The sequence below is a fragment of the Eleutherodactylus coqui genome, chromosome 3 (genome assembly GCF_035609145.1).
Source record: "Eleutherodactylus coqui strain aEleCoq1 chromosome 3, aEleCoq1.hap1, whole genome shotgun sequence".
Lineage (NCBI taxonomy): Eukaryota > Metazoa > Chordata > Amphibia > Anura > Eleutherodactylidae > Eleutherodactylus > Eleutherodactylus coqui.
In genome coordinates, this window is record NC_089839.1 from 36,602,997 (window position 1) to 36,675,085 (window position 72,089).

The following is a 72,089-nucleotide window of genomic DNA, read 5'->3' on the forward strand; positions in this document are numbered from 1 at the left end:
TGTGAATGCAACCTCAAACTTTATGCCTCAAGAACATGGTTGATGCGGAAGTTTTCCTCATATCACGTTTGTGCAGGGGACAAAGTAGTTGATCCAATTTGATCAACTTTCATTGCCAAACCCGCACCAGATGTGACTCCACCCGAAGGCAAAAATGTTGGGGAACTGATACCTTTTTGGCTCCACTTACAATATTTCTGATGTCTGAGCTGTAGGATTCTGGTCTGTCTTATTGTGTATTCAATGTTTGACTCATAATATTGCAAAGTAGAAGAGAACACAGTTTAATATATTATTTGATTGATGTACCGATTTCCTGATTCTAATTGTCGCTGACTAATCACAATAAAGATGTCAACATTTAATTCACTTATAACCAGTGTGGCTGGTCTCTTATTATCTTCTGATGAGTATTAAACTGTTACTAGGGAGGTTCACTTTCTGTTATCATCATGCAAGATAAAAACTTATGTAGTTAGCATACAGGACAATGGGAAAGGGTGTAGATGCAGCATATAGTGTTTAGTGAATATTGTCACTCTTGAAATGTACAATATAAATAAGATAGGATACACCCATGAGTCAGTAGACACAATATATCATGCTCGAGTTTCATACTTCTCACAACATTGCACAACAAAACAATGTTACATAATATATATATAATATATATAATGTTACATACACACACACATATATATATATATATATTTGGTCCCCAAAGTGGAACTGTGTAGTGATTACATATTATTAGTGCTGAGTGAGTGTCTTATCCATAGATGGTATCATATCTACAAGATTACTTGGTTCAAATTCTTCAAGAGGATTCCTGTGTGAATGGGAAGTATGAGAAATCTATAGCAGGGATAACACTGCTGGCCTGGTGACCCCGTAACACTAATTCAGAGACCATAAAACCTTCACATCTTTACCAGTGGACTATTTAAAGGGGTTGTCCCGCGCCGAAATGGGTTTTTTTTTTTTCAACCCCCCCCCCCCCCGTTCGGCGAGAGACAACCCCGATGCAGGGACTTAAAAAAAAAACAGCACAGCGCTTACCTGAATCCCCGCGCTCCGGTGACTTCTATACTTACCGGTGAAGATGGCCGCCGGGATCTTCTTCCTCCGTGGACCGCAGCTCTTCTGTGCGGTCCATTGCCGATTCCAGCCTCCTGATTGGCTGGAATCGGCACGTGACGGGGCGGAGCTACACGGAGTCGGCATCCTGCACGAGAGGCTCCATTGAAGAAAGCAGAAGACCCGGACTGCGCAAGCGCGGCTAATTTGGCCATCGGAGGCCGAAAATTAGTCGGCACCATGGAGACGAGGACGCTAGCAACGGAGCAGGTAAGTATAAAACTTTTGATAACTTCTGTATGGCTCATAATTAATGCACAATGTACATTACAAAGTGCATTAATATGGCCATACAGAAGTGTATAGACCCACTTGCTGCCGCGGGACAACCCCTTTAAGTATTTATTTCTCTACTCATCCTGTTGTGGTATTCTTTTAAGTGCAAATTAATCACATCCATGTCTGTGCCTTGTCATAAGTATGTGTGTATATATATATATATATGTATGCCTCTTTGGATCTTTTTTATTGTGCCTGAGGAAGGACCCTGAGAGGTTCAAAAGCTCGCTATAACATCATGTATTTTGCTAGCCATTAAAAGGTATCATATCTACAAGATTACGTGGTTACTCTTGCTGGGAACAATCACATTTGCTCTACTGGGTCACACGGGACCAAACTTTTTTCATTATGTCTTATCCATGAAATATTCAACACCAATAGTATGAAATCTGATGTTCTCCCAAATTCCTATTCCAAAACACCTCGTCCGCATTGGACGTTATTTATTGTCCTGAGAGGATGGATATACACACAATATACTAACGTGGAGAACACAATATTAATAATGAATTACTTTTGACTCCATTTTGATGCAGAAATGCTGCAGATTTCGCTGTGGGATTTTCCACTGCGGAAAATCCACAGCATTTCTGCTACATATGAACATGCCCTTTATGAGTAAGTAATGGTTATATTTTATTTTATATAATTCCATATTCTTAGCCAAGTTTTTGAAAATCACAGACAAGACATTTAAAAGGACTGTTCAGCTCTAAATGTATCCTCAAGATAGTTTATCAATATCTGATCAGCGAAGGTCTGCCACCTGGACCCTGAATAAAAGCTGTTTTCTGGGCCGCTGTGTCTGTGTACACAGCTGGAAGCACACAACTCCATATACACTGCAGCGGCACGGATGGTATTGCAGGCACAACGCCCATTGAAGTGAATAGGAACTGCTTCTTGCAATACCATGCTGGGCCAGCGCAATCTGTATGGAGCTGTGTGCATTGCACAACAGCTCTGTGAATGAGCGCATTGGGCTTGGTAAACATGAGATCAGCAGGGGTTCCCGGATGAAGACCCCCACTGATCAGCTATTGATGACCTAGCCTGAGGATGTGTCATCAGTCATCCAGAGCTGGCAAACCTCTTCACCTTCATTTCAATCGACATTTCTGCACTGTAATGATTGCAGTAAGACTTTATACTCCCATCTGCTGGCTATATTCAGCATTGTCTGCCACAGTTGGTACATGTTTTACCTGGCAGCAGACCTCTTTAAATTAGGTCTTCTATTGACACAATCTAGTAGGAACTACTGCACCCCAAGCAAGAAGAGGAGCAGAGGGAGTTGAGTAATGAATGTATGACTGCAGGACTGAACTACACATAGGGTTTGCATGTAGTCAGTCTCCATCGAGATGTATACATCTGCACAGGAGCTGTAAACACACTATGGTAGGCATTTTTTAATCAGGACTATATGCAAAATTGCTATCCTTCGGGTGCTTTTACACGGATATATGTGTGTGTGTATATATATATATATATTTATGGGGAATGATTCAGTCTAACTTTGTGTTTTATTGATTTACATCTCTGCGCTAAACAGTCCAATGGGCGGTCTGATCAGTGATTGGCAGCTATCTGTGTATGACTGTACATATATGGAAGCAGAGGTGATCCCTCCACCCTGTTCCAGTCAGTACCCTAATCCCTCCACCCTGTGCCAGTCACTACCTTAATCCTTCCACCCTGTGCCAGTTACTGCCCATTCACCAGAAGCTGCAGCAAAGCCTGCAGCAGGGCCCCCAACTATAATGCTTTATTCATAGTACTGGGCTCCCTATATGGAGAAGAGAGGCCGTATGGGCCCCCTAAGGCTCCTGGGCCTGGGTACAACCACATCCCCTATAGTTGTGCCCTGCATGGAAGGCTGTCAGTCACTGATAGTGCAGTTTAGACAGCATCTTCGAGCTGACAGATTCCCTTTAAATGTCCCTCTTTTTGACCTTGGAAATAGATTTGCATTAATGAACTTACCATATTGCTCCCTAAACCATCTGTTTGCTTCCTAACTGTATCTGAGGTCACAGTTTGCATATTATTCCATCACATGGATAGTAAATATGTCCAGATTCCAGTGATGTTTTTGTGCTATTATTTAAAGTAAAAGCATTGAAGTGTATAGATATGGATGGGAAAAGGTACCCCTCACACAATGAGCCATAGGTGTCTGCTTCTGACTGTCAAAAAGTTGGGAGGTATGAAGATCTAACCATAGCTACAGTGTTGTACACAAGCAGTGAAGTAATTGCTAGATGGATGAGGCCAATTCCTTATGAAACAAACTAATTTCTTTCCCACACCGTCTCCCAAACCACAGACATTTTCCAATATGAGTGGAAATTCTTTGGGTCAAGCCAACAGACGGGTGTTGCTTAGAAACACTTTACAAATTTCTGCTAAATATACACAGAAACCCAAACCGCCCTAATTTACTACAATTATTGAGGGGCATAAAGAAACAGTCACACATAGTGGATTTACTACAGTTGAAAAATCCACAGCACAATCCACACCACATGTTAAAAGACCCTAAATATATTAGACCCCTATAGCAATTTTTTGAAGGGGCTCTCAACAGGAAGCGTAACTATAGTGGATGCAGAGGATCACTGGCGTAACTATAGGGAATGCAAGGGATGCAGTTGCACCTGGGCCCAGGAGCCTTAGGGGGTTCATAAGGCCTCTGTTCTCCATATGGTAAGCCTAGTACTATGAATAAAGCATTATAGTTGGGGGCCCTGTTGCAGGTTTTGCATTGAGGCCCAGGAGCTTCAAGTTAAACCACTGCATTAAGAGAAGTTGGGGGGCCCCAAGATAAACTTTTGCACCCAGGCCCAGGAGCCTTTGGCTTCACCCCTGCAGAGGATGCAGTTATATCCAGGCCCAGAAGCCTTAGGGGGCCCATACTGCCTCTCTTTGCCATATAGGGAGCCCAGTACCATGAATAAAGTATTATCATTGGGGGCCCTGTTACAGATTTTGCATTGGGACCTAGAAGCCTCAACTTATGCCTTTGGGTCTCAACAAGGTTCTTTACCAGATCCATGTATAAGTTATGGTGGGGATAAAAACACAAAAATATATACGATACAAGAAGTGTATAAAATGACAACTCCCAGAATAACCTGACAAATCATCAAAGCATGTTGGGACAGTCATACCACATGTGAGAGGGCCTGGTATCTGGCTCGGGGTTTCCCTTTTCCTCCAGGGGCGTCGGTGATTTGGTCCACGGTGTAGTGAACCATTCCAGCTCCATGGCCAGGAGTGTCAGGCCAAGTTCTTTTAGAGTCACCATTGTGCCGTTATCCACATATTTAGGCATGAGCATTAGCAAGGAATCATGTCCCAGATTTGGCCAGACCGGTTTGGAAGAGGAATACTGCTTGTGCATTTCACAGATACAATGGAGTACGCGTTTCAGTTCTTGCTAAAACCTTGCTCACCTCTAGCAAGAACTGAAACGCGTACTCCATTGTATCTGTGAAATGCACATTTTTTATTAAAGGGGTTGTCCCGCGCCGAAACGGGTTTTTTTTTTATTCAATAGGCCCCCCATTCGGCGCGAGACAAACCCAATGCATGTGTTAAAAAAAAAACGTTTAGTACTTACCCGAATCCCCGCGCTGCGGCGACTTCTTCCTTACCTTAGCAAGATGGCCGCCGGGATCTTCACCCACGATGCACCGCGGGTCTTCTCCCATGGTGCACCGTGGGCTCTGTGCGGTCCATTGCCAATTCCAGCCTCCTGATTGGCTGGAATCGGCACACGTGACGGGGCGGAGCTACGAGGACCAGCTCTCCGGCACGAGCGGCCCCATTCACCAGGGAGAAGACCGGACTGCGCAAGCGCGTCTAATTGGGCGATTAGACGCTGAAATTAGACGGCACCATGGAGATGGGGACGCCAGCAACGGAACAGGTAAGTGAATAACTTCTGTATGGCTCATAATTAATGCACAATGTACATTACAAAGTGCATTAATATGGCCATACAGAAGTGTATAGACCCACTTGCTTCGCGGGACAACCCCTTTAAGTAAAGCAGGTGGAGTGACCCACAAGCAGTATTCCCGACCATGAATTTTACTTGTATGAGGAAGCCAGAGTAACCAGATGGCTGATGAACATACCTGCTGACAGGAACTGGGAGCGGTGAATCGACTAAGGTGGGACAAAAAACGTTATTACTTGAGCACGGTTTGGGAGAGCGCTGGGTGGGAAAAAAAGCTCGGTTGGTAGCGGTGGCACGTAGGCTTCGGGGATAGCTCACATAGAGTCCGGGAGCCGACATGTTTACTTTCAGCAATAAACATTAATATAGCATAGAAAAAAATAAACTGTTTTAGTCCTGTTCCCGGGTCACTCGTCACGTTATTTTTCGATTGGCTATATCGGAGAATCCGAGTAAGCTGTGTTGTTTTAGAAGTCCAGTAACCATATAATAGGCTTCACAAAGTTCTTACTTGGCCATCAGGGCTGCCAGTCCTTATTCTCTCAAACTAAGAGTCATGGCCAAGAGGAAGGGAGGAAACAAGGAAATGGTGGACTCCAAGCCTTCCCAAACCTTTTATGCTTTCTCCTCATCATACTTTCAAGGACTCCAAGCCCCTAGGGCAAACACTACTGCAACCTCGCAGTGTAACAGGTGGGAATCTCAAACCAGTCCTCTCTAGCAGAATCACTACTCTCTCTGCTTCCAGTCCATTTTCCCGCTCAGAGCACCGCTCTTTGTTCTCGCCCCCCTTTTTCAGCCATAGCAAACTACAGTTTATTTACACAGTGGAACATCATGTAAATAATAAAAACAATTCTATGCAACCACACCCCTCTTACATGCCATCAGCAACGTACGTAGAAAATGCACGACAGGGACCCCATATTAGACTCTCGTGTACCTGCAAAAATAAAAAAGAATTGAACCCCAGAACCCCAAATAAACTTAGATCCCAGGTTTGATGTAAGAAAAAACAAACTCAAGTCAGACCAACAAACAAATAAATAAATTCAAGCCCTAAACCAAACCCCTCTACACACCTACTTGGCATGTCCAACCCAAGAGTTGGCGTCAGGACCTTCATGTTTCACCTCCTGAAAGGGGTTATCCCAGTAGAGTCATTCATCACCTATCCATAGGATAGATGATAACTGATTACTCTCTGGGGGTCTGGCCGCTGGGACCTCCAGGGATCAGGAGAATGGAGCAACCCACACCGGGAGAATGTAGTGAGGGTGTGCATACATGACCACCATTCCATTCATATGGAGCTAGCCCAGCAATGTGCTCAGCTATCTCCCTCAGTCCCATTCAAATGAATGGAGAGGGTTGTGTTTCTGGTATATTTAGCGCACAGATGATCGTCTAGACTGAATTAGCCGGAGCAAACCCTCATCTGTGAGACATATTAGTTCTTTACGAAAGTTGTACAATGAATTTTCTTTGTTTATATAAAAAGTTTTTACTGGAGTTTCCTTTAAAGTTGGTTCTTGAAGAAGCAAAAACTATTTTTAGGATCATTTCCTGTTCCACTACTTTGAACTCATACGTCTCCGATTCTGGCTGTCGCTGTTACATACATTCAGCATTCAGCTGTATAAGAAAAACAGGATTATTAAAGCAGGACATGAAAATTAAATTTCCTGAGTCCCAAATACTTTTCTTTTTGCTGACTTTTTGTGTCGGTCAGTGGTGGGGCACAACTAGAATTCATAGGGTCTCATAGCAACTTCAGATGGAACTCTACCACATTAACAGGCAACTGAATCCACAGTATAAGGCTATTTCACATGAGCGTTTTAGAGCAGCGATATTGGCGCGACAAAACGCTGGCCGGAAATCACGACCATCTGAAGCATTGGATTACAACGCATTTTTTAGATGGGTGATTTTCCGGTGCGTAAAATCGGCAGGCCAGAAAAGATTAGAGGTACATTTATGCCAGCAGGAAAAGATAGGTCTTGTCCTACCGTATCTTTTGCCGAAATACGCCGGTCGTTCCCATAGATCCCTATGGGAGCCTATGACAACCATTAAAAAAGGGAAGGGGGGGGGGAGTTTAGCAGTGACTTGCGTTGCTAAAGTCCCTCCCCCTCCCCTTGCAGACAGCTCCCATAGGCTGGGGAGGGACGGGAGGGAGTTTGGCACGACTACCTCTTCTATGCTCCCGCCCCTCCACTTGCCAGCAGCCGGCAAGAGGCAGAGGGAGTTTAGCTGATGCATCTATGGATGTAACAAACATTAACTTGATATTTAACGCATTACGACAACTAAACTAACACTGCTGTCTAGTTATCACCAGGCATCGGTCATGTTGGCGATTGCTATGAAGACTATGTAGGGGGAAATTATGAAACATTTTATGTTGAGCAAGAATTTTACCACTTTTTAACTGCTGTGCCACTGTTCATCACATTCTCAAAAAGGGCCCGTAACTTGCCGCGAGGGGGCATGGTTACCCCGGACCAACTCTTTTGTCTATAATTTACGCCAAAGATTGGAGTTAATTATACCAGAAACATATGCAAAATTGGAATGGATATACAAGTCTATGTAGCCGCATAAAGAGCAGAGGTGCTCCTAATATATAAAGATGTATAGCCTAGACGCATCGTGAGCTAGCTGAAATAATATTCACACCAGTGTATAAAATGCCGGTCTTAATATACTACCAGCATAAAGTGTAGCTCAACTATGACACACAGCAGCAGGAACTTCTGCTGGAACTGATCTACAACTGTTCTGTTCGACCAGGAGGCAGGTAAGTAAAGCCTTGTAGCGCTGCCCATCTCTGTATAATAGCCGAGTCATAATGTACCATTATAAAAGTATTATTTACAGATACCTAAATTTGCAGGTATCAAATCCACATTCTCAACGTAAAAAGGAAAGAAATCCATTTCACTCTCTGACAGAAGGTTACCCTCTGGTGGCCAACTTTAAAATTCAACTAGAACAAAACTTATAACACAACTATATTACCCATACGGTATTAATCTGCTGTAGGTATCGATTCTAATACGCAGTGTGCTGAAATATATTAATGACATTATCCTACATGTAAGGGGCTGAAGAAACCTAAAAGAGTACCTTAAGAGAAAGAAAGGGAAAGGAGAGAGAAGGCATGGAGATGGAAGAAAAGGAGAGCAGGCATGGAGAAGAAAGAAAGAAAGGGAAGGAGAAGGCACGGAGAAAAGAGAAAAAAGAGGAAAGGAGAGAGAAGGCACGGGGGAAAAGAGAAAGAAGAGGAAAGGAGAGAGAAGGCACGGGGGAAAAGAGAAAGAAGAGGAAAGGAGAGAGAAGGCACGGGGGAAAAGAGAAAGAAGAGGAAAGGAGAGAGAAGGCACGGGGGAAAAGAGAAAGAAGAGGAAAGGAGAGAGAAGGCACGGGGGAAAAGAGAAAGAAGAGGAAAGGAGAGAGAAGGCACGGGGGAAAAGAGAAAGAAGAGGAAAGGAGAGAGAAGGCACGGGGGAAAAGAGAAAGAAGAGGAAAGGAGAGAGAAGGCACGGGGGAAAAGAGAAAGAAGAGGAAAGGAGAGAGAAGGCACGGGGGAAAAGAGAAAGAAGAGGAAAGGAGAGAGAAGGCACGGGGGAAAAGAGAAAGAAGAGGAAAGGAGAGAGAAGGCACGGGGGAAAAGAGAAAGAAGAGGAAAGGAGAGAGAAGGCACGGGGGAAAAGAGAAAGAAGAGGAAAGGAGAGAGAAGGCACGGGGAAAAGAGAAAGAAGAGGAAAGGAGAGAGAATGCACGGGGAAAAGAGAAAGAAGAGGAAAGGAGAGAGAAGGCACGGGGAAAAGAGAAAGAAGAGGAAAGGAGAGAGAAGGCACGGGGAAAAGAGAAAGAAGAGGAAAGGAGAGAGAAGGCACGGGGAAAAGAGAAAGAAGAGGAAAGGAGAGAGAAGGCACGGGGAAAAGAGAAAGAAGAGGAAAGGAGAGAGAAGGCACGGGGAAAAGAGAAAGAAGAGGAAAGGAGAGAGAATGCACGGGGAAAAGAGAAAGAAGAGGAAAGGAGAGAGAAGGCACGGGGAAAAGAGAAAGAAGAGGAAAGGAGAGAGAAGGCACGGGGAAAAGAGAAAGAAGAGGAAAGGAGAGAGAAGGCACGGGGAAAAGAGAAAGAAGAGGAAAGGAGAGAGAAGGCACGGGGAAAAGAGAAAGAAGAGGAAAGGAGAGAGAAGGCACGGGGAAAAGAGAAAGAAGAGGAAAGGAGAGAGAAGGCACGGGGAAAAGAGAAAGAAGAGGAAAGGAGAGAGAAGGCACGGGGAAAAGAGAAAGAAGAGGAAAGGAGAGAGAAGGCACGGGGAAAAGAGAAAGAAGAGGAAAGGAGAGAGAAGGCACGGGGAAAAGAGAAAGAAGAGGAAAGGAGAGAGAAGGCACGGGGAAAAGAGAAAGAAGAGGAAAGGAGAGAGAAGGCATGGGGGAAAAGAGAAAGAAGAGGAAAGGAGAGAGAAGGCATGGGGGAAAGGAGAAAGAAGAGGAAAGGAGAGAGAAGGCATGGGGAAAAGAGAAAGAAGAGGAAAGGAGAGAGAAGGCACGGGGAAAAGAGAAAGAAGAGGAAAGGAGAGAGAAGGCACGGGAAAAAGAGAAAGAAGAGGAAAGGAGAGAGAAGGCATGGGGAAAAGAGTAAGAAGAGGAAAGGAGAGAGAAGGCATGGGGGAAAAGAGAAAGAAGAGGAAAGGAGAGAGAAGGCATGGGGGAAAAGAGAAAGAAGAGGAAAGGAGAGAGAAGGCATGGGGGAAAAGAGAAAGAAGAGGAAAGGAGAGAGAAGGCATGGGGGAAAAGAGAAAGAAGAGGAAAGGAGAGAGAAGGCATGGGGGAAAGGAGAAAGAAGAGGAAAGGAGAGAGAAGGCATGGGAGAAGAGAGAAAGAAAAGGAAATGAGAGAAAAGGCATGGGGGAAAAGAGAAAGAAGAGGAAAGGAGAGAGAAGGCACGGGGAAAAGAGAAAGAAGAGGAAAGGAGAGAGAAGGCACGGGGAAAAGAGAAAGAAGAGGAAAGGAGAGAGAAGGCACGGGGAAAAGAGAAAGAAGAGGAAAGGAGAGAAAAGGCATGGGGAAAAGAGAAAGTAAATGAAAGGAGAGGGAAGGCATGGGGGAGAGAGAAAGAAAAGAAAGGAAGAGAGAAGGCATAGAGATGGAAGAAAAGGAGAGCAGGCATGGAGAAGAAAGAAAGAAAAGGAAAAGGAAGGAGACGGCATGGAGAAGAGAGAAAGGAAAGGAAAGAGAAGGCATGGAAAAGAAAGAAAAAGAAGAGGAGAGAGAAGGCATGGAGATGTAAGAAACGGAGAGCAAGCATAGAGAAGAAAGAAAGAAAAGGAAAGGAGGGAGAAGGCATGGAGAAGAGAGAAAGAAAAGGAAAGGAAGGAGAAGGCATGGAGACGAGAGAAAGAAAAGGAAAGGAGAGAGAAGGCATGAAGATCGAAGAAAAGGAGAGCAGGCATGGAGAAGATAAAAAGGGAAAAGAGAAAGCAGGTATGGAGAAGAAAGAATAAGGAAAGGAGAGAGAAGGCATGGAGAACAGATAAAGGAGAGGAAAGGAGAAAGAAGGCATGGAGATGGAAGAAAAGGAAAGGAGAGAGAAGGAGCAGGGAAGAACGAAAAGGGAAGAGAAGAGAGAAGTAGAGGGAAGAAAAGAGAAAGGGAGGGAAGAGAAAAGAGAGGGACGGAAGAGAAGGGAGGGAAAGTGAGAGTGGAAGGAAAGGAAGGTAAAGGAGACACAAAGGGAATGAAGGAAGCTTAACACAACGCAACTTTTTTTGTAACAAACTTTTTGCAACTGGAAGTGTAAGATTTTTAAATTCCTATCTGGATTCTAGAAATCTTTTGCAAGCAACAGTGGGCAAAGATCACCAAGTCGGGATGTGCCCGGCGGATAGACACCGACCCAAAAAGATGGAATGCTGGAATAAAGTCAAAGGGTGCATCAACAAAGTCATAGTTTTAGGTGTGTATTTTTATGCAACCACATTATTTTATTTTTCCACTCTGAAGGTTTCAGTTTGTTCTCCAATGGGATTGTACACAGAATGGGTCACATTGTAGGCGGAAATACCTCTGAAACGATTCAGCTTTGACCAATTTTGTTTAACATGACAAAAAAAACCGGCATTTTAACAGGAATGTGTAGACTTTTTATATCCACTGTATATTAATATCATTGACCCATAAAAAAGGAGCTGGTGAAGCCACCACAAGCTAATAACATAAAATATAGCTGTGGGTTAGGGACGGGTTGGATTGATAATCTGGAAACACAAATTATAATTTGAATTTACAATTAAAATCAAACAGTAGTTACAGGAAGCAACTCACAAATATTTCTGTAGAAGCTTCAGAAATGTTCTAAATTTAAATGCTAATCTTCCAAAGGTCCAAAAAGGTTAATCCCCTTTGAGGTTAATCTGTTTCTTGAGGCTGATAGATTAAGATCTTGGCCCCATCATGAGGATAAAAAGGTAAGCCACATTGCAGCATAAGTACCATTACCCTTTATCTACTCTGATATTCAGGCAATTTGATATGCGATGTTAATGTCATCCAATAAACATAAATTGGGGTACTGGCAAGACCTGGTACTATGTGCTGAGATACATGCCAGGTTGGAGACAGACATTCACGACTACATTGTGTCTTTTGCACCATCAACATACAGTTCGTTGTATTCATAAAAAGAGCAGAGGAAAAATGGAGCCACCATCCCAAACTGGATATGGTAAAGTACAGGAATGGACTATGTATCTGTTTAATGGCCTCTACACTAAAACAGAAATAGCAAAAATCAGCCGACCCCTTAGAGCCGATGCAATCTGTGAGGGGAGATAAAACTACTCAATTAAGGCCTCTGCGATATCCCCTGAAATATTTCGTCCTGCAAGGACCTTTCCGCGGTTACTGCGCATGCGCCAGACAGAAGAAAATGGCCTGCGCATGCGCAGAAGTTGGGGATTGCCCGGCCAAATTAAAATCTCTTTGCTCTCGGCTACAAAAGGTAGCAAAGAGCCTGGAAATGTCACCGGGGGCTGTGGTGAGCAGTCCCTGATCATGTGATCACCATTATCCAATGGATAACAGCGATCGTGTAAAAGTTTTTAAAAAGTTTAAAAAGTTAGTTTCATCTCCCCTCATGGATCCAATGAAACTACTTACCTAAAGCCTCCAATGATGTCTCCCAACGTGATCATCCTCCACAGACCTTTCCCCCTGCACATGTGCCTGTCGACAAAATGGCGGACGTAAGTGCAGAAGCCGTGCAGAGCCCAGGAAATGTAAAATCTCCTAGCTCTCGGCTAACAAAATCATAATTATTTCCTTCTGCTTTGCTTCGATTCATTCAAAAACTGGAGTCAAAATACACAGTGCACCCCTAGATTCGTTAAGGGGTCTAGTTTTTAAAAAGTGCTCGTTTGTGGGGGTTCTCCATCGTTTTCACAGCTCAAGAGCCATGCAAGTGTGCAATGGGGCCTAAAACACCTTCAAGCAAAATTTCTGTTCTGAAAGCCATCGGCTGCTCCATTTTGTTTTGGGCCCGGTTGTGCATACGGATATAAGATTAGGGCCTCAATGGGTGTGTTTCAGAACACAGGACAAACAGGGGGATCTATTTTAGGGTGAAAATCCTCATATTCGTGTGCACTATAGAAAAAAAAAGGTCTTTAAAATGACATATTTGCAAAAATATGAACTTTTATTCTTTCTCCTCTAAATTGCATTAACTCCTGAAAAAAAAATGTGGGGTCAAAATACTCCTGACCCCCCTCAGTGAATACATTAAGAGGTGTATTTTTGTGGGGGTATCTATCATTCTGACCTATGAGACTTTGCAATCTTGGCTTGGTGTAGGAAAACAATGTTCCTGAAAATTGTAATAATGTTAAATTTGTACATTTCCTTAATGGTTAAAAAAAGATAACGTTTTTCAAATGTGCTTCCAGAATAAAGTCAATAAATGGAAATCTATATCGCATCAAAGATTTGTGTAGCATGTTTGTACATATTTGACATATTGCAGTTGAAAATGAAAAAAAAAACACTTTTTAAATTTTTTTTTCCCAATTTTGGCACTTTTAATAAGTATACACAAATACCATTGATCTATTTTTACCACCTAAATGTAGTACAATATGCGGCAAAAAGCAATGTCAGAATTACTTGAATATGCAAAACCCTTACAGAGTTATTCTGTGTTTAAGTGACACATGTCAGATTTCCAAAAATTGGCCTGGTCATTAAGGTGCAAACAGGCTTGGTCACTAAGATCATTGGTGGTGGTGATTTAGCTCCGGAGAACGCTGGTGGTGTTTTTCCAGCTCAGAACATGATTGTTGTTAACGGATAGCCTTCTGCAGTATCATCCTTAATGTCTCTCTTTCTTCTTGTCTTTAGCCTTTCTTTGCCATCCCATGTTATGTTGGAAGTCGGAAGCACTAGGAAGCAAGGTCACAGTTCACACACATAGTATGGTCGTAGTTGCCAGTTTAGAGCCTGTAAAGGCAGTGATTGTGAGTTGCTCTGCACCTGTATTTATAACCCTGTAATCAAAACATAGACAGTGTTAGTATAAAACCATGCCTGTTCCGGTGTCATTTAGCCCACCTACAGACGGCCGGGTCGGATCTGGCTGCGAGAATTCTCGCAGCCGGACCCGACCCAAGCGCCTGCAGAGAGCAGCGCGGAACTCACCCGCTACCGCAGCTCCGGCTCTTTCATGTGCCAGCTGCCGGGCAGCCGGCACATGCGAGAGTGGAGCCAGCAGCCGGTGAGTGACGTTTCTGTGCGGGACTCTGCCCGTCTGCATGTGGCCTTAGCCATTTAGCACCCAACATAGAGAGTACTGTAACTTGCACATGATGGAAGAGACCAACATGTCTTTGGAGAATAGGAAGTTTCCCAGCAAATTGCTGATTACTGGCATCCAGCTCAGGAGGACACTGGTTGTGCTCCTCCAGCTCAGAAGATCACTGGTTGTGCTCCTCCAGCTCAGGGGGTCACCAGTAGTGGCTCTTCAGCTCAGAGGGTCACCGGTAGTGGCTCCCCAGCTCAGGGGGTCATCAACATATTTCGCCCACTCTAAGAAAAATTAGGGTGGGTCATTGCACATGGTCAGCCCTCCACAGGCAATGTGTATTTGGGGGTGCCAGCTCCCAGTGCTCACTGTGACACTGAGCCCACTCAAGAGGAGAAGGCAAGTGGACACAGACTTCTTCCACAATTTGATGCTCTGTGCCAACTTACAGTGCCAGAAGCCCAGCTGCCATTTCTTTGCTGAAAAAGTTGCCTCTGCCCTGCAACGCCATGTGAGTGATAACATGTCCCTGGCATTGAAAAATCGTGTCAGTGGTAGGGTGCACCTGACCACAGTCACCTGCCCCCACAAGCATGGCCAGGGGCATTACATATCCCCATCAGCACATTGGGTTAATATCCTGCTGGAGGAGCATGAAGCAGAAAGTGGTGGTCTATGTTTCATGGTTCCTCCAAGAGCTGTGGGATATTCATCCTTGTCTGTCCCGACTCACCCCTCTCGTCCTCTTCCTCCACCTCTTCATACCACCCTCTAATACCGTTCACATCAGTACAAATATCCCTATGTGACAAAATCCGACCTCCATACAGCAATCAATGTGGTAAATGTCAAAATGTTGTCCTAAAGCTCATATGTCTAATGGAGCGCAGACACACGAATGAAGAACTGTTGACGGCTCTGCTGGCCCAGGTGGACATAAGGCTGAAGACAGTCATGGTCATGTGTGACAATGGGGAAAACCTGCTGTGTTCACGCGATTTTTAGCCGCAAGCGGTAGAGTGTAAAAACGCATAAGAACATGTGAAAGTGGCCGTTTTTACACTTGGCAGATCGCTAATAAAAAGTGCACGAATGAAGAATAGCTGCAATGTAGTCCCGTTCTTAGTCAGTGCTTTCTTGTCTATTCACGAGGGGGAGGGGGGCAGCTGCAGGGTATCCGCAAAAAAAATACGCTACAGCAAGGAAATCCCTCGGTCGGCAGAAATCCTCGGAATGACTTCTAATGCTTAAACAGAGTCCGCTGTCTTCTTTTCCCAGTGCTGGACACAGCTAAACTTCCATCCTTTCTTTCAGCTCCAATAGGAGTCTATGGGAGCCGCCAGCGTATCTCGGCTAAAGATAGGGAAAGACCTATCTTTTCATGCGCCGTATAAAATTGGTCGCTGTTTTCGGTCCCCAATGTGCTATTATTCCCGGGGCGATGTTTTTAATGCGCCCAAAAATTGCTCACCTGAATGAATACATTGGAATCCAATGCTTCAGATGGTCGCAATGTTTGGACACAGCTACAATAGCTGCAAATATACAGCTGTGTGAATAAGGCCTACGGCATATAGCAAGCAAAGAAATCTAATGTACCTCAAAACCATCAAATCAGCCTGGTTTACAGTTCAGATACATGAAGTTCACTCAATGTATGTAATTTGCTTTCTTTTTAAAATGTTTGATACATTTTCTGTAGTACTACTTTTCTTACACTAGAGGGAGCTGGTACACTTGCTGACATCTCTATGTACTTTCACTATGCAAGACTGTATGTACATGGGCAAGTGAGAGAATCGGACTGACATTGGACTCGTAAACCAGCAATTTTACACAAGATTGCAATGTATTTTGCTACATACCACCTTGCATCGCTCTACTTGCCATTTTCCTGTGCATGAAAATCACGTTGTTCCAATAGTACAAATGCTGCCATCCAATAGGTGGCGCTGCAGAGGTAGTAGTACCATCTTCCTTATTTACAACTAGAAAATCGCATTTACATGCGAGTGCGATGCAGTTTTTGGGGGTCTTCCATAGGAAATAATATGTAATTCTTGAATAAAATCGCTCAAAAATAGGACAGGCTACGATTTTTCATTCTCATACTATCGGTGCAAGTGAAAACAAAAAAAATTGCTCCTGCAAATTAACCCTTTGAAGTCAATGGGTTCTTTTTACATGTGAATTCTGTGCCCCTCGCAACACACAGAAATCGCACATGAAACTCACCCATGTCAATGCACCCCAGGGGCGGCGTCACACGGCTGTGCTTGCCCAAGCAAAATCTGCGCACGCTAAGCACAGAATATAACCCATTGATTTCAATGGGTTCGTTTTCACAAGTGCTTTTTTAATACACATTTTGTGCGCGCGCAATAAAAAAAAAAAAAGAACTGCTATTTTCCTGCGTTTTGGCAGGTGCACAAAAACGCAAGGGGAAGGGTGAACACTGCGCAAAATGCACTAAGAGAACACAGCTGGCCTTTATTAGGCTTAAATAGCTATTAAATTCCATGGAAAGGGGATGTCATGCGTTCTGTAAACCGGCCCTGCGCACGCAAAAAATGACAGTAATACGCGCAGACATGCTCAAAATGCTGCTTATGTTGCTCTTCAAACCTCGTTCATGCGCCAATATACCGCACAGCTGTGGTGAGCGGATTTGCGCTAGCATTTGCATGACGGAGAAATTACAATTTTCTACCTATATTTTCACACTACCACTTCTTGCCATTCCACATACAGGGGCGCAATAGTTGTAAACCTTTCCCCTACCTCCTGCAGAGGCCTCCTTCACACGGGCTACAAAATCATGCAGAAGATAGCTACGCTAGAGCTGCAGACAATTGCGTGTATGGACGATTTCCTGCTATCAAGTCCTGAGCTTAAAGGGGTTGTCCCGCGCCGAAACGGGTTTTTTTTTTTTTTAACCCCCCCCCCCCCCCCCCCCGTTCGGCGCGAGACAACCCCAATGCAGGGGTTAAAAAAACAAACCGCTCAGCGCTTACCTGAATCCCGGCGGTCGGGTGTCTTCATACTTACCTGCTGAAGATGGCCGCCGGGGTCTGCTCCCTCCGTGGACCGCAGCTCTTCTGTGCGGTCCATTGCCGATTCCAGCCTCCTGATTGGCTGGAATCGGCACGTGACGGGGCGGAGCTACATGGAGCCGGCATTCTGCACGAGCGGCTCCATTGAAGAGAGCAGAAGACCCGGACTGCGCAAGCGCGGCTAATTTGGCCATCGGAGGGCGAAAATTAGTCGGCTCCATGGGAACGAGGACGCCAGCAACGGAGCAGGTAAGTAAAAAACTTTTTATAACTTCTGTATGGCTCATAATTAATGCACAATGTACATTACAAAGTGCATTAATATGGCCATACAGAAGTGTATAGACCCACTTGCTGCCGCGGGACAACCCCTTTAAGTAGCGGTGAAATTGCCCATTCACACGATTGGGAGCTGCGTGTTTTAGAAAAACATTGCTGCAGCTGAGAGGAGAGAGAGACAGAGATCATCGGAAGCCCCGGGGGAACCCTCTTCTCCACAGGGCGTCTCTTCATCTCAGCATGAATAGAGGGATATCCCCAGCAGCTGAGGTTGACCTGCAAAGGAGAAGAAGGAATTCCCCAGCAGCGCAGATACCGGGATTCAGCTGTAGAGGAGAAGAAGGAATTCCCCAGCAGCGCAGATGCCAGGGTTCCCCTACAGAGGAGAAGAAGGAATTCCTCCGTAGGGGGAGAGAGGGGTTCTCCTGTAGGGGAAAAGAAGGAATTCCTCAGCAGCGCAGAGACCGGGATTCCCCTGTAGGGGAGAAGAAAGAATTCCCCAGTAGCGCAGGTGCCAGGGTTCCCCTACAGGGGAGAAGAAGGAATTGCCCTGTAAGGGGAGAGGTTCCCCTGCAGGGGAACAGAAGGAATTCCTCAGCAGTGCAAATGCCAGGGTTACCCTGCAGTGAAGGAGAAGAAATTTCCCAGTAGCTGGGAGAGAGGGACTCCCCTGCAGGGGAGAAGAAAGAATTCCCCAGCAGCGGGGAGAGAGAGGGGGGTGCTGCTGGGGAAATAAGCACCTTTTGCCGGCCGCCGGTGAAGACCTATTTTTGCATGCAGCAGGGAATTCCAGTCGCTGAATTCTGCCGCTGATGTCCTATCTTTTTGGTGCCTTTTTTTTTAATGCGGCTACAAATTGTTAATCTGAAAGTCTCCATAGGAAACCGCTGGTTCTATTAGTTGCTATTTTTTGACATATGTAACTGTGCTGCAGAAAATCGTCCGTGTGAAGGAGGCCTCAGGGTGCATTCAAACGGGCGACGGCTATAAGTGCTGCGGATTTTCCATGCAGAACATTGTAACAATTACTTAACGAGTAATCTAAAAATGCTGTCAATTAACGAACACATGAACTTGCTGGTCCTGTGAGGTCATGTACATCCACCCATGTAATGAGACATGTATGTGCGTGGTTCATCTATACATAAATTAGAGGGGTGGTGAGCCTGCATCCCTAGAAGAAGCTAGAAGCATTACATAAGTCACAGTGCTGAACTGGGGCAGTGCTGCATGTTAAATACCCTACAGAGGGCCCAGCAGGCATCGCCCGGCAGACCGGAGCTGCTGACTGACATTATTGCATAAGCTTATACAGCTGTTATTACTTAACGCAACTATTGTGTCAGAGACAATACTTCATAATTATCTTTCATGAGGATCTCCTCCTCCACCTACTGCGCATATTTTATCATAATTGTTGTGGGTGGGGATGCTGTGACACAGGATCCAGGATAATAGGTTTATTTAAAAACAAAGGCGTGAAAAGAGTAGGACGGCAATTAGGCAATTTGACTTTTAGGCTGGATTCACACGAACGTATATCGGCTCAGTTTTCACGCCGAGCCGATATACGTTGTCTCTCTCTGCAGGGGGGTGGGGGGTGGGGGAGGATGGAAGAGCCAGGAGCAGGAACTGAGCTCCCGCCCCCTCTCTGCTTCCTCTCCGCCCCTCTGCACTATTTGCAATGGAGAGAGGCGGAATGGGGGCGGGGCTAATTCTCGGAACTTAACCCCGCCCCACCTCCTTTCATTGCAAATAGTGCAGAGGGGCGGAGAGGGGGTGGAGAAGAGGCAGAGAGGGGGTGGGAGCTCAGTTCCTGCTCCTGGCTCTTCCATCCTCCTCCCCCCTGCAGATGAGGACACCGTATATCGGCTCGGCGTGAAAACCCAGCCGATATACGGTCGTCTGAATCCAGCCTTACCTTGGAATACTTTAACGCTATCTACGACTAACTAAATTCTGGGATGTTCCCCTGTACAGTACGAAGTAACTATCAGCCAATATGGTAAAGGTAACGCCTGAGGTGACGTCACATTGTGAAGTTTTCTTGGCAGACTGTTTTTGCGGGGTGGTTTGCCATTGCCTTCCCCAGTCATCTTTTACCCCCCACCCAGCTGGGTACTCGTTTTACCGACCTTTAGAAGGATGGAAGGCTGAGTCAAGCTACCTGAACCAAGCGGGAATTGAACCCGCATCACCAATATACAGATCACTAAATTGTAACAAACAGTTTCTCCTTATAGTTCCTACTTCATCACTATTAACAATATGGTCTTATCAAAAGCACAGCGTACTTAACCTACTTAAAGTGTCTCTTTTGCTCAAGGCTCTCATCCTGACCCCCTGTATCAATAGCTTGTTCCTTAAACGAGGGTGTGAGCAATGGACGTTTGCTAAATAGTCCAAGCCCTTCGGTGTGCACACCTATTATTTGGATTGAAGCCGGCCTCACTTATGGTTTGTGACATGGGAGTCACAGCTACTACTGTGACTACCAGGTTGGGCCGAGGTCAGGAGCGCTACTCTGCCACAGCTCCACTTGTTTCCCCAAAAGTAGGTCCTACCTTGATAGTAAGACCTACCGGGTTTTGGGGGAAGGCTTGAAATATAAAGCCTCTCCCGAAAATAGGACCTATCTAACATGCCCCCCCACAAAAAATCAATACTCACCTGGTCTGCGGCGTCCCGATGGTCCCCAGCGGCACTGCAGCAAACTTCAGAGTCTTCCCCGTCTGCCATCTCAGCTTTGCCAATGACGGGAATTTGAATACCCTGTCTCCAGCAAAGCGAGCGCTGTGATTGGCTAATGGAGTGCCAACAGCCAATCAGAGGCGTCGCTCGTTGAGCCAATCACAGCCACTCAGTGATCACTGAAAAAGCATCATCACCAGCAAAGCTGAAATGGCAGACGGGGAGGACTTTTGGCAGCGCTGCCGGGGACCATCGGGACGCCGCGGACCAGGTGAGTATAAGCCCCCTCCACTGAAAATAAGACACTGTGCCTCCTTTGGGGCAAAAAATAATATAAGACAATGTTTTATTTTCGGGGAAACGCGGTAGGTGTTGGGGCGGTAGTGTTTGCTGCTCCCTCTTGTGGCAGCATGCAGTCTCTGGTGCACAAAGCAGCCACTGTCCCTCTCCAGGATACTCCTTCCCCCACAAGCTCTGCACTCTGCCTGCCTCTCTCTGTGAGGCACCACTGCACTCCCCAGGCGGCAGCTCCACACACAGGCCTCTTTCACATGGACGATTTCTTGCCGCTAAGATCGCGACTAATAGAACCAGTGGTTTCAGATGAACGATTTGTAGACGCGTGAAGAAAATCGCAACAAAAAAGATAAAACATCAGCGGTGGAATTTAACGACTGCAATTCTTGGCCTATTTTTTGGCAGAAAATTGCACAAGCCTCCATAGACTCCTATGGGAGACTATATGAGCCAACCAGCAAAGGCAGATCAAGGGATTTCCCCGCAGCGGGTAGAGCGAGTGCTGAAGGGAAGCCCTGGGGCTCTCTTCACTGCAGAGAGAGAGTCCTAAGGGGAACCCCTTTCATTGCCGGGGACTCCCTTCATTTCACTGAGGCTGGCGGGATTCCCCCACTGCTCCCTGGAATGGGGGAATTCCCAAGCAGAGAGTTTGTAGGGGAACCCCTCTCTCACCACTATGGGAGAATTCCTCCTTCTACCCTGCAGGGGATTCCCTCCATCCCTGCAGTGGGGAGATCCCTCCTAATTAAGCTTGGGACTTGATAGCTGGAAATCATCTATTTTTGCGAGTTAACCTCAATTTTTAGCACAGCTAACTCCTAACGTGATTTTGTAGCCCATATGAATGAGCCCTCAAACGTAGGCTGCCTGACACGGGCGGGTCGGATTCCGCATGCGTCCCTGGCAGCGTCGTCCACGCGTACCTGCCTTTCTTTTTCTCCATCTGTACTGTGGATGGTCCGCACAGCGAGCCGTCGGACATGCGCAGTACAGATTTTTTTTTTTAACTCCTGCTTTTCCCGCATCATCGCCTAGTGATGACGCGGAATCCGCAACCTTTCTGCACTGTCAAATGTAGAAGGGCCGCGGACTACAATGAAAGCCGTCTGCACAGAATCCACGCAAAAATGGAGCATGCTGCGATTTTTCCTCCATGGATGGAAACCACAATTAGTTTCCACTCGTGTGCAGGAAGAATCACTTTTCCATAGCCCGCCGCAGATTTTGTAATGCAAATCTGCCCATGTGCAGGCGGCCTAAGTCTCTGCACTCTTCTAACTGTGCAGCAAGAAGTTGACCTTTTTATTAGGAACCTTAGCCAATCAGCAATCATCCATGTTAAAAATTTGGCGCACAATTTTGGGGAACATGGTATTTTTGGTGTAATTTCCAGTTTGTTCCCATAGTAAAGTTTTAACCCTTTAGTATGAGTACATTACATGAGAATCTGAATAAAATGGCTGAAACAGACAGAGAATTGCCTGATGTTGGCACTCATCACTAGAGTTGCCACCTTTGTCACCAAAAAATACCGTCCATGATTAAAAGGGGGCGTGACTTGGGGCGTGGCTTATCACAGCATTTTTTTCCTTTATCCCCTCGATCCCGTCCAGCGGCTGTGCGCATGTGTGGGATCCCGTCCAGCGTGTTCTCGCGAGTAGATGACGTTTAGTGTGATTCACACTCCATCTACTAGTGAGAACATGCTGCAGACACTCGCATCGCATACAATCTACACATATAATAATATACATGAGATACCCAGGTTACCCCAGCATGGTCCATATCACTATATGCAGAAGATATACCTACCCTGTATATAGTGATGCTGATGTAACCTGGATATGTCCTGTATGTAATTATACGTACAGCTGGTATAACGTATACCACCTAAACATACGAGATTACATGCAGAACATGGTGCATACCTTGTACCGCGTGTACTGCTCCTCCGCTCTCCTCCTCGGTCCCATCCTGACCTCCATACATCGCACACGCACACACACACACACACCTCCACTACATCCATCCTGATCCCCAGACATCACACACACAGCTCCACTACATCCATTCTGACCCCCACACACATCGCACACACAGCTCTGCTACATCCATCCTGATCCCCAGACACATCACACACACAGCTCAGCTACATCCATTTGGACCCTCACACACATCGCACACACACAACTCCACTACATCTATCCTGATCCTCAGACATCACACACACAGCTGAGCTACATCCATTTTGACCCCCACACACAGCTCCACTCACTCACTCAATCCATCCATCCATCCAGAACCCCACAGCTCCAACACACACAGCTCACCTACATCCATCCTGAAACACACACACAGCTGCAGAGTCCTACTGCCGCAGAGTCCTACATTCACTTTGCCCCCATGGTCATGTGATCCCTGATTGCTTCCACACAGGGTATCACATGACATGACATCATCGGAGGCCCTGGAAGCTGTCAGCTCTGCAGGTCTGTTTCCCCCGATGTCAGGAGGGTTTCCCCTGCTGGAGAAGAGTTAACCGGCGCTAGGGGGCAGTACAGGCTCTGAAAATACCGGCCTGTAATAGGGCCGGTAAAAAAAAATACCGGCACCAGCCTGACAGAAAAAATACCGGCTGGGTGGCAACCCTACTCATCACCCTTGTTGCCCCTTCTCTGCCATGAATGTGATTAGGATAGAGCTTATATTTGAGGATCCCCTGTGCAGGATCTCCTGTTGGTAGTTTCCTCTAACTTGAGGTGTTTTCGGAAAAGTGCACCCCTTACCTTTGTTACACCAGTAAATGGTGCCCATACACCTTCAATAAGTGTTGGCTGAACGCTTACTTCTATCCGAAGAGTGGAGACAGACTCAGCTAGGCTCTTGTGGTTGAATTTTATCTCCAGGAACAAAAGATCCTTCTCTATTGGGGAAAAGTTGGGAAGCCCTCATACACCTATACAACAGATACCACAGAAGCCAGCCAATAGATGGGTGCGTCCCACAATACAGGATTACAACTCACACTGACATAGCCGTGGGTTGCCCCGCATCTCATCAGTGGGCCGCACTGGCTGACATCTTGAGCTCCCCCAGAAGTCTATAGCAAACTGCATAAAGGAAATATTGATACACACTAATAAAATGCAGGTGTTAGTTTAGCATTTTGGCCAAGACGCATAAGCTGATGGGCCGATGGCAAAACCACACCTTGTCTATCAGAACCTACACTATCTCACTGTAACGTAAATTAAAATCACAGAAGTGAGGGGGAACACAAAAAGACTTCTGGGGGAGCCCAAGATGTCAGCCAGTGTGGCCCACTGTTGAGATGCGGGCAACCCACTGCTATGTCAGTGTGAGTTGTAATCCTGTATTGTTCCCGCTTATGTATATCGGCTCGGTTTTCATGCCCAGCCGATATACGTCGTCTCTCTCTGCAGGGGGGAGCCTGGAAGAGCCAGGAGCAGGAACTGAGCTCCCGCCCCCTCTCTGCCTCCTCTCCACCCCTCTGCACTATTTACAATGGGGAGAGGTGGGACAGGGGCGGGGCTAATTAGTGTAACTTAGCCCCGCCCCCGTCCCACCTCCTTCCATTGCAAATAGTGCAGAGGGGCGGAGAGGAGGTGGAGAAGAGGCAGAGAGGGGGCGGGAACTCAGTTCCTGCTCCTGGCTCTTCCATCCTCCCCCCCCCTGTAGACGAGGATACCGTATATCGGCTCGGCGTGAAAACCGAGCCGATATACGTTCGTGGGAATGCAGCCTTAGTTGCATGCAGTCGCTCCTCCCCAATCTGGGCTGGTTTAGTGGGTGACGGCATATAAATCTGGAGTGCACAGTTTACCTCCTCTGGTTTATAGTCTGGCTTGCTGTATATTGTTAGGGTCTACGGCCATTGTGCCGACCCTACGGCCATTGTGCCGATCTTATGGTGATCGTGCCTGCTCTGCATCTTATCAGGTATTGCATTTTGTCTCTTTTCCAGTGAAATGTTTTTCTGTCCCCCCTCACCTCTGTGATTTTAATTTTCCTACGAGTTTAGGTGCAGATATGCTCACGATAGTGCGACTTTTTGCGCTTTGAAGGTTGCGCTACCACTTGTGTATCAGCACTGTTAACTGTACTTTCTGCGCTGCCAGGGACCATTCACATTGGCGAGGACATACCAGCACTGTGATTAAAAAGGCTGCCCAGCCTAATTAGACCCCGGTGTTATCGATTTCCCCGCAAAATTGCGCACTTCTTAGTGCCTTAGGTGCGGGCTGCGTTAGTTCCATTCAAAGATAGTGTAAATGAACCCATTAAAAACAATGGTTCTATTCTCTACACAATGCGCTGCAATCGCACTGGTGTGAATAAGCCCTAGCTCCATGTTCATTAGTCTCAAAATGTAGATGTAAGGGCGGTTTGTACGCGCAACTACATTTCTCTTCCCTCTCTGGGGTTTTTAAAACTCCGCCATGGCTTCTATTCTATTTTTCATGCCCAAATGTGCCCAAGTCCGCTTGTGTGAACTCTATTCTTAGGCCAGATTCGCACCAGTGCCTGTGGCCCTCATAGGGCGGTGTGTTACCTCTGTTTTACTCTCTCTGACCAATACAGTAATAGTATTTGATTCTACTTGTAACACAGTACCCAACTTTTTTCGTTGTTACATCTGTTTTGTAACATGTCCCACGGACAGTTGCATAAGCCTCTCCATTCATCACTTTCTAGCCAATCAGAGGCCAGGACCGTGACTCACTTAGCCATCCTCCCTTTTTCCTGGCCGCTGCAGTCCTTCCTGCTGTTGTATAAGTTTTACATTGTGGATTAGAGGAGTAAAAGGGAAACCTAAACTGTGAGTATGGAGTTTATAATCTGCTTCTGTGTGCATGCTATCTGTGTCAGAGCGGCTCACTTTAACCCTTCGTGACAAAACATGTCTAATATCTAAATGTGCTGAGCACAGAGGATCCTCTGCAGAAGTTGTGTGTGTATGTATATGTGTGTGTGTATATGTATATATATTGTATTTGACTGTTGTATATGGTGACGGGCTACAGTATGTGCGTGCTCACTAGTAAACTCATAATTGCAAAAGACTGCTTTCATTTGGTGCATCGGTAGGTTATACTAGAAAATGCTAAAATATTGTTTTAAAGGGCCCTAAGGCTGCAATTTGTGTTGAAGAATTGACTTGGCAGAGTCTCTTCTATCACCTCAGCAGATCATGTAATGAGGATTTCTTTAGTACGCTATAGGAGGACCCAAGGATTGGTGCTAAGGCTCAGCATGCGTTGCTTTTGTGGCTTCCGTTGGAAGTAGACCCTATCCTAGCAAAAGTATGTGGACCCCCTATCAGTAGAATGGATTGTGTCTTATCAGCGTGTCACGTGTCCTAAACCATGCTATATAGGATGCAGACCTTTGGGGGTGTCAGCCGTAGTTTGTGAGGGGGAACTCCACGCTATTGGATATATGGCTCCCCCGACATTTAGCTCAAGTATTTTGGCCAAAATCCAACTAATACCTCGCATTTATTATGTAGTATTCACATGCAGTGCGGCTTAAAATGCTGGGGGAGCCCAGGGTGGCGGTACCAATGTGGTTTACTTTTTAAGGTGCAGGTCAGCCCGCTGAACTATTATGGCGTCATTAATAGGTTGCTGATCTGCATGGTGCACTACATGTAGCAGGATGGTCTGACACGTTGTATCTACTTTGTGCAGGAGTATTCACCAAGCAGCCACCCCCCTCTATATTAGGAGGTTGTGTGAGTGGCTGTTTCCTGTGTGTCCTCCACAGGTGTAACTGGCTCCCTCATTTAGCGGTATGCTGCCTGCATGTTGAGGTACCCACTGAGGTACTACAGAAAAGGAAGACAGTGATTCGCCGTTGCAGAGTGGAGTGTGTTTGACATGGGTGCCGACCGGTAGAGAGTTGTTGAGACGTTGTGCCGGGCCTGGAGCCATACAGATAACTGAGACTGTAGACTACTTGGTGTACCCGTGATTTTCCTCCCTGTCGCACCACTTTGTGAAGTTGCACTGAATATCCTGCTGGCATGGATTTGTTTCTTGTTTAGACTGTAAATAAGTTTATTCAGGTAAAGTGGCACAGCCGACCATTCCAGGATTTGCTAATTTAAACTACCCCATGAGTGTAGACTAGTTCTTTCATCGCCAGGATTCACAGCAGAGGAAGGAATGGTGGCGTCACCCGTGACAACCTAAAGCCCAGGTAAATTCACTGTGGGTTCCCTGTTTGTAGGCCATCCTCAGCCACTTGGACGGGTCCCATGCTACCCTCAGGGTAGATGGCAGAGCCCCGTGACAAAGCCAACACTCTACCCTGCTGTCTCCTAGGCAGTGGGCCCGCTCCACGGATGCTGCACCTCTTGCCCCGCCCTCTCCGAGAAGACTTCTAACCCCGCCCCCCTCTCTCTCCCCAGTACAAGGAAATCCCTTGGGGAACCCGCTGCTGGGGAGTTAGGTGGCGGGAGTCCCCTACTGCCCTCCGCTGCTGGGGAATTGCCCGCTGCTTATAGCGGGACATTTAAAACTTGCTGCCTAGAAGTACATTTTAAATGTCCCAATGTAAACTGCAGTTAGTCTCCGTGGGTATTAAAGGGGTTGTCCCGCGCCGAAACGTTTTTTGTTTTTTTTCAATAGCCCCCCCCCCCCCCCCCTTCGGCGCGAGACAGACCCGATGCAGGCATAAAAAAACTAACCGTCCAGTACTTACCCGAATCCCCGCGCTCCGGAGACTTCTGACTTACCTTGTGAAGATGGCCGCCGGGATCTTCACCCTCGGTGGACCGCAGGTCTTCTGTGCGGTCCATTGCCGATTCCAGCCTCCTGATTGACTGGAATCGGCACACGTGACGGGGCGGAGCTACAAGGAGCCGCTCTCCGGCACGAGCGGCCCCATTCAGAAAAGAAGAAGACTGGACTGCGCAAGCGCGTCTAATCCGGCGATTAGACGCTGAAAATTAGACGGCTCCATGGAGACGAGGACGCTAGCAACGGAACAGGTAAGTGAATAACTTCTGTATGGTTCATAATTAATGCACAATGTACATTACAAAGTGCATTATTATGGCCATACAGAAGTGTATAACCCCACTTTGTTTCGCGGGACAACCCCTTTAAGGGAACTCCCGGGGGTTCCCCTCATCCCTGCAGGGCCTAACAAGAGTTTACAGCAGGACAAAATAAAATGCGCTTCTGAGTTTAGCACTACTGTTTTTGAATTCCTTCAGTCAGCAGAAATCCTCCTAATGGCTTCTAATCTTCTTGGAATGTCAGACACAGCTACACTCCTGCTCCCGTAGAAGTCTACGGAGATTCCTGCGCAGCACGCACCAAAGCTAGGTCAGGTCCTATCTTTTCAGGCAACAGGTCCTATCTTTTTAAGGTGCAAGTTTTTTGCGCGTCCTAAATTTCTGTATGGTTGCATAGGAAATCATTGGTCCTAATGTACACTATTTTTCACGCGCCTATTCTGCGTGAAAATGACACTTGTGTGAAAGAGTCCTAAAGCTATGAAATCTGCTTGCCAACGAACGCTTTTCCCACAGATGCAGAAGTAGGATCGGCCCAAAGATAGCACATGCCGAGATTAAGTTTTTCACATCGCTGGGGAAAAAAAAAAGCAAAAAAAAAAAAAAATCGTTGCTCATGTATATGACCCCAATCAAAAACATGGGGTTCATATTCGTGCGAGATTCATGTGCCTCACAACACACAAATCTTACGAGATTTTCTCATGTGAAAGCGCTCTAATGCCTTAAGGCTGGTGGGGACAGATGGCCAGAGGGGGTTTCTACACCAGCCCACTCTCGTATCCCTACCTACTTGCCCCAGGGCGACAATTGGGCGGCAGTCCCTGCTCTGACCCCAAGGGAGAGGGACAGGAGATGGATGGTCAAAACCTACCAAGAGCAAAACGACAGAGGGTAGCACAGAGAGTACTCAGGGAAAACCGAGTCAAACCAGGGAGGCACGTGCCCAGTACAACGGGACTAAGATAGGAGCGGGGTCAAAGAAGAAAGCAGTACAGGCCAATATATGTGGGTGCTAGCCGAGCTAAGTCTAACCAACTGGCAATCTCTGCTAGCACTCAGCAGCCTCATATGTGAAAGTCCCTGCCCAAACAGGGCGGGGAAAGGTGACACGCCGATAGGGGAGATGTTAAGACCGTCTCTCCCCGTGGCCATGTACTATACAGAGAGCCGCGTGGCCGGACAGAGTGTGTGGGGAGCAGACAACCACTGAACCCCGACCGGAGCTGCCCGCACTGACTCCCGCGGCGCCAGAAGGAGCAGAGCGCGGCCCCCAGCGGTAACCCTATACCTAACACCTTGAGCGTTTTTATGTGGCTAATTTTATACGCAGGCAGAAAAGATAGGTTTTGCCCTATCTTTTGCCGAGATATGCTGGAACCTCCCATAGACTTCCATGGGAGCTTAAAAAAAGGGAGGGGAGGGAGTTCAGCTGCGTCCAATGCTGGGAAAAGCTTACAGCTCCTCTATTTACCTATTTAAGTCATTCCAAGGATTTACGCCGACTGGCGGATTTCCGCGTTGCAGCGTATATTTTCGCTAATACTCTACAGCTGCCCGTGTGAATGAATGCAGCTGAAGCTCGGGACCTGATCGCATCTGCTCTTCATTCACGCGATCTTTAGCGGCGATGTGGTCAGCGTGAAAACGCATCACACGTGTGAAATACACGGTGCGGGGAAGATCAGGCGGCACCTATCTTCTTGCGGTTATTTTCAAACTCTTGTGCAAAGTTTGAAAAGCCAGCGAAGGGGAAGATCTTCCTGTCGCTCAGGCGCAACTACACTCCCTACCGCCGAGCGTACAGCCATCTGAATAAGCCCTGAATATGGGCAAAACACAGACCCATTTAGTTAAATCGGCGTATTCAGACATGGGTTCCTTATGCGCACATACACTAAACACGTTCAGTGAAAAACCTGCACTTTACACGCAAGATGCTGTATTTCTGTGTGCAAGGCACTATAAGAGTCTACACTGGCGCGCAAATGTGCACCCTGTCCGCACAAAATCGCGAACGTTGCTGTGCGATTTCTCAGTGTTAATTGATAACACCAGAGACTAATTAAGCTGCTCAGCCAGTCAATCACACTGTGGGTGGGACCCGCGCCCATGTAAATGGGCCTGGCATCATGGTATAGTAGAATGCACAGATACGCATGAGATAGCCGGCGAGCGCGCTCCCTTCCTTACGCTCGTCTGCAGGAGCCCTGATGCTGATCTGCTGCAGGCTTCACGGCTTCGATTGCGGATTCCTGCACACAGGTGATTTTGTGCGTGCGAAATCACTTGCGCGAACCGCAGAACCCGTTGATTTCACATTGAGCAATTTTTCCCACGCATTTCTGTTGGGCGAAAAAATACGTGACGTGCTCTATTTTTGTGTGCAGTTGCGCACTCAAGCCACCATAGAAGTCTATGGGGGTCCGCAAATGTGCACCTTGTCTGCACAACATTGTGAATGTAAGGCCTCACCCACACAGGCGTTTCCTTATTGCTTTCACCTGCCATGAAAAACACAGGTAAAAACCATGATTGTATTATATTATGAGTCTTCAGGGATATTCTTCTGCCTGACTCAGCACAGATGCCAAGGCAATTGTACAATGTCCGGTGAGTCTCAGATACAGGTCCTATTAATTGGAATAGGACTTGTGCATGATACTCACTGGGCATCAGATAGGGTAACTGTTCTACCTAGGTTACAGGTGATTCTCTCCACGCCCAATATCGCATAGATAGTAGCAGTCACTGCCTCTGTTGCATGATTGCAGCCACTGGCGTAACTATAGGGGATGCGGTTGCACCCGGGCCCAGGAGCCTTAGGGGGCCCATAAGGCCTCTCTTCTCCATATAGGGAATCCAGTACTATGAATAAAGCATTATAGTTGGGGGCCCTGTTACAGGTTTTGCATTGGGGCCCAGGAGCTTCAAGTTACGCCTCTGCGTTAAGGGGTTAAGAGAAGTTGGGGGGCCACAAGATAAACTTTTGCACCTGGGCCGATGAGCCTTTAGCTACGCCCCTCATTGCAGCACTTATCTAGTGCGGTGGCCCCTTCATCCTGAGGGTATTTGCCGGTCCATGAGGTCAGACCCCAGTGATCAGGAAGCAATTACATATCCTAGCGACATGCCATAACTACTTCTGGTCAGAAAACTATTTTAATTGGACATAGACATGAGATTTTTGTCGGCCAACCATTTTTTGTCCTTTGTTATTAATAGACCATGATTTAACAATTTTTAAAGGGCAACGCTGGCAAAAAGTCTTTCCCTCCCTGCCCCCCCCCACCCCACCACCACCACCACCACCACCTGATTGTCTGTCACACTCCGGAGGTCACCTCTGTGCATTCTAGCCACTTCCATGCCTGTCTGATGCTTGTCGGGCACCATGTTTAGAGTGAGATTTTTTTAATTTTCATATTTTAATCAATCCCATGATGCATCAGCACTGCAGGCTGTACTATTTTTTTTCCTGCTAGAGGGTCAGTTTAATTACCTTCTATATTTACCTAAATAAGCTACAGACCATAAGTATACAGTCTGGAGGATGAGCTGTGATCTCCTCTATTATGGCTGTGTGACAGGAGCTATGCGATCATCATCAGTAACTATGATAGGAGTGTCTGTGTGTCTCTAGACAGTTTCTGTTGTAGGGTCAATGTAACAGAATCACATCAACTGAGAAAATCCCCAGACTGGCCCTTTAAGGGCAAGCTGTCACCATGTGCATGCAGTCCATTCTACAGGCAGCATGTTATAAAGTAGGAGGAGCTGAGCGGATTGGTATAAATTTTATGGGAAAAAAATTCATTATTTTATTTTTTCATCTCTGCTCATTCTGAGCTTAAAGGTCCAGTGGGCGGTCTTATCAGTGATTGACAGCTATTGCTGTATGCACAGTCATATAGAGATAGCTGTCACTGTTTGGACCGCCACTAAGCTTAGAATGAATAGGGATATAAATCAGTAAACTACAATTTATTGTCCTTAAGAGGACCGATATACACACAATTTAATAATGCGAAAAGCATAATGAATCCAAAAATATGGGGAAAGGGAAACCTGAGTCTAATTTACTAAAGTGATGAAACCCTACCTAAAAGTGGAGCACCTGCCCTGATGAAGGCGACCCCACATCAGGAACATGTGGAGACCCTGTGTTGCAGCCATTCTGAAGTCTTCACCTTGCTTTCAGGCCGGACCAGGGTTTAGCAGTGTCTCTGCCTTTCCTAGGACTGAGGGGCGTTGTGTTAGGTGAGTGATGTCAGTTCTCGCCTGTCTGAGTGGCCCTGCCCTATTTAATCTGCTAGTATTGACCTCAGTGCTGGTCAATTTTCAGTGCTTCCTGGATTGCTGCTGAGGACCGCAGCCTGCCACTGGAGCGCCTCTTCCTTGCTGCTACAGCGGAGAACCACTGCTGGTTACCGTGGTCTGTTCCCTTTTGTATTAGGGCTCCCTGGTAGGGAATTATTAGTGGCCTAGGTACGAGTGTGGGTCCGCACCTATCGGAAGCGATTGGCCCGCTGAGCAGGCAGGGCTCCCTCCCAGGGTAGGGGTTTGTAGGGAAAGGATTTCCCTTAGTCCCGTTTTTGTAATGTTGCATGGTCGTGCTGGTTTATGTTACACACAGTTTTGCTCATTTTTTTGTTTATGAATACCGCACTTCGGTAAGGACGCAACGCCCTGACTCTCCCTAGTTGGAGAACAGGGATGATGTTTGCTGCATATGATAACCCAAGATATTGTATAGGTGGAAACAAGTATGCAATAAATAGATGGAATATAATGGCAAGAATAGTCAATATAAAAAATGTCACAACCCCCCAAAATATACAAATCACTAAACAAACTTATCTGATAATGGAGCAGGGCATGACCAGAACTGCTGACAGAGAAGTACAATCGGCGTCGTCTATGAGGAGGTGACAGAATACATCCGTACAGACAGGTGCTGATTGGCCAGCTGGGACACACACCTCCCCGCCAACCATTGCATCCATACACCGGCGGCGAAGTGCTCCCGAACAAGGGCTCCTTTACACTGGCCATACAGAAAGATAGGACATGCCACAATTTTTTTTTCTAGCGAAATCCATGAGTGAAAACATCGCAAATGTGAGGGAAACACTTTAAAATCATTGGTTTCATAATTCAGCGTTTTCACATACTCTCGCATCACTCAAAAAACGTGATTTTTCTCGGAAGTGTGAAGGCACCTTGACAGTGAGCATATCTCCGGCGTAGGGTCACATGGGCTAGGGCTGTCACCGTGATGTCAACTTGGTCGCTTTTCCCAGATACAGCGTACCAATCTATTAATCTGCTTTCTTGGATCCTACCTGCAGAATGGAGTGCATCCATATGGTGACTATTAAGCCTTTCCAATCCACTGTCTGACCTCTGAAGACATTATGATTTAAGGCTGTACAGCTCTGATGCTGGAAGACATCCATCGGGGTTCTCTTACTGTATATTGCCAGCCTCTCTGCTGTTGGAGCCTATCCAACGTGTCACCTCATGCAGTACTGGCTTTAGCCAGCAGATAGCGCCATTGTATAATGGCAGAAAAAGAGTAAGCCCCCTAGGAAAAATAGGATGCAATTAGGATTGGAAAGGGTTAATATAATTTGCAAGGCTAAGGGGCAACAAAGGTGTCTAGCAGCAGCTTATGCACCCCACCATAGAAATACCCTTCCCATTCAGCTGAGCCAATGGGGTATGATGAAGATGAAACTTGGTGATATAGCTGTCAGCTGATATCCAGCAGTAGGTGAATGCGATAAGGACGATGCATTAATTTCCTCTGATCAATAAGCTATTTAAACTTCTCTAATTCGTTACCAGGCTTGAAAATGTACGAACATTGCGTTTATAAGATCATCCTGATACTCCTCACAGTTGCTGTCTACATTGTGATGGTGGCGTTTAATGCTGGAGCTGGCTCTGGATTAATGAAGGGTAAGCCATGTGATAATAGTAGTTAGAATACATAAGTAGATAATACTTTCTAGCGAGGCTGAAAATTTGCTCCGAAAATTGGACAGAAATAGCACCCATTTATTTGTATGTACTCTTCATTTTTTTTTTTCTCGGACTGGGTCCTATTCTTGCCCAATTTCAGACGACAGTAGCACATGTCAATGTGTTGTGTTCAGCACTCGGATGGATGGTTCAGGCGCTGTACAATGCAAGAGATTCTCTGGCTCAACTTTTTTACCGCCCCTGTGCAAGTAGCCTTGGTGAGATTACACTTCTCCAGTTCAGAGGTCTCTAAAAGGGTATTTTGCTGCTCCGAAAAGGATGAACTTCAGATAATAGCCACTCCAGACGACGGGCGTGCCATTTATGAAAAAAATTAATTGGTAAAAATATTGCCAATAGGTGGCATTGTAGCTATGCAAATCCTGCTTCAAAACCATGTTTTCCAACTCTAATCGCAATGAATCAGCTTTAATCGCTACAACATTGCTGTTCTTCAGATCTGACACTGATGCAGGTCTTACACCTAATCCTTTAAGAAACTCCCATAACTAGGAGTCTGCTCCAGCGCCACCTATTGGAAACTTTTTTACTAAAAAGTAACTTAGTAAATTGTCCGAATCTTGTCTCATTTGGAGCAGCAAAATGCCCCCGAGCCCCCTGAGTTGGAGTAGTTTAATTTTACCCTATATTTAGCAGAAATGTTTTGACTGCTTTAAAGAGACAATATTGCAGGATTTTCTGCTACATTTACTGTTAAAAATGACAGGAAAAAATTCAACAGTTCAACAGACCCTCCCATGCTAAGGGTGCATTCAGACCCCCCCTGCACTATTTTTAATGAGGAGAGGCGGGGCTAATTCCCAACAACGTAGCCCCACCCCCGTTCCGCCTCCTCTCATTGCAAATAGTGCAGAGGGACGGAGAGGGGGTGGAGAGGAGGCAGAGAGGGGACCGAAGCTCAGAGCACTGCTTCTGGCTCTTCCAGCCTCCTCCCCCTGCAGAGAGGGACACCGTATATCGGCCGGCATGAATGCCCGGCCAATATACGGTCGTCTGAATGCACCCTAAAAGTGACAGAAATGCTGAAAGACACTACGTCTGAACATGCCCTAACAGTTTGATTACCGTGCATATTGAAATGTGCATTGGGCCTCATGCATACACCTGTACGGTGGGATCACAGAAAAGTCTTATACATTAATATATAACTTTTATTACTAATCATTAAAAAACAAACCTTATTGCACCCTAAACTGTCCCAAACACTAGTCTAAAGATAGAAAAGCAAAGTAACCGCCCTGAAAAGGGTGACCCCGCACTGGAACCTAACTCTTACCTCACTCTTTCTTTCCCTTAATAAATAAGAGGGGGGAAAGAAAAGGGGAGGTATCTAATAATCCAAACAAAAAGTATAAATTTCAGTCATTACAATACTAGCACGTTCAACGGCCAAAATGTCATTCAAGGACAGAAGTTTTCCTTCACAATGAACTTGATACCAATGACGCTAATCACCATAAACACCATTGATTTGCATTGGGGGATTCAGATATGCATTTTCCATGCATGTGGGGAAAAAAATCACAGCATGTCCTATTTTGGTCCATATTACGGACCAGAATTGCCCATTAAAGTCAATGTGATCAGGTAAATGCTTATTTACACATGAATACAGGAGAAGTCTATGGGACCTCCTTTTTGTTGCACGTGTAATAAATGTATCGACTAAGCGAGGGGGGGGGGGAACGGAAAAGGGTCCAAATATGCAGAGTTAGTCTGAAAACGATGTATAGTTCATGGACCAAAACTGTATACGCCCGTGTGAATGAGCTCTAAATGTAACTATTGCCTAACATGGCTATGGAGCTCTGTGCACTATGATGGGGATTCTCCCCTTCCACCTCTTTATCACTGAGCTTCCTACCTTTGGAGGGTGCCTGGGTAGCGCTGTCAAAGCCGTGCTGCCACCTGAGTTGCTAAACAGAGCGGTATGGAGGTGTAGGCTGAAACGCAGAATCCAAGATGGCATCTGCTGCCCGTGCTTCCACCCCCCCCCCCCCCCCCCCTCTGCCAAGCGCTGACTGCATCATCCAGGAAAAGTGGGGAGTTCGTCCCTAATGTCTGGAACCACGTAGTGGCCCACATAAAATGACATGGAGGGCCAGATTTGGCCTATAGGCCATGAGTTTGACACATGTGCTGTAGACTGTTAGCCCATTCTTACAGAATAGGGGCAATCTATGGAAGTACCCTGATGACGCTGTCATTTCTACCCGCAGATGTATTCTTACAGACAGTGGGAAATATCTCCAGTAAATACAGAACTGATTTCACACCATCTGGATGGACCTTTATGATATGGAATGTGATCTATGCTTGGCAGTTTCTATGGCTCGGCTATGTCCTTTCTGGAATTTTCAGAAGGTAAGAATATATAGGCTAATATGAAAGTGAGTGCACAAGGTTTCCTATCAGAGGAAGCTCTGGTTGGCTGCCTTAAAAACTTCTAAACCAGATTGTAAAATTGGGATGAAACATTTCTTATGTAATACCCGACACAGACCATAGACAAGTGAGATGCATGATTGGACCATAAGCCACCAACTAGACCAGAAACGCCTTCAGATTGAGAGTATAACCAGCTCCTCTAAGAGGAGGAGCTGGAATGAACATGTACGAGCTATTGGCCAAATGGGAAACGCACCTCCCAGCCAACCCATCTATCCACATACTAGCAGAGAAGTGTCCTCCTCATCGGCCAGCGCTGAAATGACACTAAGCGTGTGCCGGCATCAGGATCATGGGAACCAGGGCTGGCGACATGACTTCACTCTTGTCCCGATCCTCCGACATGGGCGTCAAACCGTGACCAGTACCATATGACGATGTAATCACCCAAGGAAGATTTATGAATAGATATAAATGAATACAGGGTATACATAAGCCTCCACCTCAGACCCCAACAGGCCTTTTGCCAAGAACATTTATTATAAAGGTGATTTTCGCCAATTAAGGTGTCTCCTTAACACATAATTCATGTTTCCACTTCGAATGTCAATTTTTTTACACATTTAACACCATGTTATTAAGATTAACGCTCTGCACCAATTAATTTATTAATCTGCTTTTCTTTCCTTTTTTTCCACAGGAGTGAGCTTGGTTGGATGTATTTGAAACCAAATGTCTTTCCGACTTCCTTCTACATTGTATGGATTTTGAATAATATCCTGAATATAGGATGGCTCTTGTTGTGGGACCGGGAGTGAGTTACAGTGACTTTAAGACCTGGTTATAATTTCAGCAATGGTCCTATTACACAGGTTTACTTCCTGCTAAAACGTGCGCCAATTGACAATATAGCAAGTTGATGGACACTGATTTAAAGGGAACCTGTCACCACCAATCGGCACCATTAATTAAGTTATGGTGCTGTTCAATGAAGTATACGTGGAGCTGGGTGATGGATTTTTAATACTTGCTTGCTTCCCGTGGTGTCCCCTGGTGAAGACTTCTAAAGAGCCTCGTGTGGCGTGGAGTGTTAAGGTAGCAGAAATTCAGTCCTAAGCTCTTACTCATGACCTGAAGGTTGCAAGTTCAATCTCCGTCTGGTTCAGGTAGCCGGCTCAAGGTTGACTCAGCTTTCCATCCTTCCGAGGTCGGTAAATAAGTACCTGGCTTGGTGGGGGGTAATAAATAAATTACTTGAAAGCTCTGCGGAATAAGTTGGCGCTATACAAATAAGATTTATTTATTTTTATTCTATAGGAGAGGGTATGCACAGTGGTCTGATAAAAGCTTTTTAGACCGCACCCAGACTTCATCAGTCTACATTGCGGGAATGGGGAAGAGGGCAAGTATAGAAAATACATCACCCGGCTCCATACCACCTCACTGAACAGCACCATAACTTTATGGTGTTCTGTGGTGATAGGTTCCCTTTAAAGAGCATTTTACAGGGACTAATTTAAATTTAGATATATGATTTAAAATGACTGTTAACCCTTTCCAATCTACTGTCTGACGTCTGAAGACATTATGATTTAAGGCTGTACAGCTCGGATGTTGGAAGACGTCCGCCGGTGTTCTCTTACTGTATATTGCCAGCCTCTCTGCTCTTGGAGGCTATCCAATGTCACCTCATGCAGTACTGGCTTTGGCCAGCAGATAGCGCCGTTGTATAATGGCAGAAAAAGAGTAAGCCCCCTAGGAAAACCAGGATACATATTGGATTGGAAAGGGTTAACATGATGTTTCGGACCCATACAGCTTGTGTATTGCCAGTTGCACATCCCCTATGCACACAATTTTTATTTTGTTTGGACAGCATAAAACAGGTGATCAGCCAACAAACGAGCATTTGCTACATTGTTCGCCAATTGCTGACTTGTTTACAGAGGGCAGTAATTGGATATGAATATTCTTGCAAATGTTTGCTCAGCTAATTGGTGGACCATGTACAAAGCCCTTAAATAAATACCTCCTGTAGCATAAACATTGATTTTTACTAATGTGATAAACTGAGCTAACCCAAAAAGTTCAGGAGGTTCATTGAAATCTGACCCACATCCTTATGATGTTTTTCTAAACAGAGGAGGAGTATTACAGTTAAGAGCTCTATAAAGCCTCGCTCAGACGAGCATTTTTTAGTGCTGATAGCAGCGAGAAAATCTTGCTGCTATCAGTGCTAAAAGGTTGCGTGAATAGGCAGCTGCTCATTGGAGCAACTGCTCTTGAAAAAGTGCATCTGCTCCAGGAGAGGAGAGAGAGAAGTCGTTCCACAGGGCGTAGGGACTTTCCTATAGCAGGGAGAGAGAGAGCGTGGCTAAAAGGGATTAACCCATATCCCACTCTGTCTCCCCCTGCTATGGGTTAATCCCCCATAGCCATGCTATGTCTCTGCTATGGGTTAATCCCCCATAGCCATGCTCTGTCTCTGCTATGGGGGATTAACCCATAGCCATGCTCTCTCCCTGCTATGGGTTAATCCCACATAGCTCCGCTCTCTCTATGGGGAATTAACCCATAGCCTGGCTGTCCCTCCCTGCTCTGGGTATCCCAAATGGATATCCCCATAGCACATTGAGATGGGGTGGGGCTATAGGGCTTCTCACAGAGTTCCCCATAGCAAAGATAGAGGGGATGTGCTAGAGGGGCGGGGCTAGAGGGTGGATCCCTCTAGCCACACACCCCTATCACCTCTATAGGGAAATCCTTGGGGAGAGAGGTAGAGTGAGACCTTACTGCCCCCCCCCCCATCCCCCGCTGCTGGTGAATTGCCCAGCAGGGGGGCAGGAGGAATACACTGCTGCTTACAACAGGGTATTTAAAAGGTGCTGCTGAGAAGCACATTTTAAATGTCCTGTTGTAAATTCCTGTTAGTCCCCACAGGCAGAGGCATAACTTGAAGCTTCTAGGCCCCATGCAAAATCTGTAACTGGGCCCCCAACTATAACACTTTTTTTATTTATAGTACTGGGCTCCCTATATGGAGAAGTGAGGCTTTATGGGCCCCCTGGGCCCAGGTGCAACTGCATGCCCTGCATCCCCTATAGTTTTGCCCCTGCCCACAGGGATTAAGGGAACTCTTGGGGAGTCCCCTCATCCCCGTGGGGACTAACAGGAGTTTACAGCGGGACATTTAAAATGTGCTTCTAGGCAGCACCTTTTAAATGCCTTGCTGTAAGTAGCAGGGATGCTATTCCCTGCGCAGGAGTTTCTATAAACTCCACCTCCCATAGGAGACTAGGGAAACTCCTGCACAGCGCACACCAAAGATAGGACAGGTCCTATCTTTTCATGCAGCACAGACCTGCGATGCGGGCATTGTAGCCACACATGTACCATCTATGTTAAATGCGCTAATTTAGCCCAAACATTTCTCTCCATCCTTGAACTGAATGGGGCTTGAATATTGAATGCGGCCCACAAGGTATAAAAGGTTGGGGACCTCTGTGTTACAGTATACTGTAGCTCCTACATTGTAGCAGAATCTTCTGTTATATCTATATAGTCATTTCTCTATACAAGGGGACGTGTCAGCCATAAGTTAATTAGCTTTCCTAGGTGCATGTAGTCAACGCTACTGAAATTTACTGTTTATCTATTTACTGTAGTATTTTCCTTTATAGATTTTTGATCCCTGCCTTGGTGTTTTTGAGTGTCATTGCTTTTACAAACTACATAGTGCTCTTTATTTCCCACCGAGCGCTATACCTTTATGAAGAATGGTTATACAGACAAAGACGAAAAGACTTATGGCTTATCCGCATCTTTGTAAGTTATCCAAGAAATCTAAGTCTAGTTTTTGTAGTTTCATTCAAACTTTATGAAAAACTACATCCGCACATGTTCTCAATACATATAGATACTATACTTCCTTTATAGGCTGTCTAGCTAAATATGTACTTTCTTTGAAACTCTATTCAAACAGGCTATGATGGCCAAGCTAGAGTCAAGATGGCCTGACACATAAAATGGCAGTTGATTACATGCTTGTTTGACTGATGTCAAGCTCTATTGACCCTCCCATAATTCTACATGCTCCATCTACCAGACATACATAGGGGCACCTGGTCCTGGATGGCAGGATAGGATCCATACAGAATCAACCCAAAATGTAAGGGGAGCGAGCAACACACCCAACCCCCCCCCCCCCCCCCCTTTACTTCAGCTTTTTGTAACATTTAGGAAATAACATGTACAGTTCATCAGTACTGGCAGAGGTATTGCTTTGGTTTGACAATAACATTGCTTCAAGTTTCAATTTAGTACAATACAATTTAAACTTTAATGCTCTTTGCATTCAAAGGTTACTCAGTAAGAATCCCCACAGTCCTAGTTATCTGAGGGTTGATTTCTTGAAGATTACTATGCAGTTGGTAAAGTTATTTTAGAAGTGGGCCTCTTTCACTTTCCATGGCTTTACTTTTAACAGGGGCTCATGCAACTCCTTGTTATGTAGATGGGTACCAATCTTTCTCCTCCACACAGCGCTTGATTTTGAAGCTTGTAGATGCTTGCTTGCTTTCTACTCCAGACAACATTGATCCTCTGCAACAATGCTGTACACCTCCTCTCACGTGCTCCTCTGACAACCTCCTCACTACGCCCTCTAACTCCTCTTTCACTTCTTGTCTTCTCTCCGCACTTTCTCTCCAAACTCCTCCTAACATCCTGCCTCACCTTGTTCACTTTCCCGCTCTTGGCCTTTATCCTTCCCCCTCTACCAATCAGGGATTGCATGACAAGCAGCCAATCAGTAGCCAGCTGTTGCTGAGCAGTTAGCTTAAATGAAGAAAAGAGGAAAGGCAGGGTCTTTCAGATGTAAGGCACCTTCTGTGTCAGTATGAGGACATAGCCAGGTGCTGCAGGACTTGTGACTGTGTGGCTACCCTGGAGGACCCTCCGGGGCCACTACATTACTATAGAATATCCTGAAAACATGACCTGTGGGGTCCATGACGACTAGAGTTTGGGAAACACTGCTGTAGACAGGAGGGTCCTGAAACAGGCTCCTGCTACACTTCAGGTGCCTAGTCTGGCAACAGGCGTCAATACGTCCCCTTTAATGTGCATGCTACTGGGCTCTGCATAGCAACGTTCCTCACGGGATCCTTCTGTTTAACACCATTGAGGCCATATGCTGACATTATATAGTAAGCAGTATAATCTCTGATCACTAGAGGTCAGGCCTCAATGATCAATACATCAAAAAAGAAGGCCCGATGCTTCACAAGCCTAGTATTCTAGCAACCCCCTTACATTGTGTAAAAACAAGTATCTAAGAGAACGTAATGCTGTGTTTGTTGTTTTTTTTGTTTTTTTTCTATTTTAATCTAGATATGTTAAATGTTGCACTAAACCGTTGTCTTCCAGGCTCAGAATGGAATAGCTGTGTACGCAACTTGGACCACTATAGCATCTCTACTAAACTTTTCAGTGGTTCTGACATACAATGGTAACATTCCCAATGACACCTCCACTACAGTGTGCCTATCCATCCTCGCTTTTGAAGTGGTTTTATGGTATGTTATAGTAATAATTATATATATATATAAGGGTAATTGTGCTAAAGAAATGTAACTTAGATTAATTCTACTTAAAGGGGTTGCATAGGATTAGAAAAACAGGGTGGACTGGCGTGGGGGGTTTTTTTTGGAAGAAAGAAAAGTTTTTATACTCCTGAACAACCCCTTCCACCCCCTTTCCGACATCCACTGAACATATACGGTGGATGTGCATGGGAGATTGTATGCAATGGGCTTAGTAGCTGACCCTGCTCCATACAGAATGGGTGTTGGCTATCTTTGACAGCCGACGCCCCACTATAGTATTCATGATCGAAGATAACAGGTGATTGTTAACTATTTAAATGCCACTGTCAATTCTGACAGTAGCATTAAATATCCCAATAGACATTTAAATGTCCCAAATGGACCCTGAGATCATGGGGTTTTGTTCAGGTGTCAAGACAGCCAGGGACTTGTGATGCCCCCCAAGTTTGCCATGTATCTGTCTATAAAGATGCGCATGTGGCAGGTCTTAATAGAATGCCTGCAGAAATACAATATACTGAAATATTACCGTATATTGTATAAGTATTAAAACAATCGCTAATTGTTGCAAAAAGTTATTCTTAAAAGTTTTAGACCCCGTTTATCTTATTTATAAAAGTAGAAAATCAAAACACATTTGATATTTACACTTCCATTGACCCTTCCATACAAGTTCGATCTATTAAAATTTATTCCACATGGTGAATACTGTCAGCAAACAAAAATTAAAATTACACAAAGCCAGAAGTGCACTTTTAGGGCTTATTCAGACGACCGTATATCGACCGGGTATTCATGCCGGCCGATATACGGCATCCCTCTCTGCAGGGAAAGGAGACTGGAAGAGCCAGAAGCAGTGCACTGAGCCCCGCCCCCTCTCCACCCCTCGGCATTATTTGCAATGAGGAGGTGGGGTGGGGGCAGGGTTAAGTTAACCGATTTAGCCCCACCCCTCCCATTGCAAATAGTGGCAAGGGGCGGAGAGGGGGCGGGAGCTCAGTGCACTGCTCCCAGCTCTTCTAGCCTCCTCCCTCTGCAGACAGCTATCAAAAAGTTGTATGTACTCCAAAATAGTACCAATAGAAACCACAGGTCATCCCACAGAAAGCATGCCTACACACAGCTGCATCGATGGGAAAATAAAAAAGGTTATGGCGGTCAGAAGATGGTGGTAGAAAATATATTTTAAAAAGTATATATATTTTATTAAAAGTAGTACAACAGAGAAAAGCAACATAAATTTAGTATTGCCGTAATCATACTGACCCATAGAATAAGGTTGTCATGCCTTCTTTGCTGTCTGTATACTGTTAAAACAAGAACCACCCCCCAAACAAAAATGGTACATTAAATAGTACCATTGAAAAATACAACTCAGCCTGCAAAATCAAGCCCTGAGACAGCTGCGTCAATGGAAAAATTAGTTATGAAAAAAAATGTCCTAGGGGTTAAATTGTGCCCTGTTTCTATAAAATTCAGTTGTATTCCATACGGTGAAATAAATGTATAGAACATTCAAATATCCATTTTTTTTTTTCCCTTTTAGGTTTTGTTTGGAAAACTTTGTATTTGACAAGTATGTCCGATATACACTGACTGTGTATCCTGTGATCATTGTGGCCTTATCCGGAGCGTTGGACAAACATTTCACTGCAGCTGCCCCTGATAGGAATAATATTTATATAGGTAAATATTGCATCCTATTTTATATTAAACGGGCCGTTTTTAAAGGAGATTCTGGGTAGGAAACCTTAATCTTACTATATTGTTAAATACTAAAAGTTCTGAAACCTTCTCATTGACCTTCTGCTGCAATGTGTTCCCTATGCTGACGGCTTGGGTACCATGCTGTGTAAATGTGAGGTTTTTTGCAGTTACATCTACACACAGAAAGGTACTCCGCTTGGTAGAAAAAAAATTAGTAGCCATGCTATGAGTCAAGATGGCCTCTCACCTAGCCAAACCAGAATCCTACTGAACACTGATGAGAGAGAATAACCCCGAAACAGCTGTATGAATATTCTGGTGCAGCTCACAACCCTAGTCATATTACAAGGCCTGTTAAAAGGCCTACTCATAGAGTGGCTACGATTCCAATCGGTGGCTCTGTGGAGCTTTATTCCATCACTAACTTGCATAGCTTTTTCATAGCATTGCATGGCATATATAAGACGTCTTGCACACTGATGGTGCTCTCTTCTGTGGCCTTTCCTCAAGGAGAAACAATTCCCCTTGTCCTCTGACTCTAGAAAGAATTTGAAACTTTTGGCCTTTTTATGCAGGAACAGCGAAGAGCAATACTTCAGCTCCTATAGAACCCTGCAGAGCGTGCTTCAAGTTCTTACTAAAGGTACCTTTCCTTTGGACGACTGTCAGGTGCATAAGTGCCCGACTGCCGTCCCATGGACTACCACCCAACTATCACTCCTATACTTATACAGGAGCAATAGTCATTTAAGTCAATGGAGACAGAGTGGGCTGGGATTATTCTGACCTTCCTGCCCCCATATTTGAATATTTGAAGGGCTGTCAGTGCAGAGGGATCAGCCCTATTATTTGCACAAGGAAAGACTAGAAGCAATGGGATGAAACTAAAAGACATAATTAGATATTAGAAAAAACTTCCTGACAGTGAGGGTGATCAATGAGTGGAACAGGTTACCACAGGAGGTGGTGAGTTCTCTTTCAGTGGAAGTGTTTAAACAGAGGCTGAACAAATGCCTGACTGGGATGACTTAGTAAATCCTGCACTGAGCAGGGGGTTGGACCCGATGACCCTGGAGGTCCCTTCCAATGCTACCATTCTATGATTTTTATATACAGTAAACAGGAGCCATTTAAATATTGAGCAGCTTCTATCTACACAGACTAACAGTTGCTTAGTTTTGAGGGATTTCTTACTCCGTGGCCTATTGGCGGCCGCATGTACACTGGTTAGTTATTGCCCAAATTCATTGTTTCCAGTGAGAATTCGAGACATAATCAAAGTACTTTTACTTCAGATTTGTCACAATTTGGGCTGCGACCTCCACTAAATACGAGAACAAAGGCGTTGTGGGGCTTGGAAGTGCCCCATTGGCTTCACTTGAGAGACACTGCGGGTCTCCTTTATTTTTAGAAGGCGATCCCCTATCTGCCCATAGGTTGCGTTTGGTAGTTCTGTTAAGCCGCATTCACTTGACTGGGCTGCAATACCAGTCATAGCCCACGGACAGACGTGGCAGTGTCTCTGGAAATAAAGAAGGTTCTTTCTTAATTCTGGACAACTGGCAAAATGGCTCTTCTTGCTTTCTTCTGATTAAAGTCTAGAGTCAACTGAAGGGCTAATATTGCTCTGAGTGTCACAGTCCATTTAGTCTAGCATTTGGTGGGGGTCACATCGCTGGGCAATCACTGATGAGAAGTAGCCTTGTTGATGAAGCTGGAGTAATCTAAAAACAAACCAGGTTCAACTCAGTGGAAAAGTGCTGAAAAATGTAGCTAAATGAACCAAGCATGGCATTACTCTGAAGCATTGACTGAGTGTTCATCGAAGGCATCACCATATTTGTCAATGTATTTAATATACTTTGGTGTAAACGCTTGATAAATCTGTCCAATTGTTTAAAAAAACCTGGCTAGGTCTACCCTTGCCAATAAAAAATGATGGGAATGCTTGTTGGATGAAGGCCTACACCTTATTGTCTATAATGGAGTCTCCTGACTCTTTGGCCCTTTTGTTATACTCATCAGCCTTTTCTCTTTTTCACAGCGGTGTTGCTGTCAGTGGCTTGTGCCCTATTTGTTGTACGTCTTGTTTTGGTCATATGGAGACACTTTAAGCAGCCAATTTATACAAGAGCATCAAACAAGACAACGCTTCCTTTGGAATAAGAAGAACTGGATGCGTAACATTATTTTTGGCATCATGGTTATGATTTATTAGCTACAATATTTGTACCTTGGTCAATGCTCCTCCTTCATGCACTAATGTTATAATGTAAAGGGAATATGGATAAGCAACAAAAAAAGCAAAAAAAAAAAATCGCCTACAGTACCTTGAGGACTAGTTTCTCAGTTGGAAGTCCCTGGGGGGTTGCCTTACTTCTTCAAAAATGTTGGCCTCATTAGAAAAGTGACTCCGCTGCCTTTACAGTAATGTAAGCCTAATCCTACAGGAGGATTTTAACTCCATAGACCATTGCCTTCTGACTATGAACCTTTTCTCTGAAACCTTCCAGGGATCTCCAGGATGTTACAGCAGATATGGACCTACTGTACCTCAGAACTATTTTGACTTGGGGCAGCACCTGGGATTCCTTGGCTTTCACCCCACCAGTTGGAATCTAGTCTTTGCTGCGGGGAACCCTAGATTGTTATCCCAGAAATAGTCTGTTAAGAGGCAGATGACACACTTGGTCAGTTTTCTGTAATGCAGTACCAGAGTGTATAGACAGAGACCCAATTGAGGAATTCTCGCGAATGGCTGCGCTGGAAATCCACTGGAAAACTGCAGCTGTGGGTTTTGGAGCGGCTTCGCTGCCTGCTTTTCTGCTGTGGCCATCTCTTCCCATAGAGAGGAGAGAGGCCACTGCGGAAAAAATTGACATGCTGCGTCTTAAATTTCCGTTTCCACACTGTTTTTCTGCAACAGATTGGCTGCAGCATGTGGATGAGACTTTGCAAATTCTTGTCCACTTTGCTGGCTAATCCCGGGATTAGGACCCATGTGCAAATCCGTCCCGTGTGAACCCAGCCTTAGAGGTAGACTGGGCACATGCTTGCCCTCTATGGGAACCAGGAAACAGACAGGAAAAGCAGAATCTGCCACAGCCAACACAGTGCTGGCCATGCCCAACGGTCGGAGGTGGTGTGGGATGCCGAAAGGTCATGACCAGCAGCCAGAATACATGACCACCTTCGATCCGCTAATTAAATGTAACTGTATTGATGTTTTTGCTGCATTCACTCTGACTATTACATTTTTAAAGGAAGACCACACTTTATCAAAGGCAATTTACAGTGAGCCAACACTGGATAGATTTGTGTCAGAGACAACTACATTCAAATTTCTCAGTTTTCCTTTACCGTGTTTAATTACTAAAATGGAAATGGCTCCAAGAATGGGGGAAGTACATTGGGTTACTACTACTAGGCCAAAATTTAGAAGGTTGACTTTCTTTAAAGACAATTTGGCATTAAACTCGGTACTTTACTAATTCCCACTTGAACTTTGATCAAGTACATGGAGCAACACTTTTTACTTGGAAGTTAAAAAGGTATTGTATATTTATTCTTCTACTCTCTTCCTCTTTGTTTCCCCTGATTTACCAAAAAAAAACAATGATGACCTCTTTGCTTTAAAATGCCTTGAAGGCATAGCACAGTTTCTGCCTTTATGACCCTCACTTTGATCTTTGGGTCCGTCTCGTCTGTATACACCACTGGTGCAGAACAAATCTAAGCTCAACCCGATCCCCACATTATGGTGCCTGGTGTTTAATTTCATCTTCACCTCTTGGACTCAAATCTTATGTTCTTCTTTACTAACAATGTAGTTCCTCTTGAGCGGGGAGTGTTACATTGACTCTGGATGGAACAAACCAGCACTGGGGCTTCTCTCTCCAAGGGCATCTATACTATGGTCTACTTGGATACAGATATGTCATATACTGTACTCTACACCGCAACACTCCAGCATCACTGCAATGTTCTATATGAAGGGTCAAACCTACAGAAATTGTTCTGGATACATCCAAGGGCGATCCAAGATCTGGTTGTTTACTATGGCCACCAGAGTAGAAGCATCTAGAAGTCAACAACTCCTATAACATTCTAGTGACCAAAGAAAATGACGAAGGAATGAAAAGCTTGTAAAACATGAATCTGTATATTAATATTGTACTGTGGATATACGTTACATGTTCCATACAGAATTATTCATTTCTGTACAATTAAAGATGACCTATTTATCATGATTATAATACTTTTTTCTATTTTCACAGTTCTTTGCTTTAAAATAATGCAAAAAATGGTTAATTCAATAATATGTTAACATGTGTAAATAAATTGAACGGCATATCTCAACTTCCAGCCAAAAGTGAGATTTCATCGGCAATGTACTCCTCCACCATCTATGAATGTATTCTGTAACTATCAGTGATCCAGGATATGCCGATTCTGCCATATGCTCGCCTTTATACAGGGTGGGCAATGGAAAAGTAGTCCGGCACCACACTCTTATGCCATTACAAAAAGCTCTCGCCAACAGAAAGAAGGCTACAGATGGTTCAACAGAAAGCCTTTGTGATCCAACATCAACCCACATTGTCAAATCGGAACCTGAAATCGTGGACTACCACCCCAATGCAGATACTTGGCAGAAAGTGAATCTCAGATTCAAAGGCGGCCGAAGATCACCTAAAATCACGCTCAATGCCAAATACCCCAATGGCCACGACATGAAGCAAACCAAATAAAATGACCTTATAAAACTGTAACCATACCTTGCGTTCCTACAACTTATTTTGGCACATCTGAGAATGAAGTAGCCAATCATGCAGAAATGGTTCATGACTAACTGTAATGCTAATTTCTATTATATTGTGCTAAGCAATAAAAAAAATTATTTCAGATATATGCACTACATGAATACTTATTTAAAAAACCTTTTACGGCAAATTTCTCCAAAATACTCCATGTTGGGGTATTATTGCGCCGAGGCCCTCAATTATTTTCAGTATTTTCTATTTTTCCGTTGTGCCACTTTAATTCTTTGGCTTGGGAAGGAGAAAGGACAGGAACTCCCTGCTCTATAAGTGAATGTATGATGTGTTGTCACCTATTGTTATGCTGTATATGGTGTCATCACTTTAACACCCATGTCAGTTGTTGTGACATCATCTGTTTACTCTGTGGTGTTACTTTAGCTCTTTAAAGACCAACAATTTCTTTAATTTTCCATCAATGGGGCTGGGTGGGGGTTTGTTTTTTTGCTTCAGTGCTCCCAAGCTCAGCTGCAAGGCATTAGCAATCTCTTTCCTATTTAGCTGAGCTGAGTATCCTTCCTCCTTGCCTTAGTGTTGGTGTGTGATGTTTACAGTCATCCAATTTGGTCTCTGCTTCTGACGGTCCTGTTCGTTCTTTGCCCAGTGCTTTTCTCTGTGTGCGCTTGTGCACTGCCTTCCTGTCTTTGTATCATTCCCGTCTCTGTGATAAGTCAGTACTGTTCTGTGTTTATTGTGCACTGCGGTGTGTCCTGTGTTCAGTGCACCTCCCCTGTGCCGTCAGGGAGAGTTAGTCCCTAGCTGAAGACGGTGGCTGTTCTTATCGGGACATCTATCCTGCTTCTAGGGAGGGCTCCTCCCATTCCCCTGTTTAGCCTAGGACAAGATTTCCCATCTGACGTTGCCTGGTTAGGGTCATCAGTCCTCGCTTGTACTAGGTGTATCTTAGTATTGTTCCTGCTCGTAGATCAGTCTGTCTCGCAGTGTCCTGCTCTAGTACCTCTGTCTGCTGGGGTCAGCTGCCAACCACGCCAGTTCTGTCCACTGGTTGCCTAGCTGGTAAGTTGGCAGGATGGGCCCACACCTACCATCCGTAACATCATCATTTTTTGCCCTATTTCACTGAATATCCCATCAAACACAATCAATGGCTCCATACTTTCACCACTCCCACAAGTCTGTTATTTCGGTGTTACATTTGAATCTGCCCTCTCCTTTAAATCGCACATATAAGCCCTCACCATCTTCTGCCACCTCCATCTCAAAACCTTCTCTTTGATACAATCTTTCCTCAATTTTGACTCGATAAAATTGCTAGTGCACACCCTTATCTCCTGCCTAGACCAGGGGTCCCCAACTCCAGTCCTCAGGGACCACCAACAGGTCATGTTTTCAGGATATCCTATGGTAAGAACACCTGTGGCAATATCTGAGGCACCGACAAAAATTACATCACCTGTGCAACACTGAGGAAATCCTGAAAACATGACCTGTTGGCGGTCGCTGAGGACTGGAGTTGGGGAACTCTGGCCTAGACTACTGCAGTATCCATCTCTGTGGCCTCCTACCCAGTCTTAGAGACTCTCCCACTATCTTTTTGCAGCCTTCACTGAGCGCACCATAAGGCCTTAGTCACACGGGCGTTTTTTCACGCGATTTGCGCATCGCATGACGGATGCGCATGCGCAAATCGCGTGACCGGCGCCCAAAAATCGGCCCAAAAATCGCCCGAAAATCTGCTCCTAGCCGCGTTTCATTAGAAACGGGCCGGAGCTGTCCAGCGCATTGCATTCAATGGAGCCGGCAATACAGCGGCTCCATTGAATGCAAGCGCTGCGGGCGAGTGTGGGATGAATTGTCGGGGAGGGGTTAAATATATAACCCCTTTCCTGCAATGCATCCTGAAAAGTGAAAAAATGTATGTACTTACCTGCTCCCGGCAGCTGGAGATCCCGGCGGCCGGCCTGCAGTGGGTGTGAAGGGGGTGTGACTCAGGCTTGCCCCTGATTGGCTCAGCGCTGAGCCAATCAGAAGCAAGTCTCAGTCACACCCATTCAGGAATTCATGAATGGGTGTGACTGAGATCAGCCTCTGATTGGCTCAGGCTGAGCCAATCAGGGGCAAGCCTGAGTCACACCCCCTTCACACCCACTGCAGGCCGGCCGCCGGGATCTCCAGCTGCCGGGAGCAGGTAAGTACATACATTTTTTTTATTTTTTCACTTTTCAGGATGCATTGCAGGAAAGGGGTTATATATTTAACCCCTTCCCGACAATTAACCCCGCGCACGCCGGCAGCCCATTGCTTTCAATGGAGCAGCTGTATTGCCGCTCCATTGAATTCAATGGGCAAACATCGTTCTTCTCTGCCACAGCTGTTCCAGCTGTGGCAGAGAAGAATGATTTATCTTCTATATGTTCTCATTGGGGTCGGCGCTGCTGCCGCCGGCCCCATTGAGCGCATATAGAGAAGAGAACAGGAATCGCAGATAGGTGCGATCTGCGATTTCTGTTCTCTAATTTATCGGACGAGCGCATAAAAAGCGCTCATGTGTCCGATACCATTGCAAAGCAATGGTTTTAAAAAATCGCCGGACGCATGCGCAAATCGCGGCAATAAACGCCCGTGTGACTGAGCCCTAAGGTAGTACCTGCCACACTGATTCCAGTGCTACGTCTGCTGTGTGTAACTATGCAGTACTTTTGGAGAAACTTTCATTTAATTAGTAGCACCCAGACACAGAACTAGTTCTGAATGTTCATGAGCTTCAGACGAGCCACACCCACCGTCCAGCCAATGATTGTGGAATATGGAAAAAGGCTGGTGGAGCAACACAGATGAAAGATGTCGGGGTTCGAACCTGGGAATTCCTCTATGCGAGATGGTGTCTCTCGCTAGTGAGCTATTCAGCTTTCTAGACAGCTCCCCTGCTTAACCTTGCTCAGTTCCTTGCTCCTGATTAGCTCCACCCTGCACTAATTGGACTTGCTATATAAACCTGACCCTGTGACTCCCTTTAGTGCATGTTTATTGGGCTCTGAGCCCTCAGCCTTTAAACCTGCTCCCTTTTAAAAGAATATTGTCCTTCGTGTGCCAACCCCTGGCTTGCTTCCTGACTAAGTCTCTGCTGAATCCCCTGTACTGCATTACCCTCTCTGTGTACCAACCCCTGGCTTGCCTGACCATGTTGCTTGCCCTTGCTGGCTACCACCCAAGACTCTAATCCAGTGCTAGAACTTGACAGGAAGACTATATCCTCTACAAAAATAAAAGGTCCATTCCTTTAGGAACCGTTGTCTATATAACAGGAGCAGCCAACCCCAGCTGACTGTCCTAACCCGTAGGGTGGCTGTATATACAGTATGTACCAAAAAGGTGTTAAAAAATTTGTGTGTAAGGCTCAACCTGTGGACATAAATGAGCACACAATAGAATTATTCCTCAGTATTTGCAGGGGGCACAAATCAGGGGCTGTAGAAGGATTTGCCCCCAGCAAATACTGAGGAAGAGACTCTTTTATCCTCAAAAATGCGTACATGTTTTTTTAAATAAATAGAGACGTTAAGCAATAATTGTATTACTGTGCTCATATACATCTACTGGTTGTGTCTTATACCCAGTTTTTAACACCCTTTTGGTACATCCAGCCAATGGCTGGCAGTACTCTCTCTATGCTTATTAACAGACAGACAACAGTCAATCATTTGCTGGGTGGCATGCCTGCAGCTCATACATAAGCCGGTCTACTTTAAGTAGTCCTCTATGCATGTGCTGCTACTGATAAAGTTTAGGTTTCTTCAAAACTACTGTACAGATCCACACAGACATATTTTACTGTAAGCAGTGTGCCTGTCACTACATTATGCTGCTCTCAAAGAGGGGTGCAAAAAGCTTTATCTGCCGATTAATCGCCTCTCCTCCACATTATTCCACTGTCCCTCCTTTCTGCCAATCACTTCACTAGCTACCTATTGTCTAGAAAACCCAGTTCAAGATATTATCAATGACCTACGTTTCTATCCACAGCATGTTCCCTCCATACATCTCTGATCTAATCTTCTGATACCTCCCAACACGTAACCACCAGCTCTTGCAAGACCTCTTCCTCTACTCCCACCTAGTGAGTGCCTCCCACAACTATCTCCAGGATTTCTTCCATGTGTCACCTATATTCTAGAACTCACTACCTCAACCCATCAGAAAGTCCTTCATCTGGGAAACTTCAAAAGGAAGCTGAAAACCCACCTCTTCAGAAAATCCAACTGTAACCCTACTGTCAGCACAACACGAGCACCATTTACCCTCACCTACTTCCTTTCCCCTTCCTCATTGTCTGTAAGCGCTGCCCCCCCCCCCCCAGGCAGGGTTATCTCTCCCTCTGTATCAATTTGTTAGTCATTTAGTAGATGTTTACTGTTTGTTATTTTATATATGTAATGCATTTAAAACCCTGTTCTCATATGTACATCCCCTGGGAATTAACAGCGCTTTAAAATAAAGCTTGGTTGCAAAAGTTTAGTTCCCCCCCCCTACCCCCACAACCACCACCACCCACCTTTTCCCAGCAAATTCTCTTCACACCAGACAATAAAAGTAAAAAAAAAAAGATTAAAAAAGTACTGTGGTTAAAAAAAACAATTTATACGAGGACTAATATAACCCTCATACAGTCATGCAATGACTATATAGCATTAGATACCATCTCTACACAGGCACTTTGAAGAATGTATAAGTGATCACAGTACCGTTATGGCCGGTGCTTACAGATGATGTTCCCTTTGACTGAAAACATTCATTTTCTCTTTTCTTCTATATTCAGTCCAGGCTGCCATGACAACTTCTCCCAGTCATAACTTGGCTATGCAGAAATTGAAATACCGACATCTTTGGCTCGCCATCCTCCCTATGTTGTCCACAACTCTACATAATCTTGCAATCCATTGTGCCTCAGACAGTAATATGGCTCTGTCTGTAATAATGCGCCCCTTATGCCTCCATTTGTAATAATGCGCTTTTTATGTCCCCACTGCGCCCCCTTAGCCCTACTGTAATAATGCACTCCCTTTTGCCCCATCGGTAAACATGCCTCTTTCTGCTGTAAAACAATATACTACTATACTCCCCTCACACTTCCGCAGTTACTCTATTCAGCCTCCGTCCTTCCAATCTCTGGACTTAGACGCTGTAGCGTTCACATAACCTTCATCATGTAACCACTACCCAAAGAGAGAAGGAACACGACCAGAGCAGATTGTGGGGAATAGCCAGAGAGGTGAGTATAATGTTATTAATGTTGTGCCCTTCTATGTATTGGACCCTTCACCCCTCCAACCACTTATATCCTGCCCGTGACTGCAGTACCTTGATAGCACAGGTTGTCAGTGCTTTTTCCTCCTCGGCCCTGTCTCCTCCAATCCAGTGCCTGTAAACACTGGAGGGATCCTCCCATAGCTGAGGGCCCGGGTCACAAGTGAGAACCCTGCGACCCCTATAGCTATGCCCCTGATTGCATATCTGGCATACTAGTGGAGAAGGTGAAGAGGTAACTGTAAGGGACCTTTCATGCGAGATGGACTGATTTTGGTGCAGAATTCACACTGTTGCAGAATATTCCATCCCGTGTGAAAGGTCCCCAAGGGTTATGAGGAAGAGGTTGCTACATTTGTGTTCTCAAACCCTCCCACTTTTCAGCTTTCTCAACGTTCCGGTCTGTTGACTAGTCATGTACGTTGAGTCAAAATATTATTATTCCTTTGTCCCTGTGTTTTACTTGTCAGCGATGTTTTCATCTTGTCATTCTCAGTACAAGATAATATTTGAAGACGTTGCATATGGCTCTTCTCAGACGTTGAGATGTGTAGGGGTGACATAAGGCAGTATGACAGAATAATATGAGGTTAACGTAGGCTGCTTGGGGGTGCGGCAGTGGGGGGATTTCACATGGCTGCCTGATTCATTCTCCAATGTAACAGATTAGTCAGCACAGTTTTCCTCCTACTTACTGGGGTTAATTTTCCTGCCTGTAGTTAAGTGATTATTCAGACACAAATGACTGTAATTAGTAAATACAGCTCTTTTTCCCCCAAGTACTGCTAGATCTAAATGTGAGTGCTGGCAAGATTAGGCAGAAGGGTAAAGGATGCTTTCACATGGGCAGATAATGTGCCCATACTAACGACCACCGACTGACAATGAGCATGTTGGTTAGTGCTTGTTCTACCTAGGTATGCTGGCATATTACTCGTTCTATGAGGACGACCGATTAACACAATCGTCCATGCCCCTACAGCTGTCATTGATTGGCTTTACATCTTCCCGTTGATATCAGCCAACGAACAAGCGTTTGCTCGGTCGTCAGCTGATCATTTGTCTTTAAAGCAACCCATCTTATAAGGCCTCGGTCAGACGGGCGTTTTTTCGCGCGATTTGCGCATGCGATCTGCGCATATATAGAACCATTGCTTCGCAATGGGATCGGTCATATGTCTGCTTTTTATGCGGATATCCGATAAATTATAGGACACAACGATTCGCAGAACGCGCCTATCTGCGTTCTGCGCATCACTGTGTTCTATATATGTGCTCAATGGAGCCGGCGGCAGCAGCGCCGACCCCATTGAGTACATATACTTAAAGATCGTTTTCCTTTGCCACAGCTGTAACAGCTGTGGCAGAGGAGAACGATGTTCGCCCATTGAATTCAATGGAGCCGGCAATACAGCTGGCTCCATTGAAAGCAATGAGCTGCCGGCGAGCGCCGGATGAATTTTCGGGAAGGGCTTAAAAATATAAGCCCTTCCCTGAAAACCATCCAAAAATGTGTAAAAAAAAAAAAAAAAAAAAATATATATATATATATATATATATATATATATATATATATATATATACTCACCTTTCGCTGCAGCTGGAGTTCAGCCGCGGCTGGCCGTTCTCCTGAACTGCTCTGTGTAGTATCCAGCAGGCGGGGATTTAAAATCCACGGCTGCTGAATGGGCTGCCTCTGATTGGTCACAGCCCTCACCAATCAGAGGCAGCTCTCACTCACCCATTCATGAATGGGTGAGTGAGTGCTGCCTCTGATTGGCTGAGCACAAGGACAGATCAGAGGCAGCTCTCAGCTATTGAATGACAGCTGAGAGCTGCCCCTGATTGGTCCCTGCGCTCAGCCAATCAGAGGCAGCACTCACTGGACTTGAGATCATAGAGAGCTGCAAGCTGGAGACCAATTCCAGGGGTACTGAGCCTTATGAGAAACTGTATTGCTAGAAGAGAAAACTGCCCAAGAAGTGAGGAGTCTGCTTGGGAAGCCGTGGAGGACGTGTCCTGGAGAATTTGTGCCTGTTAGACAGGCACAGTGGCAGAAGAAAGAAGGCAGCTGGTGTTTGAGAAGCGCAGCTCCATAACCCAAGGTCGCGGAGAAAACAAAGCTGAGGGACTACAGCTAAAGAGACTACTACAAAGGATTCATATTGTCCTGCACCTCTGTGAATCGGGTACCCCAACAAACGTCACATAAGTGAGGTAGGCCCTCAGGAAAAGGCCCGGCATGTGCACGTGAGTAGTGACCTAAACGCAGGCCTGCCAAAAAAAATAATCTATCTCCAGTTAGTGTTCTCATGCTGTTGTTAATAAAGTCATCTGGAAACAAAAACCAACACAGAAGAGATGGTGGAAAATATATAAGAGCTGCTCCTCCACAGACACTGAGAGACATGATGACACGGCAGGTAGTAATACTATGTCAATTCTAATTCATCATCATTACAGGCCCCTGTGTCTGTCAGAACCATTTCCAAGCGCTTGGCTGAAGGACATTTGGTCTTACAGTGCCCATCATGTGTACTGCCATTGACACCCAGCGTTGCCTCAGTTTGCAGTGGTCTCATGAACGAATAAACTGGATGCTACGGAAGGGAACCGGATTGTCTTCATTAACAATTCCAGGTTTAGTTTGGTCACTGACGGACGTGTTCATGTCTGGAGATCTCGGGGTGAGCGCCTCAATCCTGCCTTTGCTGTGGAGTGGCACACTGCCCCCTGCTGGTTTGATGGTCTGGGGAGCCATCACATACGACAGTCGGTCCCCCCTAGTAGTGGTATGAGGGACAATGACAGCTCAGCAATATGTTCAGGACATCCTGCAGCCACATGTGTTCCTCTCATGGCGGCATCCAGCAGGATAATGCTCGGCCGCACACACAAGAGGGTCACAGGAGCCCCCACAACATTGTCACACTTCTGTGGTCTGTCCAGGCACCTGATTTATCAGCAATAGAACATGTATGGGACCATCTGGGATGCCAACTTTAACAGCCTAGGATCTTCCACGATCTAGAGGCTCAGTTACAGCAAATATGGAACAATATGCTGCAGGATACCATATAGAACCTGTATGCCTCCATGCCCGCCCGTATCACATCTTGCATCCAAGCTAGAGGCGGTACAACAGGGTACTAGAGCCTTCATGCCCATCCATATCACATCTTGTATTCAAGCTAGAGCCGGTACAACAGGGTACTAGAGCCTTCATGCCCACCCATATCACATCTTGTATCCAAGCTAGAGGCGGTACAACAGGGTACTAGAGCCTCCATGCCTGCCCGTATCACATCTTGTATCCAAGCTAGAGGCGGTACAATAGGGTACTAGAGCCTCCATGCCTACCCGTATCACATCTTGTATCCAAGCTAGAGGCGGTACAACAGGGTACTAGAGCCTCCATGCCTGCCTGTATCACATCTTGCATCCAAGCTAGAGTCGGTACAACAGGGTACTAGAGCCTTCATGCCCACCCGTATCACATCTTGTATCCAAGCTAGAGGCGGGCCCACAGGGTACTAGAGCCTCCATGCCCACTCGTATGACATCTTGCATCCAAGCTAAAGGCGGTACAACAGGTTCCTAGAGCCTCCATGCCCACCCGTATCACATCTTGTATACAAGCTAGAGGTGGTACAACAGGGTACTAGAGCCTCCATGCTCGCCAGTATCACATATTGTACCCATTATTGTGATGATGTACATTAGATGTTAAAATGTTAGTCTGTGCCCGAAATACCCCTGTAATACATCTGTTGCTCTTCACTGGATGCTAGGTTTTCTTAGAGTAACGAGTGGAACGCTGGTCTAAGTAAACAAGCCCCATAGTTTTTAAATCTGTCTTAAAACCTCACTTTACTCAAAACTCGCCCCCTTTTCTAGATACTTTTGCAAAGTGGAGTGAGAGGTGTGAGATCTGTTCTTTTTTTGGCCCAAGACAATAATACATTTGTGTAAATTGATTTGAGCCAAAAAAGGTGCAACTGACCTCAGAATTCTGGAGCAGCACCAGTAATACATCTGCACCATTAGCTGCAATGTCAGTCACAATATAAGTCTGGATGTAACCATACACATTAGATGTATCCCGGCTGGACGTGACGATCATGTAATGTGTATGGAGGCCCCCAGCCTCCCTAATGTACATGTAATAAGTAGGAGTGAGAGATATGTGGAACTGACAAGTTCTATTTGCAGCCCTAGTTCTGTCAAGTTAATCACTGAAATGTGGCCAAACAGCTGTTGTGTTTCTGTCATAGACGCAGAATGTGGGAGAAGCTGGACCTGGATCACATTCCCAGGGATCATATCCACATCTGCACATGGACATTCATGAAGCTGGATCAAAATCACGTTACTAAGCAGACTTAAGAAAATACACAAAAACTTATTGAAATTATTATTCAATAAGGAAACTAAACAATAATGGGGGGTAAATAATAATGACCCAATGTGAGCACCTCTGGCCTATCAGGAACCCTGTCATCAAGAGCCGTAACTCACTGGGAATCTCCGGTCCAGGTGGGACACCGCTGCGGCTCACAGAAGATCCCTACTCCTCCCCTCGGCATCGGCATTCCTGCACATATAGACACTGGAGGGAGGAGTTGGGGTCTCCTGAGAGCTGCAGCAGCGTCCCAACCGGACTGGTTCTTCACAGTGAGTTACTGTTCTTGATATTGGGTTGCTGCTAAGCCGGGGGAGGAGGGCACTATTATTACTGGGGCCACTAAAGGGGGCACTATTACTACTGGGGCCAGTAAGGGAGTAACTATTACTACTGGGGGTGCTATTACTATTGGGGCCACTGAGGGGGCACTATTACTACTGGGATCACTGAAAGATAGCTCTATTACTATTGGGGCCACTGAGGGGGTACTGTTGGCCCTATTACCACTGAGAGAGGGCATTAGTACTAAGGCCACTGGAATGACAGAGTAAAAACATGTAATAAAACACATCCCTCACCACACCCCTCACACCATGTCCCCTTTTTACCTTGTTTGATATTTTATGTCAACAAAGCAGGCAACATTAGTTACACCTTTCACTCCAAAATGTCACAAAATTTGTCGCAATCAATGTGCAGTAGCTTGGTGATGAAAAAAAAGGGACTCCACGTCTCTAGATATATTCATGGATGCAACAAATTTATCAATATTGTGCGACATTTGATAAAATTGTTGCATTTTAAACTGAGGAAGGGTACAAATGTATGCCAGAAAAGTGGTCCTTATATATAGGATGTGCAGGTGCAAGGTCCTCATATATAGGATGTGCAGGTGCAAGGTCCTCATATATAAGATGTGCAGGTGCAAGGTCCTCATATATAGGATGTCCAGTTGCAAGGTCCTCATATATAAGATGTGCAGGTGCAAGGTTCTCATATATAGGATGTGCAGGTGCAAGGTCCTCATATATAGGATGTGCAGGTGCAAGGTCCTCATATATAGGATGTGCAGGTGCAAGGTCCTCATATATAGGATGTGCAGGTGCAAGGTCCTCATATATAGGATGTGCAGGTGCAAGGTCCTCATATATAAGATGTGCAGGTGCAAGGTCCTCATATATAGGATGTGCAGGTGAAAGGTCCTCATATATAGGATGTGCAGGTGCAAGGTCCTCATATATAAGATGTGCAGGTGCAAGGTCCTCATATATAGGATGTGCAGGTGCAAGGTCCTCATATATAGGATGTGCAGGTGCAAGGTCCTCATATATAGGATGTGCAGGTGCAAGGTCCTCATATATAGGATGTGCAGGTGCAAGGTCCTCATATATAGGATGTGCAGGTGCAAGGTCCACATATATAGGATGTGCAGGTGCAAGGTCCTCATATATAGGATGTGCAGGTGCAAGGTCCACATATATAGGATGTGCAGGTGCAAGGTCCACATATATAGGATGTGCAGGTGCAAGGTCCACATATATAGGATGTGCAGGTGCAAGGTCCACATATATAGGATGTGCATGTGCAGGGTCCTCATATATAGGATGTGCAGGTGTGTGTGCTAATCCGCATTTCTGACTGCTAGCACTCCGATGCTGTCCATGTACTCTCAAAAACCTGTTGCTAAGAAATGCAGAAAAAAAGGAATTGGGCCTATTTAATTTTTTTTCTGGAAGTGAAAAATGGATGAAACACTGAGGTAAAAAAAAACAAGGCCATGAACTGCATATGGGTGGTATACAGAACGGCACATGCATGCAAAACGTCCAAATGGACAAGTCCTTATTCCCTTGTCGCCTGTGACCTTAGGCCTAGTTCACATGCAGGGTGAACAGCGGTGAGAGTTGTACTTGCTTATATTACGCAGGGTCCTACTGAGATCCATATCCCTCACTGGGCTTTGTATTGATAGGGACCTTACACACCGTCAGAATATTTCCGCTGGGATGCAGCAGAATTTCCCGCTGCGGACCGCTGCCTCAAAATCCACAGGGTGCAGAACGGCAGCTGATTGAAGCCATTTTCACCCCGCATCAAAATCTGTGGATTTGGATTTTAAGACACAAAGTCGATAGTGTGGTCAAGGCTCACCTGGATTTTTGAAGGGTCCTCTAGGGTTGGGGCATCGACACAAAAATATCGATAGTATCGACTATCGCTGAACAAACGATTAGGTATATGAAAAGAAGTTTTTTTATCATTGGCCCCAATAATCGTTATCTAATGAGCCAACGTGACATGACACGGTCACATGACCGGGAGAGCATAAAGATGATCGGAGGTAAACAGACTGAAACAAGGTCCTGCCAGCTGCAAGGAAGCCAAAAGATGGCCGCTGGACCTGACGGGATGTGAGCCTGATCTCTGTGTGTTTGTGGGGCTGCGTGCCCTGCATTTTTTCCAGTTGCCGCTGAGGGACCAACGGTCTCCATGGCAACTTGTAAACAATGCAGGGCCTGGTAACGCAAACGCAGTGCCCCGAACGCAATTGTAATTGCATTAGATGGGTCTCCTATCTTTTCTATGGGCACAGCGTTCGTGTTAGACGCTGATCGCACGACATGTCGCGTCTCCTTTTCTGGACGCACCCTCGTGCGTTCAGCGCAGCCCTCCATCTGCATCGCGTCAGACGCAAGCGTTCAGAGCCTGCATCTAACGCGATGAACAAACGCATGTGGGAAAGGGGCCGAAGACCCCACTTTTTCTGAGAGTCGTTTTGCCCGGAGCAAACCTGATTGGTGATGAAGAGTCGCCTCACACTTTCCAAAAGTTTCTAGAACTTGTTTATGAGTTCATTAGTGCCTCCAGCAAAACTACATCCTGTACAACACAAAGGAAAGGGCGGAATGTAAAGAAAGAACATCTGGTCACCGGACCACAAGACAGGCTTCTTCTTTACAAAAATCGATATTATATCGCCCTACACTATCGATAGCGATATATCGGACAGAACAATATCAATGAAAAGTATCGCCAAAGCATCAGCAATATATCGATATATCGGTTTTCGATGTCCCAACCTTAGGGTCCTCTATTTTGGGGCCACCTACAAAGTACGTTAAATTTTTTTACATATTTTACCCTATATAAGCATGCACTGTTTTTATTACGTTTAACTCCTAGAGCGCTGGGACTTATTTCCTAATTTGGCTATATATTGTATACTTGTGGCATTTAACTATAATCAGTGCCGGTTTTATGTTGGATGGCACCCTGGGTGGAATTACTTTTTGCCCCTTCCCTAAGAAAATAGAGATATATACAGAACTGTGTAAAAGTTTTAGGCATATGTGGAAAAAATGCTGCAAAGCAATAACTCGTACACATCCGTGTAAGGCCGGCTTCAAACAGCTGGGGAAATCTTGCCTGAATATGAACCCCATGCTTTTGAATGGGGTCATACATATGAGCATTTTTTTCCTGCATCGCGGCATGTCGTATCTTTGTGCATGCTAAGTGCACATGATGCAATGCAAGGCCTCCTTTTGAAAACAATGGTGGAAACTCCGCGGCGGAGGATCCTTGCATTCCTGGAGTGAACATATCCCCATATTGCGCTCGCCCATGTGAAGTTAGCCTTAGAAGATTCTATAAGGCCGCCTGCACACGGCAGTGCCAGATTCCGCATGCGGCTTCCCACAGTGGATTCCAGCTCTGACCACGGCCGGCGACCCTGCATACCTGTCATTCTTCTTCTTTTGCGAACTGTGGATGGTCGCAGTGAGTCGCCATTGGACATGCGCAGTACGTTTTTTTTTTTAAATGCCTGCTTTTTCCGTGGAATCCTCAGCCCATCTGCAATTGAGAATGCAGACGTCAATGGAAGATGTACGTGCGGACATCACAGGAGAATGGAACAGGCTGTGATTTTGTTCCTCTGTGAGCAGAAGCTGCAATTAGTTCCCATTCGTGTGCAGGAAGAATCACTTTTCCATAGCATGCTATGGAGGGTTGTCGCTGCGGACGCCCGACCTAGATTCCGCGGCAAAAATCCGCCGGTCTGACATGGATTTTCAAGGTTTGCCTGTCTGGGTGAAACGTAATTATGAAACTTTCCAGTAGATGGCAGCATAACAGAGCAGGTTGAGTGTGTTCAGACCCTACAATATGAATAAGAATAAGTCCAGTATGATCGGCTGGAACAGAATGTGGACGAATGAATTGAAGAAAAAGCCTTTAGTAATGTTAAGATTAAGGCGGTCAGAAGATGAACAGAAGAGGAAAAATAGAGGCGGGTTTTTTATATAGTTAATAATAAACTAATTATTGTAGAAACCAATGGAAGTCTATGTGATCATCAAATATGCTTTTAAGAAGAGGGTACAATTTACTGTTAGTATAAACCTACCTTTTTAAGATTTTATCAGGAAATTGCACGCATAATCCCTGTTATGTTATTTTACATTGCTTGTACAGCTCCAGCATATGCTACTGCGCCCAGCAAACATTGTCTTTTTGTATTTGGTAAATGTTGAATTGCAGTTTTATATGGAAAACTTATAAATAAAGTATTTAAAAAAAACAAAAAACATTGTAACCATACTCATCAGCTCCTAAAACACACTGAGACTCACAAGCTGATTTCCCTCCAGTATCTCATACATGCACACAAGGGCAAATTCCATATTTCTTGCAGCCCTGTCTGGCTCTTGGAACCCGCGATGATCATCTGTTATCACTGCAAAATACTTAATTAAGCCATCATATTCATGTTAATACATTTTCCCCTTTCCATCCCAGGGAACTGGGCTGTGGCAAGTGTATCGACTATGACTTATGAAACTATATAAGAATATATATACAAAAATAAGCCCTAGCCTAATTTTTCAGGATTTGGGGGGAATATGAACCTTACCCCGAAAATAAGCCCTAGTTATATTACATTAAAAAAAATAGAAATACATTATATAGCAGGCTCAGTCCAGGTCTCTCCCGCTGCTCTCCAGAGCTCCAGCGTGGTTTCCGCAGTCATTGGCCGTCCACACAAGATCACTTCCTGGGTACGGGATTCATAAATCCCGCCTACATGAAGCAATGGCTTTGAGTGCTGCATTGATTGGCTGAGCCGTGACACTTGACGAACCAATCACAGCCATCATGTCGTGGAGATGGGATATATGAATTGCCTCAGCCAATGCATAAATCTCACCTCCATGAAGCGATAGCTGTGATTGGTTCTACAAGCGCTGCACTGATTGGCTAAGCAGTGCTCAAAAAACCAATCGCAGCGATAGAGTCGTGGAGGCAGGATTTATTAAATGGCTCAGCCAATTCATAAATCCTGCCTTAATGACATGATAGCTGTCATTGGTTCTTGAAGCGCCCCGGCTCAGCCAATCAATGCACCGCTCAAAGAACCAATTGCAGCCATCACTTCATGGAGGCGGGATTTATGAATCCCGTAACCGGGAAGTGATGCAGTGTGGGCTGCCATGGACAACGGGAAGGGCACCAGAACTCTGGAGAGCAGCAAGAGGGACCCGGAGCAAGCTTGCTAGGTGAGTAAAATAGGACATTCCCTGAAAATAAGACCTAGCGCCACTTTTAAGGCAAACATTAATATAAGACAGTGTCTTATTATCAGGGAAACATGGTATATATGGTATAATTAGTTCAATGCAGAATTTGGTACATATTACAATTCCCAGAGATTGAGGAAAGTTATGAAATGTCCTATAGATATACATGCTCTATTCATCGAACCCTTATTTATTAAAAGCATTGATAACGAGGACGTACAAACAGCAACAGAAAACCCGTTATTGCCATTCCTCGGCATTGGACCAAGTATCCTTATGCTGCTTCTTCAAGACTTTTAGTTGAGGTGACTCCTTGCTGCACTATCTGCACATACTCAGTAATGAGGCTCCTCCTCCTCAGACCAGAGGAAGGCGGGGCTGGGCAGTGGCCATGCCTGCGCTTATCTCAGATCCGCCAGAGAGAACTGGAAGACGGGATTAGGGCAAGTAAAAGCAGACCTAAACTTCCAATAAACTTTGCATGAATCAATAGTCCAGTGTATTGTTCCCTCCAGGGCTGTGGAGTCGGAGTCCAGGAAAATTGAGTAGTTGGAGGTTTGGCTTACCAACCCCATGGCCCTACTAGGTAAAATGTTATATTATTACATGCAGCTTTAACCCCTTCCTGCCACAGCCCCTTTTCATTTGTTATTTTTTCAATACCAACTTTCCCAAAAAGTTTTTAAAAAATTGAAATCCATGGTGTTTTTTTTTTTTTACAAGTATTTAAGATCACTGAAAAAATAGTTTGATAAAGCCCTAACAATGTATCAGTAACTGGGGTCCAATTTATGTGAAAGGGAGATGAGAAGAGTTAATCTACCATAATTGGGTAAATGCTAAACTTACTACATTTATAGAAATGACATAGAATGCTGATGCCTATTTAAGAAAGTGACGGAGATCCAAATGTTTTTGTGGGAAGGTGATATAAACGAATGTCTGTTGGGGAAAATATTCGAATGACTGGTGTTTATTTAGAGAAATGTTATAATAGTAACGATTATTGCTGAGGCATGGGTGTATTGCCAATGTGCGTTGTACTGTAAGGGGGGGTTGAACATGAGAGTCCGTGATGTAACGTTCATGGGGTTATTTCTTACTGTTATTTATGCTACAGTAGTGTTTTTTTCTAAATGGACAAAACGTGACCTCTAGTGGTCAGAGATCGTACTACTCTGGTTTCTGTAGGAGAGGATCACACGAGCGGCATGGGCATGCAGGACATACTAGCGTGCTGATAAATTAAGGCATGCACGGATGCCTGTAACAGCGCCTGCCGTGGACAGATTTTCATGCCTGGAATCTGGAACGTGGAAGACTCTAGGTATTGGACCCAAAGGGGCCTTTGAACTACTCGGACTGTTTGTCCCTGCCTTATTTTATAGAATCATAAATCATAGAGTTGGAAGGGACCTCCAGGGTCATCGGGTTCAACCCCCTGCTCAATGCAGGATTTACTAAACCATCCCAGACAGATATTTGTCCAGCCTCTGTTTGAAGACTTCCATTGAAGGAGAACTCCCCACCTCCCATGGTAACCTGTTCCACTCATTGATGCCCCTCACTGTCTAATATCTAATCTGTGTCTCCTCCCTTTTAGTTTCATCCCATTGGTTCTAGTCTTTCCTTGTGCAGATGAGAATAGGGCTGATCCCTCTGCAGTGCGACAGCCCTTCAGATATTCGTAGACAGCTATTAAGTCTCCTCTCAGACTTCTTTTTTGGCAAGCTAAACTTTCCCAGATCTTAAGCCATTCCCAATAGGACATTGTTTGCAGACTGATCCCACCCTTGCAGCTCTTCTCTGAACTTGCTCCAGTTTGTCTATGTCTTTTTTTAAATTTGTGCTGCCCAGAACTAGACACAGTGTTCCAGATGGGGTCTGACTACGGAAGAGTAGAGGGGGGTAATTACCTCACGTGATATAGACTTTATGCTTCTCTTGATACATCCCAGAATTGTGTTTGCTTTTTTTGCTGCTGCATCACACTGTTGACTCATGTTCAGTCTGTGATCTATTAGTATACCCAAGTCTTTTTCACATGTGCTGCTTAGCCCAAGCCTCCCATTCTGTATGTGGTTTTTTTATTTTTCTTGCCCAGATGTAGGACTTTGCATTTCTCACTGTTAAATACCATTCTGTGTTGAATAAGCCCTTGCAGCATAATGGCCAGTCCAGCTTCCGTATCTCGCAAGCTTTTGTACTTCCTGCTGCAAGCCTGTGACCAGGCCTAGTTTCATAAATAGAGATCCACTGAAGAGATCTGAGTTTTGACCTTGGAGTTGACACCCTCGTTCACGTTGGTAGTACCCACCAAAGCCCAGTAAATAGCACGTCAAAAGTAGTTCTCTATCCTTGGACTGATTGTGGAGAACACAGTTAACAGCCAGGGGCCCCTACAACATTCATATGAAAGTCTCTGTCTTGACCCATGTGGACATTGTATAAATGGTCTCTTTTTCAGATCTGGTGGCCATTGGAAAGTCTACATCACCAGGTCACCAAGCTGAGTGGGGTATGTGTATTTAATGAATGAACGGGAGACACGTCTTTTCCTGCAGGGTAGTGCCTGTTTTTGTATATAAGGCGGGGTGCAGCACACAAGTTGGTCTTGTGTTAGCCATAGTGGTACAGTGCGCAAGCAAGCATGAGACTTTTTCAAGGTTGGATGGGGCCTGAGTTGTGAGGCAGGAGAGGAACCCTGGAGTCTCTTGAGAGGTTGGGTGTAGTCTGAACTTGTGAAATGCAGTAGAATTCCTGGATCCTCCTATTTAGAGATAAAGTATCCGGAGAGTCGAAACGCTGTAGCTGTGGTAACTCCTGCCATTGACCTGCTGACTTGCCCAGTCAGAGGACCTTAGTGTGGGTTTACACGGGACAGCTGTTGTTCGAACAGAACAAATATTTTCAACATCACAGTTTTTGAAGCGCACACCTCCCTGAAAAGTTTATCAGCTAGTTGGTAAAAGAAACAAGGATTACCTGTTTACACGAGACAATAAAAATAGTCGCGGGTTGATTAATTGAGTGAGTTGAAACAAAGCAACTAGCAACTAATTGCCACTTGTTACTCTGTTTGTGGAATGTTATTGGACCACACTGGTACCGATCTGATGACCTTGTTGCCAGGTGCCAAACTGGTAGATATGGAAGCCCGTGATGAGAATATTGCCAGCAATATCTATGAATAACACGAAAGCACTCCGTGTTATATCAAGAGGCGTCTCATGAGAACTCAAGAGAGAATTCTGTTATATTGAAGACATTGCCAGTTTATATAGAATGAAAGAGGGCGTTATCATACAAAGGTTACAAAGATAATTGATTATAGGGATTATTGACCTCTACAAAACAGTCTCAAAGCTCTTAAAGGGGTTGTCTCGTGAAAGCAAGTAGGGTTCAGCACTTCTGTATGGCCATATTAATGCACTTTGTAATATATTCCTGATTGGCTGGAATCGGCACACGTGACGGGGCGGAGCTACGCGATGACGCGTAGAAGGGGGCGGAGCCAGAACGCCGCTGCTGCCGGACCGAGCCGAAGGCAGAAGACCCTTCTGCTCAAGCGCGTCTAATCGGGCGGTTAGACGCTGAAGTTTGATGGAGACGGGGACGCCAGCGCAGGGAAGGTAAGTGAATAACTTCTGTATGGCTCATATTTAATGCACGATGTATATTACAAAGTGCATTAATATGGCCATACAGAAGTGCTTAACCCCACTTGCTTTCGGTTTAAACCCCTTTAAGGTTTGTCTAGACAAGGAAATAGCTACAATCAGGGTATTGTTATCTCATTATATTCTATTTCTGTTGACTAACTATGTCTTTATGTTAACATAATTTAGTGTTGCTATTCTTCCTATTGACTTCTTTTATCTTATGATCTTTGATACCGGTACTACAAAGCATAGGTTTAGTCTTCTATATAAGGGCCAACAATCCAATCAGATAAGAAATACATACACTTATTGCATTCTGAAACTTAACGGTTTATGTGCTGTGACATGAGACAACTATTGCTTACATTCGCTCAATCGAACGATTATTCAGATGATAGTTGTTGCATGTAAAGCCACCCTTATACCCTAAAGACTGTGAGTGTGCACGGAGCCATACTAAGGCTGTTAACTAAGAGACTGTGAGTAGTCAAAGAGCCCGTGAATCTATAAAAAGCCTGAGACTTAGTTCAGCAAGCTGAGAAAAAGTTGATTCTATAATCTGTATTGTCAAGTGCTACAGATTGCATTGCTTAAACTATGTTGCAATGTTGTGAAATAGTGTACCAACTTAAAGTGACCGTACTGCTAATTCAGCTAACAAGTAAAGCCTACTATTGTTTACTGCAATGTGTACTCGGTCTCTTAAAGGGGTTGTCCAGTCTTAAACAACTGATGGTCTATCCTCAGGACAGGTCATTAATCGTAGATCAGCAGGTGTTTGTCGCCCGAGATTACTGGCAATGTGCTCATGTACTGAGACAATTTCTGCAGGAAGCAGACAGCTCCGTTCTCACTGCAGTGGCCATGGTTGGTATTACAGTCAAAGTTATCATTCACATCAATGCCTGCAATGCAAAGTCTGGCCACTGCAGTGTAAAACTGATCCGTCTACTTCTTGCAGAAATCAGCTCAATACACAAGTGCATTGATGCTGAACAGTTGATTGACAGGGGGTCCAGGGTGTCAGACCCTTGCCAGTCTACTATTGATGGTCTACCCTGCAGATAGACCATCAATAGTTTACAATTTTACAACCCCTTTAATCAACCTGCATGTCAGGGTCCTGCATACATTATTTCTGGTTCCTACGTGCAATCTCATAGATTGACAGCAGCTGTTTTTATGAAGCGGTAGGTCCCCTACCTACCGGACCCCTGTGCAGCCGCACAGCTTACATATATGGTATGTCCACCCAGCAGTTAGGGCTTGTTTTTATGAGACAACCCTATAGTAAAAATGTTAAATACTTTAGTGGAAAACAAAAATGTTCCATAATTGAGCCCATAGCAGTATGGACATGCTGACATATGACAACAATTTACATTACAATTGGGCTTTGTTGGTGGTTGTTATCCCATATAAATGTTCGCATATGTCGCATACAGCTTCCCAGTAACCACCTGTTAATGTCTGGCAGATGGAGTCTCATGGAATTTTGGCAGGCATCATCTTCCCTGGGAATTTCTATAAACTCAATTGACATGACATCATATATTTAGCATGTATTGGCCCACCAACATTTAGTAAATTACCATCTCCCCATTTCTCTACGATATCCCGGGTAGTCTTGTATCACACTTATGGTTACATATTAGTCTATACACCAACTTAACAAATTACTATATATTACATATAAGCGTGAAAAGAATTGGGGTGGTTTCACGTTTGCACTTGGGGTTTAGCTTTCCTCCTCCTTTCGAGGAGCAGGAAAGGTGAATACCTGTGGCCTAATGGCTCTATCTCTGGACGGAACTGACCACCATGAGATGCACCCCATTGACTATAATGGGGTTTGTCTGCTTTCCACCCAGCTGCCTGGCTTCTGGAGAGAAGAAAAAACGCTTTTTCTTCCAGTATTTTGAGCCAGATCTGTGGTGCAACCTCTGGCCAGAGGTTTTGACGCAGATGTGAAATCAGCCTTAGGGCTCCCACCCACTGGCGTTTTTTTCTCCACTGCGATGCGATTCTAAAGTTAAAGTCTCGCATCACAGTGCGAGAAAAACGCAGGCAGATATCCCAAAATCGCTGGGATATCGCTGCGACATCGCCAGTCTTTTCAATGGGGCCAGCGGCAGCAGCGCTAGCGCCTGCGGCAGATATGGAGAATGAAGCAGACTTCTGCCACAGCTGCCACAGCTGTGGCAGAAGTCAGCAGCATGCTATCCCATTGCTTTCAATGGGATCGGCACTGCTGCCGATCCCATTGAAAGCAGTGGTTTCTGACAAGCCCCGCAGAATGATTATCGAAGAAGGGCTTGAAATATAAGCCCTTCCCTGATAATCATAAAAAAGTGGTTAAAAAAATAATTAAAAAGTTACTCACCTCTCCTGCTGTCAGCCGCATCCTCCGGCTGGCTCCCCGGCACTGCTACTGAGCTCTTTTAGCAGACGGGGATTTAAAAATCCCCGCCTCCTGAAAGGGCTGTGCGGATTGGCTGAGGGCTCAGCCAATAGCAGTTACTGCTTAGCTATCGGCTGAGCGCTCAGCCAATGACAGATAGCTCTTAGCTATTCATTCATAAATAGCTAAGATATTGCTATTCATGAATGAATAGCTAAGAGCTATCTGCCATTTGCTGAGCGCTCAGCCGATAGCTAAGCAGTAACTGCTATTGGCTGAGCCCTCAGCCAATCCGCACAGCCCTTTCAGGAGGCGGGGATTTTTAAATCCCCATCTGCTGAAAGAGCTCAGTAGCAGTGCCGGGGAGCCAGCCGGAGGACGCGGCTGACAGCAGGAGAGGTGAGTAACTTTTTAATTATTTTTTTAACCACTTTTTTATTATTATCGGGGAAGGGCTTATATTTCAAGCCCTTCTCCGATAATCATTCTGCAGGGCTTGTCAGAAACCACTGCTTTCAATTAAAAGCAATGGGATAGCATGCCGCTGACTTCTGCCACAGCTGCGACAGCTGTCACAGCTGTGGCAAAAGTCCGCGGCATTCTCCATATCTTTTCAATGGGGCTAGCGCTGCTGCCACTGGCCCCATTGAAAAGACTGTCGCAGCGATATCACAGCGATTTTCTCGCACTGCTCTGCGAGAGTTCTCACTTACTCTCGCAGCGCAGTGGAGAAAAAAACGCTAGTGGGTGAGAGCCCTTATAGATACAATTTATTTAGTTCCAATCACAAATGATCATTTGTAGCTGATAGTTTGTGGATCCATTATTATTAATGAGGAATTGTATTTTAAGACATTACCCAATATATTATTCAAATGACGATTTTACAAACCGTAGATGCAGAATAGGAAAAAGGGTGGAGCAAAATCCATGTGGTACGAGTGGCCCAAAGAAGAGGCAAGAGCCGTATGGGTTAAGAGACTATGAGATATTATAGAGGTGTTGCTACTGCTCCACCTAAGTGGGAGTGGGTGAACGGGGGGATTAAGACAAAAACAATTGGTGGCTCGGCGTAACGCTCCAGACGCAATCACTTCTTAGAGCGAACTTCTCCTTTATTTGGTAATATAAGCAAACAGGATTGAAAAGCGCATTTTGGGGCGAAACCCCTTCATCAGTTCAACTGGATTACATACTAAAAGCAGGCAATCATAGATTAAAAATAAGGTTAATGTAAAATGATTAGAAAAGGTAAAAAAAAGGTATATAAAACAGACGTGTAGCAAAATAAGAAATGTAAAATTACAATTGCAAAATCACATAATAAAAACATATACTTATACTAAAACGATAATGGCCATAGTAAAAAGTATATTAGAAAAAGAGGCATGTGGAATATAAAATTGCAGTACGAGCAGTAAGCACGGCTCCAAGGCAATTATGGAAGTCAAATTGCAATATGCCATCCGATAAAGCTAATTAGACTAACAGTGATGTATAAATAAAAAAAGAACCACAAAATAAAATAAAACAAGAAAATAGAACACCACAGAAATACAATTATATGGTAAAAAGGTCAATAAAACAAAAATTACCCCAAATTTACACTATAAAATTGGCAGCACATCAGCAGAGGGGATAAATAAAAGTGTCTAACATGTTACATGGTCCAATTATGTGACCATTAATATTTTGTGGGAAACCCCCAATCAGAAGGTGAAGAATTAATTTTATGTATGCATGCATGTATGTGTATATATATTTACAGATGTATGAATGTATATATAGAGCCTTGTGTAGTGCTGAGTGTTAACCCTTTGCAATTCAATTTTAGATTCAGGGTTTCCTAGGGGGCTTTCTCTTTCTGCCATTATACAATGGCACCACCTGCTGGCTAGAGCCAGTACTGCGGTATGGAACATGCTGGAGAGACCCCCAACAACAGAGCGGCCAGTAATATACAGTAAGAATACCCTTCCGGACGTTTTCCGACATCAGAAGCTGTACAGCCTTCAATCAGAATGTCTTTAGATGTCAGACAGTGGATTGGAAAGAGTTAAGACAACAGAAGTGCAGTCCTAAAGGTTGCAAGTTCAATCCCCATTTGGTTCAGGTAGCCGGCTCAAAGTCAACTCAGCCTTTCATCCTTCTACGGTCAGTAAAATCAGTACCCAGCTTGGTGGGGGATAATAAATAAAATGACCTAAAAGCGCTGCGGAATAAGTTGGTGCTATATAAGTAACAAGATTAATGTATACATGCATTTATCAATAATATAATTTTTCCATCAGTCCCATTCCCCTGCCAGCCTTTCCTACTCATTTTATTCTATAAGAGCTTACTCAGCTGGGCGCATGCGCTAATACCTTTGCCACTACGGAGCAAAATAGTGCATGAACCAGGGTTTGTTTTTGACTATTTAAACTGCACTATTGCTTGCGAGTTTGAAAAAAAAAAAGCGTGAAGAAAGTTCCTGCCCTATCTTTCTCATACATAGAAAAACTACTTGTGGCAAAGATCGGGCAAGTCAAAACGAAACCATTGAAATCAATGCTTTTGTTTCGTCCCATTTCACAGCTGTGATTATTACAGCCGCAAAACGGGACAAAATCACGATCGCCTGAAAATGCCCTTAAAAAATTG

The 72,089-nt window shown here is 45.1% G+C and overlaps 1 protein-coding gene across 1 annotated transcript; it reads left to right on the forward strand.

The window, feature by feature from the left end:
• Positions 1–25,275: 25,275 nt before the first annotated feature.
• Positions 25,276–48,223, forward strand: LOC136620614 (uncharacterized). The gene is made up of 8 exons (XM_066595489.1): positions 25,276–25,360; positions 33,416–33,529; positions 35,833–35,977; positions 36,702–36,815; positions 39,682–39,826; positions 41,429–41,577; positions 43,154–43,293; positions 45,359–48,223. Exons 2-8 carry the CDS (start codon positions 33,424–33,426, stop codon positions 45,478–45,480), a joined length of 921 nt encoding a protein of 306 aa, XP_066451586.1. The 5' UTR covers positions 25,276–25,360; positions 33,416–33,423; the 3' UTR covers positions 45,481–48,223.
• Positions 48,224–72,089: the final 23,866 nt, after the last annotated feature.

Coding starts and splice junctions, on each gene's coding strand:
- LOC136620614 (XM_066595489.1), top strand. CDS start 33,424: ATGTACGAACATTGCGTTTATAAGATCATCCTGATACTCCTCACAGTT. Junction 33,530..35,832: donor TGGCTCTGGATTAATGAAGG/GTAAGCCATGTG, acceptor TTCTACCCGCAG/ATGTATTCTTACAGACAGTG. Junction 36,816..39,681: donor CTCTTGTTGTGGGACCGGGA/GTGAGTTACAGT, acceptor TTTCCTTTATAG/ATTTTTGATCCCTGCCTTGG.